Source organism: Aquarana catesbeiana, linkage group LG04, assembly GCF_042186555.1.
Source record: "Aquarana catesbeiana isolate 2022-GZ linkage group LG04, ASM4218655v1, whole genome shotgun sequence".
NCBI classification, from domain to species: domain Eukaryota; kingdom Metazoa; phylum Chordata; class Amphibia; order Anura; family Ranidae; genus Aquarana; species Aquarana catesbeiana.
The window spans coordinates 19539064-19611152 of record NC_133327.1 but is presented as its reverse complement, the minus strand read 5'-3'; the positions used below and the strand labels follow the sequence as shown (position 1 = coordinate 19611152).

Sequence of the window (72089 nt, the reverse complement as noted above, 5' to 3'; positions counted from 1 at the left end):
GGTTTACTGTTGCATGAGCACTCTTTGTGGCTAGGAGACAAATTGCAATTAGGTGGACCTCCCCTCACCCTCCGACTATGTTTGATTGGATATTTGATCTGAATAGATCCATTTCCTATGTGAGGCACGTTTTCTTTATGAGAAATTTATCTAAGAGGTTTCATACTATTTGGAAGCCGTGGCTTGACCATATGGATAGGGGACTGAGTTAGGAGGTACCTTTGCCAGAATATAGACGTATGGAAAAAGAAAAACGTTTTTTTTATTTTTAGATTAAAAGGATTGTGTATTGACTTGATAATTGAAGGAGTGGGAAAAGGGGTGGGTTAAAATTGTCCCCCTTTCTTTTTTTTTTCTTTTTTTTTGGCCTTTGTGTATGTTTTGTTGTGTTTTGATTTTAATGTAATGTATATCTAGCCAAATATTTTTTTAATGATATCCCCCCATTGGAGATTTTCACTCACTTCCTGCCAAAGTGAGAACCTTGAATTGGAAATAAGAGACATTTTTATGTACAGTTCATCGACCTTTTTTTTTTCACATAGTGTTTTTTTTACACTGTCTCTTTAATTAATATTTTTTTTATCACTTTTATTGCTATCACAAGGGATGAACACACCCCCTTATGATAGCATAGACAGTGACAGGTTTGCTTTACTGAGACATCTGGGATCTATTAGACCCCAGATCTCTCCTCTGCTCTTAAAAGTATTTGGTGAAACCAAGATCGGTTTGATCAGATGCTGCTACAAGTCAGTAATGGCTTGTAAACAACAACCCGAAACTGGAAGTGACAAAATCCTTTTTGCTTCCGGTTTCATAGACCATAGAGCTGATTGGGGAATTCCTGTTCCTCCTTCATCTCTATGGTTAACCGGTGGAACCTAAGTAGCGGAAGGTGGCCACCTTCCACTCCATTGTAAAAGTAATACAGCTGCTCGGATTGCTTTTACATTGTTCAGCTCACCGTCTGAAAAGATTGATACTGGGATCATGCCTGCAGCTGCAGCCATGGCTCTGTTATAACCACTTCAACCTGAGGACGTACAGTTACGTCATACGGGCGGGAAGTGGTTGCTTGAAGTGGTAGCTGGATGGTGCTAGAACCTTGGATTAATGGTACTTTAGTACTTTAGATTTATTTTATCACACTTATACTGATAATTACTTAATGAAGCATCTACAGTATGCGTGCTACTTCCATTCACCAAGGTGTCCAAAAATGAGGGTCCAAAATAAGAGTTTTTTTTTAAATATGTAATAAGTGCAACAGTCAATGCATATCGATGGTCACACAATGCCTCTTTCATCAGGGCTTAAAGATAATATGAAATCAGCTGGTGTGAACTTGGTCATGTTCCACAGCTGGTTGGGTTTACCCTGATGACTAATATCACCAAGATTGAAAATGAGGGACAGTCAAAAATGTTGAGTTATCACCAGAACAGGAATAAAAGGTAAATCTTTCAGTGACCCAATCTTCAAACTGTCTAAGAGGGAATTTTGGAGAGATTGCTTCTCATTTCCTGCTGTGTCTGCAGAACTGTAAGTAAAATTAAGTTTTCCCAATGGGACACATGGAAAAAAAACAGAGGTTCTAACTTTTCCTCAGTCACAGCAAGCAAAATCTTAAGGCACCCCTGGCTTAAACATTACTTACCATTAATGGGAAAACTGGGAGTGGGGCAAAGCACACAACTTGATGAAATTAACTTCACATAAGAAGCACCCTTTATATTAGAGGTCCCCTTATCACATCAGAGTGCCTCTGATGTGATAAGTGGCAAACTGTCTAAGAGGGAATTTTCCTAATTTTGGAGAGATTGCTTCTCATTTCCTACTGTGCCTACAGGACTGGAAGTAAAGTTACATTTCCCCAATGGGACACATGGAAAAAAAACAGAGGTTCTAACTTTTCTCAGTAACAGAACCCCTTAACCATTTCACATCCCGCCCATTATCATATGAAGTCCGCAGGAGGGATCTCCCATCCTGGGAGATATGACGCCCTGGGCTTCCCGGCCATCTGGGGGGGCCCCCGCCGCGTCACTCGGAACCCGGTGCACATGCCCGGTGGCCGCAAAGTCTGCCAGGAATCCGAGATTGCACGATAACAGAGCAGGACAGTGGATCTGTGTGTGTAAACACACAGATCCACGTCCTGTCAGGTAAGAGGAGACCAATGGTGTGTTCCCGGTACAGAGGAACACCGATCGGTCTCCTCCTCTTGTGAGTCCTCTCCCCCTACAATTAGAATCACTCCCTAGGGAACACATTTAACCCCTTGATCGCCCCCTAGTGTTAACCCCTTCCCTGCCAGTGACATTTATACAGTAATCAGTGCATTTTTATAGCACTGATCGCTGTATAAATGTGAATGGTCCCAAAATGGTGTCAAAAGTGTCCGAAGTATCTGCCGCAATGTGACAGTCATGATAAAAATCGCAGATCGGTGCCATTACTAGTAAAAAAATAATAATAATAATAAAAATGCCATAAAACTATTCCCTATTTTGTAGACGCTATAACTTTTGTGCAAACCAATCAATATACGCTTATTGCGATTTTTTTTTACCAAAAATATGTAGAAGAATACATATCAGCCTAAACTGAGAAAAAATAAATATTTTTTTTTTAAAAAATGGGATATTTATTATAGCAAAAATATTTTGCTATAGAAACGTAGAAAAATATTGTGTTTTTTTTTTTTCAAACTTGACACTCTTTTTTTGTTTATAGCGCAAAAAATAAAAACCGCAGAGATGATCAAATACCACCAAAAGAAAGCTCAATTTGTGGGAAAAAATGATAGAAAATTCATTTGGATGCAGTGTTGCATGACTATGCAATTGTCATTCAAAGTGCGACAGCGCTGAAAACTGAAAATTGGCCTGGGCAGGAAGGGGGTTTAAATGCCCAGTATTGAAGTGGTTAAAAGTAAGCAAAATCTTAAGGCACCCCTGGCTTAAACATTACTTGCCATCAATAGGAAACCTGAGTGTGGGACAATGCACACAATTGCCCTGATGAAATTAACTTCACATAAGAAGCCCCCTTTATATCAGAAGTCTTTCCATCACGTCAGAGTGCCCCGTATCACATCAGAGTCCCCCAATCGCATTAGCAGAGCCCCCCAGCATAGAATTCTCTCATCACATAAGAAGCCTCAATGTTTCCATCAGGGTCCCCCATGCATCAGAGTACCCCCTATCATTACCATGGTGTGGGCAGGACACAGTGCGTAGATCTTCATTGGTTGTTTTGGTACTGGTGGCCGTCCAGCACCATGGCAGCACATGATGCTGATCCAGGGTAAAATGTGTCACATGTTCACTGTACCCAAAGGGAGCCACGACGGCACCCCGGATAGGAAATGCTGGCCTAGAGATATAGTATACTACCATTACACTTGCATGAAACCTTATGAAAGATTGGAACACTACGTTTTTTTTTACTTCTACAATTTTTAAAATGTAATTTTTTGGAATGCAATCTCCTCGTTTCTTTTTTTTCCACCAAGAGATTAGAAATCAGTTACCCCTTTCTTCCAAATGGATTCCTTTGCATGGGGATCACAAGCTGTCATAAAAAGGAATAAAAACTTCAGAGTACGTTGTTTAAAAATTTCATTTCAGCGATTTTTAGTATGTCACTTTTAGTATGTAACCTTATTTCTTTATTTTCACCCAGAGCCCAGAGATCAGTCACTGCTTTCTTCTGAACGGAATCCATGACATGGGGATCACACGTTTTCATGGAACACTAAAGAAAACTTTTAGGAGTAATTTATTTAAATTTTAATTTCTATGATTTTCAGTATGTCATTTATTAGTAATCTCTTCATTTCTCTATCCCTGATCTTCCCTGAGATCAGTCATTGCTTTCTGCTGAATGAAATCCCTGCCATTTGGATCACAATTTGTTATGAAACACTTTTTAAAAAAAAATTCTAGGATTGAATTGTTTCAAATTTTGATTTCTACGATTTTCGATATGTCATTTCTCTTTTTCCACCAAGAGATTAAGGATCAGTCACCACTTTCTTCCAAATGGAATCCTTTACATGTGGATCACAAGTTGTCAAGCAAGAGGAAGGAAAACTTCAGAGTACACTGTTTGGAAAATGTAATTTCTACGATTTTGAGTATGTCATTTATGGTATGTAATCTCTTTATTTCTTTATTTTCCCCCGGAGCCATGGGATCAGTCACTGCTTTCTTCTGAATGGAATCCATGATTGGGGATCACAAGTCTTCATGGAACACTAAAGAAAACATCTAGGAGTGATTTGTTTAAAATTTTCATTTCTACAATTTTTCTGTATGTCATATTTTGAAATGTAATCTCTTCATTTATCTATTGTAATCCATAACTCAGGGATCAGTCACAGCTTTCTTCCGAACAAAGCTCAGTACATAGGTTACTGGGGATAAAAACCCTTCTCGGAGTTTCCTGTTGTAGAAGATGATGACACCAGAATGCAGGCAAGGACAGAGTGAATTGACTACTTTGATCAGTGGTTTATATGGGCCTCCAGTTTGTAGAAAGAAATTGGAGAAATGGATATTAACAGGTGTAATAAACAAGATATGAAGAAGAAAGAAAGCGGTCATGCTTTTTATGGCATTGTAATGGGTCTTCATGTCTGGATTTCTAAAACTTGTCCCGGCACTGCTCATGTTTCTGATGTGTTTCCAAAGACATGGAACAGTCAGGAAGAATGCAATACTGAATATAACAAGAGGTGGTGTGGAGCCTATCAGATATGTATATTCTCCTCCAATTGATTTCTTTGTCGTGTTTTGAAAGATATCAGTTGTAACAGCTTTATTTTGGGAAAAGACGTTTTGCCAAACATAAGGCAGAGTAGATACAAAAGAAAAAAACACAATCAGTCTAAGACACCACGGCACCAACCTTGACATCCTCACCTTGAAGTAGAGGAACACAACATTCTTGTAGTTGGTAATCTTCAATACAGTAATACACACAGAGCAGACTGGCCAACCAGATGGAGATATAGTTCAGCATTACTCTGGCCAGGTAAAAATATTCGTTGACGGAGCCAAAATTGACTCTTGGCAAAAGCAACTGAAGGGTCTGATGCACAACAATCAGACACTGGAAGATCCACCTGGACAGACACAGACAGGTGATAATTTTATCTCCAGTGGGAAGGCATTTATTCCTCATCCAGGTCTTGCCATTCATTAGCACGATGAAATTGTTGAGTATCGTCCCAAGAATGACAATAAAAAAGGATGAATAATCAAAAATAAGCAGAAAAACAGACTGCATAGTTAAAAGTGATTTTGTATCTCCGTCCGGAGAACCTGGGCAAACCTGTGACTCTGGCTGTCAGATAAGGAATACAAATGTATGTTATGCTGATACTTTTCATTTAGTTAAAGTGTTCCAAACTCTGGTGGTTTAATGTTTCCTGGCATCCTTGCAAACTATTTTGATTAAAATTCAAATCAGACAAAGCTTATGTTCTGTTTTGCTTTAAGTTTTGCATTATGGAGACTGCCTTTATGTTTGGATTTGAATTACCACCTTGAAGCACCGGGTTATTTGTAATTGTACAGCAATCATTCTGTCAAAAGGAATGGATGTACTATCAAATATAATTGTTTGTGTAAACTGCCCGGGTTATTGAATTAGGCAAAATATAGATAAGCACTGTTACACATTACACATACTGTACGTACAAATCAATCTCAACTAAATTCAAATTAACCGCTTGCTTACTGGGCACTATTCCCCCCTTCCCAACAAGGCCAAAGTTCGGCTTTCAGCGCTGCGCTTTTGAATGACAATTGTGCAGTCATGCAACACTTTACCCATATGACATTTTTATCACTTTTTCACACAGAGAGCCGTCTTTTGGTGGTATTTAATCACCGCTGTTTTTCTTTTCTAAACAAACAAAAGGTCCAAACATTTTTAAAAAAATAGATTTTCTTAGTTTCTGTTATAAAATTTTGCAAACAGGTCATTTTTTTCCTTTACTGATGTGTGCTGATGAGGCAGCACTGATAGACAGCACTGATGGACACTGATAGACTGCACTGATGGGCACTGATGAGGCAGCATAGGTGGGCACTAATGAGGATGCACTGATGAGCCTGCATTGATATTGATGGGCATTGATAGGTGGCACTGATGGGTACTGATAGGCAGCAATGATGGCTGGCACTGATGAGGAAGCACTGATAGGTGGCACTGATTGGCAGCACTGATAATCACTGATGGACACTGATTGATAGCACTGATAAGCACTGTTGGGGCTGCACTGATCACCAGGACACTGATGATCAGTGCCCTGATTATCAGTGTAGATGTCGCCTCTCACACTTGCTGGTTACCGGCTCTTCTCTCATCACGCTGTGACAGCGTTAGGAAAGGAACGCCGATAACCGGCAAATGTGTTTTTAGCTGTGATTGGGCATGGCTGATTGCGTGGTTAAGGGCCACTGTGATTGTCCCTTTACCCTGATCTGTTATCAGGTGTGTCTGAAGGACACAGTGATCACAGAGCGCACGGGGTGTGTGCTCCTGCGGGAGTGGATGGTGCAGTTCTGGGAGGACATCAATAGCCGACCCTCCCAGAACTGGACGACTGCGCTGTAGCCGTCATTCAGCTATAGTGTGGTCAGCAAGTGCTTAAAAAAAGCCACAGCTGATCCTCAGAAACCCACAGCTGGTCCAGAAGAAGGACTGGCAAAAATTCTGTTAGTCTAGGGCATTGATGGCGAACCTTGGCACCCCAGATGTTTTGGAACTATATTACCCATGATGCTCATGCCCTCTGCTGTCTAGTTGAGCATCATGGGAAATGTAGTTCCAAAACATCTGGGGTGCCAAGGTTCACCATCACTGGTCTAGGGCTATATGGAAATGCATGGACCTTACAGTAAATGAATCCCTGTGTTCCTGTAGACCACCTTGCATCCACAACCCAAACTAAGAAAGATTTCTGAAGGCACCTGAAGGTTTCTGACCTAGAACACTATTGATATTGTAGAAACCTTTTAGACCAGATTGGATTAACTCTAATGAAAAGGCTCCTGACATTTCGTTTGTGCTGCATAAAGATGTGTAGTGACTCTGATATAAATTAAATGATAGGCAGCACCGATGAGCACTTGTCAAAATGAGGCTGATTGTTGTGGTCCTGGCTTATTCGCTTGCCGACCTGCCGCAGTACATATACTGAGGCGGGGTGGCTCGTACAGGCACAGTAACATACCTGTTCATTGTAGCTTTCTTCCAGGTGCAAGGTACGCACGCCCCCCCCCCCCCCCCCCCAACCCCGGCTCGTCAGCTTTGCTGTGATTGAACACAGCAGGACTTAGTCAGCACATATCGGCCAATGATTCATGGTTGGGACCTGCTGATCGGCTTTGTCCAATCACAGCCCAGATCCCTATGCTGACAATCAACACAGGGCTCTGTACACAGGGAACGATCTCTCTATTTCAGCAAGGATAAGAAACTAAGAGAAATTTAATACAAAGCAGCACACATTACACATTGTTAGACACACATTTAACCCCTTAATCACCTGAGATGATAACCCCTTCCCAGCCAGTGTCATCAGTACAGTGACAGTGTATAGTATTATCACTGATCACTGTTGATGTCAGTGTCAGTTAGCCAGTTCCCACAAAGTGTCAGTTAGTGTCAAAGTTCCATCCCACTATGACAGTCCCACTATAAGTCGTCGCTGATCACCGTCATTACTAGTATTAAAAAAATATATACTGTATATACAGTATGTATATGTATACATATACATATACCATCGCTAAACACTATAACTTTTGCACAAACCAATTATTGGAAAAAAGTTTTACCAAAGACATGTTCCAGAATACATTTTGCCCTACATGTATCAAGAAATATATATATATATATATATATATATGTTTTACATAGAAGAAAACAGAAGAAACACAAGAAATCAGAAAATAAAAAATTATATATATTAAAAAATAAAATAAAACCCAGTGGTGATCAAATACCACCAAAAGAAAACTCTGTGTGAAAAACAATGTATAAAAATTAAATTTGTGTACAGTGTTGCATGACCGCACAATTGCCAGTTAAAGCAGCACAGTGCCGAATAGCAAAAAATGGCCTGGCCATAAAGAGAGTAAAATATCCCAGGGCTCAAGAGGTGATGCTTAGTTTGGTCTTCATTGTATTTGGTCTGTTTCTTTATAAAGCCTTCAACAAAAAGGGATGCTCCAAAGGGATGAAGCTAAGGGGAAAATAATACTGGGAGTATGCTATAGCCCCCCTAACCTGAGGGAGGAAGTGGAGACGGATCTCCTATCACAAATTGGATTAGCAGAAAGGATGGGAAGTGTTATCATAATGGGGGATTTTAATTATCCAGACATAGACTGGGCGGAGGGAACCGCGCATTCTTTTAAGGCTCGCCAGTTCCTTAATGTCTTGCAGGACAGTTTTATGGGTCAGATGGTAGACGCACCAACTAGAAATAAAACATTACTGGATCTACTGATTACCAACAATACAGACCTGATCACGGATGTGGAAATACGGGGCAATTTAGGTAACAGCGATCACAGGTCAATTAGTTTCAGTATAAATCACACAAATAGGAAACATAAAGGGAACACAAAGACACTGAATTTCAAAAGAGCCAACTTCCCTAAACTACAAACCTTGCTAAAAGGCATACATTGGGATAAAATATTAGGAACCATGAATACGGAGGAGAGATGGGTTTGCTTTAAGAGCATATTAAATAAGGGCATTAGCCAATGTATCCCATTGGGTAATAAATTTAAAAGAGCAAACAAAAGTCCTGGATGGCTTAACTCCAATGTAAAAATGCATATAAAAGCAAAGGAGAAGGCCTTCAAAAAATAAAGGGTTGAGGGATCATCCTCAGCATTCAGACTTTATAAAGAATGCAACAGGAAATGTAAGGGTGCAATTAGGACAGCTAAGATAGAACATGAAAGACACATAGCGGAGGAGAGCAAAAAAAATCCCAAGAAATTCTTTAAGTATGTAAACAGTAAAAAAGGGAGGACAGACCATATTGGCCTCATAAAGAATGAGGAAGGACATCTGGTTACAAAGGATGGGGAGATGGCGAAGGTATTGAATTTATTCTTCTCCTCAGTCTTCACAAGTAAATCGGGGGGCTTCAGTAACCAAAACTGCAGTGTTTATCCTCATGACACAACACAGGAAGCACCTCCATGGTTAACAGAGGACGGAATTAAAATTAGACTTGAGAAACTTAACATTAATAAATCACCGGGACCAGATGGCTTGCATCCGAGGCTACTTAGGGAACTCAGTCAAGTGATTGCCAGACCATTGTTCCTAATTTTTACAGATAGTCTACTGACTGGAATGGTACCAGCTGACTGGAGAAAAGCCAATGTAGCACCAATATTTAAAAAGGGCCCAAAATACATCCCTGGGAATTACAGACCAGTTAGCCTAACATCAATAGTATGTAAACTCTTGGAGGGGATGATAAGGGACTATATACAAGTTTTTAGTAATAAGAACGGTATCATTAGCAGTAATCAGCATGGATTCATGAAGAATCGTTCTTGCCAAACCAATCTATTAACCTTCTATGAGGAGGTGAGTTGCCATCTAGATAAAGGAAGGCCCGTAGACGTGGTGTATCTGGATTTTGCAAAAGCATTTGACACAGTTCCCCATAAACGTTTACTGTACAAGATAAGGTCCGTTGGCATGGACCATAGGGTGAGTACATGGATTGAAAACTGGCTACAAGGGCGAGTTCAGAGGGTGGTGATAAATGGGGAGTACTCGGAATGGTCAGGGGTGGGTAGTGGGGTTCCCCAGGGTTCTGTGCTGGGACCAATCCTATTTAATTTGTTCATAAACGATCTGGAGGATGGGATAAATAGTTCAATCTCTGTATTTGCAGACGATACTAAGCTAAGCAGGGCAATAACTTCTCCGCAGGACGTGGAAACCTTGCAAAAAGACCTGAACAAATTAATGGGGTGGGCGACTACATGGCAAATGAGGTTCAATGTAGAAAAATGTAAAATAATGCATTTGGGTGGCAAAAGTATGAATGCAATCTATACACTGGGGGGAGAACCTCTGGGGGAATCTAGGATGGAAAAGGACCTGGGGGTCCTAGTAGATGATAGGCTCAGCAATGGCAGGCAATGCCAAGCTGCTGCTAACAAAGCAAACAGAATATTGGCATGCATTAAAAGGGGGATCAACTCCAGAGATAAAACGATAATTCTCCCACTCTACAAGACTCTGGTCCGGCCGCACCTAGAGTATGCGGTCCAGTTCTGGGCACCAGTCCTCAGGAAGGATGTACTGGAAATGGAGCGAGTACAAAGAAGGGCAACAAAGCTAATAAAGGGTCTGGAGGATCTTAGTTATGAGGAAAGGTTGCGAGCACTGAACTTATTCTCTCTGGAGAAGAGACGCTTGAGAGGGGATATGATTTCAATATACAAATACCGGACTGGTGACCCCACAATAGGGATAAAACTTTTTCGCAAAGAGAGTTTAACAAGACTCGTGGCCACTCATTAAAATTAGAAGAAAAGAGGTTTAACCTTAAACTACGTAGAGGGTTCTTTACTGCAAGAGCGGCAAGGATGTGGAATTCCCTTCCACAGGCGGTGATCTCAGCGGGGAGCATTGATAGCTTCAAGAAACTATTAGATAAGCACCTGAATGACCACAACATACAGGGATATACAATGCAATACTGACACATAATCACACACATAGGTTGGACTTGATGGACTTGTGTCTTTTTTCAACCTCACCTACTATGTAACTATGTAACTATGTAGAAAGCTACCATGGTCCAGTGTTTCCTCTTCCACTGGTTGACCACAATCTGGTCAATCTTGACCACAAGCTTTTAGACAGCCATTTTATATATAGCTTAGTGGGTTAGAGGACTTGTTTAGTTTTCTAGGACATTCTGAAGTTTTCCATGAACATTCTTAAGAAATATGTTCTTGCCCATCTCTGTGGAATGTACAGAACATCTCTTTTTGGGAGTATGTATCAATTATCTGCCTTAATTAACCACCTCCCGCCCGCTCTATAGTAAAATGATGGGGGGTGGAATCCCCTCTCGTTCTAGAACAATGTCATATGACATCGCCCCACTATCACCGCTCTCACGTGCCCGCGGGGGTGTGCAGAGTGGCGATCGCAGGAGTGCTGTGTCCATGGGACACGGCGTGACCCCGATCTCGATAAAGAGCCGATGACGCGGCTCTTTACCCATGTGATTGGCTGCGTCCAATCACAGCCGGTCACAGGTAAACACAAAAGTAAGAAAAAAGGAGAGGAGAGCCGATCAGCAGCATCTCCTCGCAGGGGAGACTTGTACAGGTAATCAGGGCACTGATCATCAGTGCTGCCCCAGCAGTGCCCAGCACTGATGTCAGTAGGGGACAATCTGTGATGCCAATTTGTGCCCAACAGTGACACCAATGTGTGCCCATCAGTGATGCCAATCTGTGCCCATCAGTGATGCCAATCTGTGCCCATCAGGGATGCCAGTCAGTGCTGCCTTTCAGTGCCCATCAGTGCTGCCCATATTGCCCATATGTGCCACCCATCAGTGCTTCCCATCGGTGCCCATCAGTGCCACCTATCCGTGCCACCTATCATTGCCCATAAGCCTATTAGTAGGGATGCACAGATACCATTTTTTTTTACAATGAGTACGAGTACCGATACTTTTTTTTTTAGTACTTGCCGATACCCATTACCAATACCTACTGCAACTGTTTTGTTTTCACTTCAGCTGTCAGCAATGGTAGAAAGCATTGAAAAGTCATTTACAAATTAAGTACATTTTTTTTTAATTTTGCACTTTTTCAATGTGAAATGTGTAAATATATGTTAATATATATGTGTAAAAATATTCACTAACAAAGCAAATAAAAAAAAGTTTTAATTGTTTATCGTTTATAAAATAGACGTGAACTAAAAAAAAAAAAAGCAGGAAAATAAATGGAGGAGAATAGGGAGCTAATTAAGGCTGATTCTAGTAAATTAAGGGTTTATAAGGGGTTAATCAGAGGAACATTTGTTCATACCTTTGATCTTCAATGTTTCTTTTTATTTTAGTGTTTCAGCGGCTGAGCAATGTTGTTAATAAACATTGCCGGCTGTTTTTTTTTTTTTTTTTGTGACAGCTCCAATAACCTGACTTCTTTAACACTTCAGCTGTCAACAGGGGAGACCCACTGACAGCTCAAAGAACCGAGCCTGAAAGTATCAGTTTCAGGTATCGGTGCATTTGCACAAGGGCCGATACTTGTGTAAGTACTCAGTATCGGTACCGATACCGATACTAGTATCGGTGCAACCCTACCTATTAGTGCCCATCAGTCCCACCTATCAATGCTCATCAGTGCCGCCTATCAGTGCTCATCAGTGATTACTTATTTACAAAATTTTCTGACAGAAACTAAGAAAAACGTTTAGCAAAAAATAAAAAAAACAGCAGTCATTAAATACCACCAAAAGAAAACTCTATTTGTATGAAAAAATGATAAAAATGTTATTTGGGTAATGTCGCATGACCGCGCAATTGTCATTCAAAGTGTGACAGCGCTGAAAGCTGAAAATTGGCCTGGGCAGGAAGGGGGTGGAAGTGCCCGGTATTGCAGCGGTTAAAGAGTAATTCCACTTTTGTTGAGAAAAAAAAAATTCCCCTCTGGGTCGTCTATGTACATTGCAGGGATTTTAACAAACTTTGCTGCCGGTTCCTACCTTTTGTTATTCTGAAAAAATAACTGTTTGTTTGTCTGTGTCCATGTTCTTAGTGATTCTGTATGGGTGTGATTTTATAATTATCAATCAACTGCTGCACCTGCATGGCTCTAATGTGGAGAAATGCAGGGTCTGCTTCCCTTTAGACGTGATTTTCCCTTAAGAGTATCACACCAAAAATGACCTTTTTGTTGCAGGGGATGCCAAAAATCTGGTTTGTATCTTAGTGCAGACTTCTGGGAAAATCAGTAAGCCAATCACACAAACAAGAAATGATGTTTCTGGGGGGGGGCGTTCTGTACACCATCTGTGTACAGAACACCTCCTGGTTGCCATATTTCATTTTACGGAAAACTACAGAGCTGCAAATTAAAAGGGAAAGGTCATTTGTAATACTATTACAATAGGACTTCTACTTTAAAAGGCTAGATGGAAAAATGCTGACTGCTGCAGAGGCCGGTAATCGGCTAATGGGGTGTGATAACTGGTGTAACGCTGTATTATTTTTCTTTTATTTGCTAATTTTTTGTAGTTTCCCTTTAATTATGTCAACTGTTACACGCTCTTGTGCCTGTCCGCACCATGCTATGGCGCACTTATTTGTTTTTTCACATTATAAAAACTTACAATAAGTTTTAATAAACAATCTCACACTGAATTCAGGCTGATCACGTGTAGATACATACAGTGTGCATTGAAAAGAATCACCCCCTTTAAAATAATCACATTTTGTTGCTTTGCAGCCTGAAATGAAGACAGACACAGTTTTTGTTTTATCCAGCTGTATTTACTCAGTGCAACCTATAACATCCAAGTGTAAGCTATAACACCAACATGTCAGAAAAAAAAAATCAAAAACAGAATCACTGAGTTGAAAAAAGGATCACCCCCTTGTGTCAGTATTTTGTTGGACCATCTTTTGCTTTAATTACGAGACATGTGCAGTTTGTTTAGTTCTGAAATGAAATTCGGATGGATTTTCATTTTTTGCAAATTTGGATGTATTCGAATTCCCGAATTACAATAGTACTGAATTTAAACGAATCTGAAATAACGGAAAAAAATTCAGATGAAATTCAAATTCACATCGATTCGAATAGTTTTTGAATCAATTTTTAATCATTTTCAAATTCTAATCGTTTTCAAATTCGAATTCAAAAAGTTTTCAAATTCAAATAGTTTTAGAATTCGAAAAGTTTTCAAATTCGAATAGTTTTCCAATTTTAAAAGAGAATGAAATAGAATAGAAAATAAAGGAATAGAAAAGAATAGAATAGAACAGAAAATAAAAGAATAGAATATAATAGAGTAAAACCTAACAAAATAGAAAATTAAAGAACAGAATAGAAGCAAAAAATAGAAAGAACATAACCATTGTTATAGAGTATATGATCAACTGTAACTCCATTTTGTCTTTTGTCTTCCATTTTACAGTTCTTGTAAGTGTTTAACTTTAAATGACCTCTGCTTTATGACAAGTACTTGTACAAGGGTGTTCTCGAAAACGTATTAAGATAGTTCATTGTAAGTTCACCAATTAGACAAGGAACATTCTGACAATAGTTGAAATATAGCTTGGTGAGAAGACAAAAAGTCTTCAAGCACAAGCAATAAAAACTCCTTACAACAGGTGGTTTGGGAAAGTTATGTACAGTACATTAATTAAGGTCTACTTGTGCCTCATTAAAACTGTTAAAATACAGTTTTCAATATATATATAAATAATTAGAACTTGTTGTGTTTGGGCCAGAGGTATCTTTGGAGATAGTGTTATCTTTATGTCCTTGGAGATGATGATGTCTTTCTATCTTATCTTGCAGCTACCAATGCCAATTAGATGATGTTGTTTTTCTTAAAGTTTCGTGCACCTGCTGAGGCTAGATGAATAAGTATATATATATACATATAATATATAAGTACACTCATGTGTATGTATATGTATATATATATATATTAATAATAATTATATTGAATAAAGTAATTGGCTTGTGTAAATATGTATATGCAGTATATATATATATATATATATATATATATATATATATATATGTATGTGCATATGTATATATATTGTAAGTAATACAGTACCTTATGAATACATACACACAGGATTGTATAGTGAAAAACAACATGACACATTTGGTTATTGAAAGTTCATTCTTCCAGAGTTGTAAATCTGTTAGTGTTGAAGTTAGTTAAACTTTATCAAGATGAGGAGGGTATGATTTAACACAGCTGGGTGCCAGGCGGTCTCTACACAGGTGTTCTTAATTGGACAAAAACAGTTATAAATCATTTTAATGAACATATAGGAATTCTGGGAATAATTAAGTTTATCTGGTTGTAGAACAGGTGTCAGATTTATGGATAGTTACATTGACGTAGATCTTAGTGACCAATCATGGCTAGGAGTGGGTCTACCCCTCCCCTCTTGTTTTCTCCTTTTTTAAGCTGTATCCCTTAATAAAGTTTCAGACTTGCTTTGCACATTACCTGCTGTGTGTATGTCATTGAGGTCTCCAGAATTCTGATTGCGGTCACGGTGAATTTACCAGGACAAGAGGGTGGTCGGCTGTCCAGTAATCAATCCTTTTAAGTGGGGGCTCGTCCAGGATAAGCTGTTATTCTACGGTAAGTTTATTTTTATGTCTTATCTGGCAAATTAATTTTCTTGCTGTGGCCCTAATAAAGCTTTAGTCCCGTTTAAATTGTATAGAAAGGAGACGGACCATGCCTACATAGACGAACATAGATAAAAGGTTTTTGGTAAACCTATAAAATCCTTTTGGTAAGGACATAGATAAAAGGTCTTTGGCAGACCTATAAAGTCCTTTGGGAGGACACAAATAGTTAAACAGTACTGTTGCTCCTATTGGTAAGGAGAATAGTCTATGAGGTAAATCCACCGCGACCCAAAACTTTTCTGCTTATTCTATCTGTCGCTTAGAATTATAAGATAATTTGTTGTGTGGGTCAGACAACTGTAAGGTAAGACAATCGTTCCCCACTGTCAATATGGGTCAAAAACATGGTACAGAAGTTCCTCCCCCTCCTCCCAACCCTGGGGATACATGTAAAGATTATGTAGCTAGGGTTTGTGGTACGGATTATGAGTTCATAGTCCCCTGGGTATGAAATCTATCGGGGTGGACTGAAACTATGCATAGCTCTGATCCTTTCCCCCGGGATGGTGATAATGATGAGTTTCACATGGACATGATAAAGGGTCTGGGAAATAAAAAGGCGTTTCCCTGGTACTCCGGGGACCCACACTGAGACATGACTTATATGAGACAAGGAGGGAAGAACTGGTTGAAATATGCCCCGTACTGGTTCCTAAGGGATAATAAGAAACAAAAGAAACCCAACAAATGTTTAAGTAAGGAGGATTATAAGAGAAAGCACAAGGAAGAGGCAGATAAAAGGAGGAGACCAGACCCAACTGCCCCCCTCCTTCCATTTAACCCTCCACCATACAAAAACAAAATCTATCCCAGTCTCACAAAAGAAGATATAGATCTTTTAGCTGGTCATTATGCTGTCAGCCAGAGACGGGCTCCAGCCCCAGTTCAACAGCAACAATCCCCTGCCCCAGTTCAGCAGCAACAACAAGTTCTGCAGTAACAGGAAGATAGATCAGAAAGTCCCATAGTGACTGTCAGTCAAATGGATTCTGATGTTTCAGGGGATTCTGACACAGAAACGAGAGAGCCGGGCGCTTCAGTGAGACATAGAACTACACTAAGTAAAAAAAAAAAAAAAAAGAATCTTTATCAGAAGACATTGGAGGAAGCTCATGCAATACTTAAGGAGTAGGAGGAGAAATCAGATGAGCTTAAAGAACATATAACCCCCTCTAAGACTAATGCCCTGTACACACGGTCGGATTTTCCGACGGAAAAAGTGCGATCGGATTGTGTTGTCGGAAATTCCGATCGTGTGTGGGCTCCATCGGACTTTTTCCCTCAGAATTTACGACACACAAAGCTTGAGAGCAGGATATAACATTTTCCGACAACAAAATCCGATCGTTTAAATTCCGATCGTGTGTACACAAATCCGACGCACAAAGTGCCACGCATGCTCAGAATAAATTAAGAGACGAAAGCTATTGGCTACTGCCCCGTTTATAGTCCCGACGTACGTGTTTTACGTCACCGCATTCAGAACGATCGGATTTTCTGACAACTTTGTGCGACCGTGTGTATGCAAGACAAGTTTGGCCCAAAATCCGTTGGAAAAAATCCAACGGATTTTGTCGTCGGAATGTCTGACCGTGTGTACAGGGCATAAGAGTGGGAGACAATATGGGAAGAAATTGAGAAAGAAAAGTGCTTTTAAAAATAAGTCTTCCCTCCCCACTGCTATAGCGTGCAAACAAAAGTCAAGTGAGTCAGTTTTGGATTTTTGGAAAAGATTCATGGATACCTGGACTCAAGAGGCTGGTTTTCTACGGGTCCACAGCAGTCCAGAACCAGTTGTTTCAACTGCGGACAGGAGGGCCACTGGAAAAATCAATGCCCTTATGAACCTTTCAATCAACAACAAAATAGTCCAGCCCCTGCCCAGATACAGAACCCTCAACCATCAAATCAGGGAGTGAAATACCTTATTCAGTGGACCCAGCCTAAACCACAACAACAATGAAGCTGCCAAGAAGGTAGCAGTATCCCAGCATTGCCCCTGGTCTCTCGCTCCTTTGATGAACAACCAATAGTGACTCTGCATGTCCAAGGAAAGTGGCTCCTGGATTCAGGAGCCACTCGTAGTAGCCTCAGTGAGGACTAGGGATGAGCCAAACACCCCCCCTGGTTCGGTTCGCACCAGAACCTGCGAACGGACCGAAAGTTTGGGTGAACTTTAGAACCCCGTTAAAGTCTATGGGACTCGAACGTTCAAAATCAAAAGTGCTAATTTTAAAGGCTAATATGCAAGTTATTGTCCTAAAAAGGGTTTGGGGACCCGGGTCCTGCCCCAGGGGACATGTATCAATGCAAAAAAAAGTTTTAAAAACGTCCGTTTTTTCGGAAGCAGTGATTTTAATGATGCTTAAAGTGAAAAAGAAGTGAAATATTCCTTTAAATATTGTACCTGGGGGGTGTCTATAGTATGCCTGTAAAGTGGCGCGTGTTTCCCGTGCTTAGAACAGTCCCTGCACAAAATGACATTTGTAAAGGAATAAAAGTAATTTAAAACTGCATGCGGCTTTAATGTAATGTCGGGTCCCCGCAATATGGATGAAAATAAGTGAGACAAACAGCATGGGTATCCCCCCCCCAGTCCATTACCAGGCCCTTTGGGTCTTGTATGGATATTAAGGGGAACCCCGCACCCAAATTAAAATAAGGAAAGGTGTGGGGCCCCCAGGCCCTATATACTCTGAACAGCAGTATACAGAAGGTGCAAACAAGACAGGGACTGTAGGTTTGTTGTTAAGTAGAATCTGTTTGTAAATTTGAACTGGTAAATTTTTAAAGTGTAGCTCCAGCAAAAAAATCTATTTTTAAGCTTTTTGGAAAACATAGGGAAGGGTTATCACCCCTGTGACATTTGTTTTGCTGTCTGTGCACCTCTTCAGAAGATTTCACCTCATTTTCTGTCTCAATGACAAATGTTTTTTGAAAATTTGGGGTTTTTAGTGAAACAAGGATTGGTGAAAGCATCAGTGGTGGGCGCAGGAATGGGCCCTGCTGTGAAATATTAGATCAAGAATTGTAATTACATGTCCCTGTTGAACAGGGGCAGAAAAATTGGGCCTTAGGCACTGGTGTCACAACACTGCAACCCCTCACAGATACTCTAGTTGGAGTGCAGGAATGAGCCCTGCTGCATAGTATTGCATCAAAAATTGTAATTACACGCCCCTGTTAAACAGGAGCTGAAAAATTGGGCCTTAGGCACTGGTGCTGGTCCCACAACACTGCAACCCCTCACAGATACTCTAGTTGGAGCACAGGAATGAGCCCTGCTTCAAAGTATTGCATCAAAAATTGTAATTGCACGCCCCTGTTAAACAGGGGCTGAAAAATTGGGCCTTAGCCACTGGTGGCATCGCCCAGAACCAAAAATGTTCTTACAAGCTATCAGCATGATCATTGAAGAGGAAGAGGATAGTCACTCAGCATAACAGGATAGTCACTCAGCATCAGCATAGGCAGTCTTGAAGGGATCTGACATTTCAAAAAAAATTATTCGGTTACATCAGCATCAGGTGCTTGATAGCTGGTGGTGATCCAAGACTGATTCATTTTTATGAAGGTCAGTCGATCGACCGAGACGGGCGCACCCTGTGATCGGTTACAAAGCCTCCAGTAGCACTGAATGTGCGTTCCGAAAATGAACGCTGGATGCAGGACAGGCCAGTAGCTCAATTGCATACTGTGCAAGCTCTGGCCAGTTGTCAGGAAAAGCCCTCTTGCAGTTATCCCAGCAGACTGAGGGTTAAACGGATGCCTGTGCATAGAAGCGCCATCCGGCGCTCGCGCGGGCGCAATAGCACTAATAGCGCTAACAAATGTACGCGCATGCACAATAGCTCCAATAGGAACAACACTTGGCGCCAAAGATAGGCTATTTAAAGAAGACTGTTCCATTGCTGCCTTGCTGTCCGGTCTACAGCATTTTCCTGAGACCCCTGCTATCTTGTTACCAGTTTTCCTGTATCCAGTAGTTACTTGGCTTGTTCCTGACTTACCTGCTTGCTGCCCGCCCCGATCTTGGCTTGGACTCTGACTATTCTCTTGGTTTGTCCTTGTGTACCTGATCTGCCCGCCAGTACCTTGACCCGGCTTGTCTGCACCTCCCTGCTGTCTGCAACCTGCTACAGGACTACAGTGCACCTCCCTGCTATCTGCATCCTGCTACAGTACTACAGTGCACTTCCCTGCTGTCTGCAACCTGCTACAGGACTACAGTGCACCTCCCTGCTATCTGCATCCTGCTACAGTACTACAGTGCACCTTCCTGCTGTCTGCAACCTGCTACAGGACTACAGTGCACCTCCCTGCTATCTGCATCCTGCTACAGTACTACAGTGCACCTCCCTGCTGTCTGCAACCTGCTACAGGACTACAGTGCACCTCCCTGCTATCTGCATCCTGCTACAGTACTACAGTGCACCTTCCTGCTGTCTGCAACCTGCTACAGGACTACAGTGCACCTCCCTGCTGTCTTCATCCGGCTACGGGACTACAGTGCACCTCCCTGTTACCTGCACCCTGCTTCAGTACTACAGTGCACCTCCCTGCTGTCTGCAACCTGCTACAGGACTACAGTGCACCTCCCTGCTGTCTTCATCCGGCTACGGGACTACAGTGCACCTCCCTGTTACCTGCACCCTGCTACAGTACTACAGTGCACCTCCCTGCTGTCTGCAACCTGCTACAGGACTACGGTGCACCTCCCTGCTGACTACAGGATCCTGTCTTCTACTTCAGTGTTCCAGTCAGGCACTTGTGCCCCTCTGTACTTTCGAGTCCCTGTTCACACCTTCAGGGGTTCTTAAGTCGGAGGCATACGAGAGGCCATTCTCTGCATTCTGGGCTCCACCTACCAGGTACGTGACACCAGTGATCCATCCTCAAGACCCAGTAACCCAGAGGATTTTCGGTGGGAAAGGTGTCCAAGTCTGATCTTGCCCCTAGGTATGCACCATGTAAAACAGACGCTGGCGATGGTTGCTGGAACCGATCATACCTTGGGGCTGCGGACTAAAAAATTGTCTGAACACATCGGTCAGACGGCCACCTTCTCCCCCGCTCCTTCTGTGACTGACCGAAGCCTCAGCAACACGTTGTCCAGGAGGACCAGGAAATTGTAACCTCCCAGGCTCTGGTAATGCGTTGCACTAACCTTTCTGCAAGGCCTCCCGAAGATGTTTCATCCTCTGCTCCCTCTGCAATGGCAAGATAAGGTCTGCAACCTTACCCTTGTAACGTGGATCAAGGAGGGTTGCCAGCCAGTAATGATCCCTCCCCTTGATACCACGAATACGAGGATCCTTCCGCAGGCTTTGCAGGATCAGGGAGGCCATGCAGCGTAGGTTTGCTGAGGCATTCGGTCCAGAGTCCTCTGGATCACTAAGGACGATATGACCCGCAGCCACCTCCTCCCAGCCACGTACAAGTCCATGGGTTTCCTCGGACTGTAAATGATCCCTTGAAGACTGCTGCTGATGCTGAGTGCCAGGCTCCACCTCCATGCTGACACAATCCTCCTCCTCCTCTTCCTGTGTGATTGGCGGGCACGCAGGAACACTGTCTGGATAAAGGGGGCCTTGAGAGGTAAGGAAGTCCTCCTCTTCCTCCCTCTGTTCTGCCTCAAGTGCCCTGTCCATTATTCCATGCAGCGTGTGCTCCAACAGGTGGACAAGGGGGACACTGATGCATGCACTGTTACTGCTCACCATCCTCGTGGCCTCCTCAAATGGTGACAGGACAGTGCATGTATCCCAGATCAAAGCCCACTGGCGTGGGGAAAAAAAACAAGCTCCCCTGACCCTGTCCTGGTGCCATAGTCGCATAGGTACTCATTGATGGCCCTCTGCTGCATGTGCAGCCGCTGCAGCATGGCCAACGTTGAGTTCCACCTGGTGGGCATGTCACAGATTAGGCGGTTCTTGGGCAGGTTTAATTCCTTTTGGAGGTCAGCCAGCCAAGCACTGCCATTATATGACCTGCGGAAATGCAAACAGACTTTCCTGGCCTGCCTCAGGACATCATGTAAGCCCAGGTACCTGCCCAAGAACCACTGCACCACCAAGTTAAGGACGTGAGCCAAACAGGGCACATGGGTCAGTTGTCCCTGTCGGAGGGCAGAGAGGAGGTTGGTGCCATTGTCGCAAACCACCATTCCTGGCTTAAGCTGGCGTGGCATCAACCACCTCTGAACCTGCCCCTGCAGAGCTGACAGAATCTCTGCCCCAGTGTGGCTTCTGTCCCCCAAGCCCACCAGCTCAAGCACCGCATGGCATCTTTTTGCCTGCGGTGCTTGCGTAGACCATTGAACGCCTACGGAGCACTGCTGGTTCCGAGGACAAATCAGCACAGGAAGAGGCCATGGAGGAAGAAGAAGAGGAGAGGGTGGAGGAGACAGGTGTGGCAGAATCACCACTAGTAGAATTTTGGAGGTGTGGTGGCGGAACAACCTCCAACACTACTGCACCCTGTCCTGCATCCTTCCCAGCTGCCAGAAGAGTCACCCAGTGTTTGGTGAAAGATAGGTAACATCCCTGTCCATGCCTGCTGGACCATGAGTCAGCGGTAATATCTACCTTACCGCTGACCGCCCTGTCCAGCGAGGCCAAGATATTGCCTTCCACCTGCCGGTAGAGAGCCGGAATTGCCTTCCGTGAGAAAAAGTGGCGTTTGGGAACCTGCCACTGAGGAACTGCACATTCCACAAACTCATGGAAGGGGGCAGAGTCTACCAACTCAAAAGGCAGCAGTTGAAGTGCTAGCAATTTAGCCAAGCTAGCATTTAACCGCTGGGCATGTGGATGGCTGGGAGTGAACTTCTTTCGGTGGTGCTGCAGCTGGGGCAGGGAAATTTGCCTGGTACAATCTGACGTCGGTGTGCCGATAGCAGATTGCCCGCAAGTACTTGGCTATGACACACCTAATTCTACACCTTCATTCCTCTCAGTGCAGGTTTCAGAGAGGACTGAAGGTATAGTGGGGTTGGAGATCCCAGCTGATGAGGAGCAAGGAGAGGTCTGCTTTGTTCCTTGGTGTGGGTCTTTTAGGTACGCTTGCCAAAGAACTGCATGGCAGGTCGACATATGTCTGGTCAAGCATGTGGTGCCCAAGCGGGTGATGTTTTGGCCACGCGAGATACGCTTGAGACATATGTTGCAAATAGCAGATCTGCGATCTGATGCACTTGTCTCAAAAAAGGGCCACACCAAAGAACTTTTGGAATAACGCGCAGAGACAGCAGCACCCTGCACATGCGGAGCTCTGCGGTGTGATGCAGTCGGTGTGCTGCCCTTAAGCTGGCCCCTGGGGGGCAACCTGCCTCGTTGGAGATGTGCCTCCTCCTGCTCCTCCTTTCTCCTATCAGGCACCCACGTGGAGTCAGTGACCTCCTCATCATCCCCGCCCTCCTCATCACTGGAGCAAAACTGGCAGTATGCTGCAGCTGGGGGAACATGACTGCCAGTTTGCTGTCCTTCTTGGGCACCCCCTCTCTCTGGGCTTACGTTACTGCCTTCCTCTAGCTGGGTACCATCATCAGAGCCTTCAAAACGCTGGGCATCCACAGTTCAAACAGTTCGGGGGACTCCTCAGGAGGACATGGTGGGGCTAGTGAAGGAGTGACTGATGCCAGTGAGCCGAGGGAAGAGGCCGCGTTGGCAGCTGCTTTGCCAGACAAAGTACCCTGAGCCTGGGTGAGAGAGGATGAGGAGGATGAGGACGGCTTGGTCATCCACTCTACCAAGTCTTCGGCATGTTGCGGCTCAACACGGCCAGCTGCTGAAAAAAAGGACAAGCGTGTCCCACGGCCACATGCTGATGAGGATGCACCATGTCCACAACCAGCACTGTTGCCTCTAGACACAGAGCCTGCTTGCCCTCTTTTATTGGCTTGTGACTATCTGCCTCTCCATGTTGGCCTTCCAGACATACTAATGGCCTGCAGTGGGATGTAGCTGCACAAAGCTGGAATGTATATACAGTGGGGACGGAAAGTATTCAGACCCCCTTAAATTTTTCACTCTTTGTTATATTGCAGCCATTTGCTAAAATCATTTAAGTTCATTTTTTTCCCTCATTAATGTACACACAGCACCCCATATAGACAGAAAAACTCAGAATTGTTGACATTTTTGCAGATTTATTAAAAAAGAAAAACTGAAATATCACATGGTTCTAAGTATTCAGACCCTTTGCTGTGACACTCATATATTTAACTCAGGTGCTGTCCATTTCTCCTGATCATCCTTGAGGTGGTTCTAGTCCAGCTGTGTTTGATTATACTAATTGGACTTGATTAGGAAAGCCACACAGAATTGTGGCAAGGCACAGATCTGGCCAAGGTTACAAAAAATTTCTGCTGCAGTTAAGGTTCCTAAGAGCACAGTGGCCTCCATAATCCTTAAATGGAAGACGTTTGGGATGACCAGAACCCTTCCTAAAGCTGGCCGTCCGGCCAAACTGAGCTATCGGGGGAGAAGAGCCTTGGTGAGAGAGGTAAAGAAGAACATCCAAAGATCACTGTGGCTGAGCTCCAGAGATTCAGTCGGGAGATGGGAGAAAGTTGTAGAAAGTCAACCATAACTGCAGCCCTACATCCATCGGGGCTTTATGGCAGAGTGGCCTGACAGAAGTCTCTCCTCAGTGCAAGACACATGAAAGCCCGCATGGAGTTTGCCAAAAAAAAACACCTGAAGGACTCCAAGATGGTGAGAAATAAGATTCTCTGGTCTGATGAGACCAAGATAGAACTTTTTTGGCTTAATTCTAAGCGGTATGTGTGGAGAAAACTAGGCACTGCCCATCACCTGTCCAATACAGTCCCAACAGTGAAGCATAGTGGTGGCAGCATCATGCTGTGGGGGTGTTTTTCAGCTGCAGGGACAGGACGACTGGTTGCAAATGAGGGAAAGATGAATGCGGCCAAGTACAGGGATATCCTGGACTAAAACCTTCTCCAGAGTGCTCAGGACCTCAGACTGGGCTGAAGCTTTACCTTCCAACAAGACAATGACCCTAAGCACACAGCTAAAATAATGAAGGAGTGGCTTCACAACAACTCCATGACTTGACTGTTTTTGAATGGCCCAGCCAGAGCCCTGACTTAAACCCAATTGAGCATCTCTGGCGAGACCTAAAAATGGCTGTTCACCAAGGTTTACCATCCAACCTGGCAGAACTGGAGAGGATCTGCAAGGAGGAATGGCAGAGGATCCCCAAACCCAGGTGTGAAAAACTTGTTGCATCTTTCCAAAAAAGACTCATGGCTGTATTAGATCAAAAGGGTGCTTCTACTAAATACTGAGCAAAGGGTCTGAATACTTAGGACCATGTGATATTTCAGTTTTCTTTTTTAATAAATCTGCAAAAATGTCAACAATCCTGTGTTTTTCTGTCAACATGGGGTGCTGTGTATACATTAATGGGGGGGGGAAATGAACTTAAATGATTTCAGCAAATGGCTGCAATATAACAAAGAGTGAAAAATTTAAGGGGGTCTGAAAACTTTCCGTCCCCACTGTATATACTGATTATACTGCAGCTAGCAGAATCAACTGCCTGCCTGTAGTATTATTAGTATGAGAACACCAGCAATTGTCTTCAGGTAGCTTAAGGTGCACACTGTGCAGAGGACACAGTAGACTAATTGTAAATACTGCAGCTGCCTGCCTGTGGTACTAATAGGCTCAGAAGAACACCAGCAATTTTCTTCAGGTAGCTTTAGGTGCACTCTGTGCAAAGGACACAGTACACTAACTGTAAATACTGTAAAAACACCTGCCTGCCTATAAGTATATTAGGAAGAGAATAACAGGAACTGACCTAGCTAAACTGAATACAGTGTTTTTATATATATATATATATATATAAACACAATACACTGTAAGTGCCTACTCTATCTAACTTAAATCAAATGACACTGTCTCTCTGTATATCTCTCTCCGCCGCTGTAGAATTAGGTGTTTCACAGCCAAGTACTTGTGGGCAATCTGCTTTCGGTACACCGATGTCAGATTGTACCAGGCAAATTTCCCTGCCCCAGCTGCTGCACCACCGAAAGAAGTTTGCTCCCAGCCATCCATATGCCCAGTGGTTGAATGCTAGCTTGGCAAAATTGCTAGCACCCATTGCGCCTGTAGTGCCTGATGTGCCATCACTCCTTACCTCCATACCATCCGCAGAGTATTTTTCTGTGATTGATTTAACAAATGCATTTTTTAGCGTCCTTCTGGATGAGGAGACACAGCCAATCCTTGCTTTTTGTTTTAAAAATCACCAGATGACATGGTGCAGAATGCCCCAGGGTTATGTGGACTCCCCTGTAGTCTACTCAGCTTTGCTCCAGGCCACATTGCGGACCTGGACTCCCCGCCGTGGTTCTGTCCTACTCCAATATGTTGATTGATATGTAGCCCAAGCCAGGTAGCCTGCAAAGAGGATGGTTCAGATCTGCTACATTGGTTGGCAGATAATGGTCATAAACTTTCCAAAAAGAAACTTCAATGGTGTCGGGAAACTGTTGAATACCTTGGTTTTGTACTCTCCAAAGGAGAAAGGAAAATCAGTCAAAAGAGAGCTGAGACTCTAATGGGTCTTTCTCGCCCACTCACTAAAAAGGACATGCTATCCTTTCTTGGTATGATTGGTTACTGCCACCAATGGATACCTGATTGTTCCTACTATGATAACATTTTGAGACAAACCACAGGTACTGACATGCCAGATTGTATAAAGCTCAAAGTATAAAGGTAGGTCAGTGTATGTCAGTGTAGGTCAGTGTATGTCAGGTAGGTCAATGTGTGTCAGGTAGGTCAGTGTATGTCAGTGTAGGTCAGTGTATGTCAGGTATGTCAGTGTGTGTTAGGTAGGTCAGTGTGTGTCAGGTAGGTCAGTGTATGTCAGTGTAGGTCAGTGTGTGTCAGGTAGGTCAGTGTATGTCAGGCAGGTCAGTGTGTTTCGAGTAGATCAGTGTGTGTAGGGTAGGTCAGAGTATGTCAGGTAGGTCAGTGTGTGTCAGGTAGGTCAGTGTGTGCCAGGTAGGTCAGTGTATGTATGTCAGGTAGGTCAGTGTGGGCGAGGTAGGTCAGTGTATGTATGTCAGGTAGGTCAGTGTGTGTCAGGTAAGTCAGTGTAGGTCAGTGTGTGTCAGGTAGGTCAGTGTATGTCAGGTAGGTCAGTGTATGTCAGGTAGGTCAGTGTGTGTCAGGTAGGTTAGTGTATGTCAGGTAGGTCAGTGTGTGTGTGTGTGTGTGTGTGTGTCAGGTAGGTCACACCGCCATGGTTCTGTCCTACTCCAATATGTTGATTGATATGTAGCCCAAGCCAGGTAGCCTGCAAAGAGGATGGTTCAGATCTGCTACATTGGTTGGCAGATAATGGTCATAAAGTTTCCAAAAAGAAACTTCAATGGTGTCAGGAAACTGTTGAATGCCTTGGTTTTGTACTCTCCAAAGGAGAAAGGAAAATCAGTCACAAGAGAGCTGAGACTCTCATGGGTCTGCCCCGCCCACTCACTAAAAATGACATCCTTTCTTGGTATGATTGGTTACTGCTGCCAATGGATACCTGATTGTTCCTACTATAATAACATTTTGAGACAAACTACAGGTACTGACATGCCAGATTGTATAAAGGTCAAGGTATAAAGGTAGGTCAGTGTACATCAGTGTAGGTCAGCGTATGTCAGGTAGGTCAGTGTGTGTCAGGTATGTCAGTGTAGGTCAGTGTGTGTCAGGTAGGTCAGTGTATGTCAGTGTAGGTCAGTGTATGTCAGGTAGGTCAGTGTGTGTCAGGTAGGTCAGTGTATGTATGTCAGGTAGGTCTGTGTGGGCCAAGTAGGTCAGTGTAGGCCAGTGTGTGTCAGGAAGGTCAGTGTATGTCAGGTAGGTCGGTGTATGTATGTCAGGTAGGTCAGTGTGTGTCAGGTAGGTCAGTGTAGGTTAGTGTATGTTAGGTAGGTCAGTGTGTGTCAGGTAGGTCAGTGTATGTCAGGTAGGTCAGTGTATATATGTCAGGTAGGTCCTTGTATGTCAAGTAGGTCAGTGTGTGTCAGGTAGGTCAGTGTAGGTTAGTGTGTGTCAGGTAGATCAGTGTGTGTCAGGTAGGTCAGTGTGTGTGTGTCAGGTAGGTCAGTGTGTGTCAGGTAGGTCAGTGTGTGTAGGTCAGTGTGTGTCAGGTAGGTCAGTGTATGTAGGTCAGTGTATGTTAGGTAGGTCAGTGTATGTAGGTCAGTGTAGGTCAGTGTGTGTCAGGTAGGTCAGTGCATGTATGTCAGGTATGTCAGATAGGTCAGTGTATGTATGTCAGGTAGGTCAGTGTGTGTGTCAGGTAGGTCAGTGCATGTATGTCAGGTATGTCAGATAGGTCAATGTATGTATGTCAGGTAGGTGAGTGTGTGTCAGGTAGGTCAGTGTGTGTCAGGTAGGTCAGTGTGTGTAGGTCAGTGTGTGTCAGGTAGGTCAGTGCATGTATGTCAGGTATGTCAGATAGGTCAGTGTTTGTATGTCAGGTAGGTCAGTGTGTGTCAGGTAGGTAGGTAAGTGTGTGTATGCCAGTTAGGTAGATCAGTTTAGTGGTCAGCATTGATGGGCACTGGTAAGCCAGGCAGCAATCAGCAAGTGAGCTTACCCCCCGCCACACAACAACACTACCCCATCGCCCAGCCAAAAAAACCCAGCACAAAATATATTGACACTTTGGGCCCAATTTGGACATTTTCACTTAGGGGTGTACTCACTTTTGTTGCCAGCCTGTGTTGAGTTATTTTGAGGGGACAGCAAATTTAATGATAATAAAATTATAATAAAATATTTACAAAAATGTCAGGGGTATACTCACTTTTGTGAGATACTGTAACACAAATAAACTTATATTTCCAAAAAGCAGTTTTATTTTAATAAAGTACATTTTATTTATTTTATTACACTATTGGGTTCCCCCTTTTTTTTATACTTCTCATTTCCATAATATTTTATTGAGGATGCTTAAAGTATACATACAGATGTATGTACAAAAACAGATTTTACATGGGCCCATTGGCCTGGGGAAGTACAGGTAAACCAAAACCAAAACATTGTGTTAACATTCAATCTCACTATAATGACAAGAGGTTAAGTAGAAGATTTATGGTGTTTTTAAGGAGAGTCAGCAAGGTGGCATATATTGTATAGTGAATACAAGCAAGCTATGTAGTTCATAGGCCCAGAGGGGCTTAATTTTTGGGAGGACAGTTCCATGAGTCAGGCTGATTTCTTGGGGTAATAGCGGTTGTGTGGGGGAGTCTCTATATAAGGATGGGTGAACATAGTTTGTGATGTGATAGATTATTCGGGGAGGGTATAGTAGTCGTTTGGTGTGGTTTTCATGGTTAACAGGCCAGCTGACAACCAGATTTAGGTGTATTAGCTATATGTGTGTGGGAATGGAGCATGGTAAGGGGGGTGATGGGACTGTTGGGGAAGAAGAGAGGGTTGGATAGGTGGGGAAAAGTGGGTGGGAGGGGTAAGAAGAAAGATGTGTGTGAGGGTGTCGAAGGATATTGATGGGATAGACCGGCGCAGGGGGCGCCTAGGCCTCCTGTCTAACCCTGGTTTGCCGTCTACCCTGCCTTAATTTTCCCGGAGGCTGAGGGAAAAGCGCTCCGGGAGGTTTCCCTCCCCACGTTTGGAGTTCATGGTTTGGATATATTCAGGAGTAGTTCTGAACTGTGACCAGCAAGACCAGGTAGTGGTGTGTTTGGAGATGTTGTCATGAGAGATGGCTATAAGTTCTTCCATGTTGGCAATTGAATCAATTTTCCGAAACCAATCTTTGATCTATGGGGCATAAGTTTTGCCCCATAAGATTGGAACACATCGCTTAGCAGCGTTCAGCATGTGCATAGCGAGAGATTTGAAGTAAAAGCGTCTGAGTATAGAGGTATGGTGCAATAGAAATTGTGAAGGTGAGAATTCTAATGTGACATTAGATATCCTGGAAATTAAGTTATGGACTTCGCGCCAAAATTTTTGTATGATGGGGCAAGACCACCAAATGTGGAGGAGAGATCCTGGTTCAGAATTGCATCTCCAGCATTTGTTGGAAATGGATGGAGCGAACTTGTGGATAATGGTCGGCACTCTGTACCACTTTGTGAGTACTTTATAGCCATTTTCCTGTGTTGATACATTTATTGAACTCTTGAGTATGTTTTCAAATATTTGTTCCCACTGTGTGTCTGTGATGTTTAGGAATAATTCTTTCACCCAGGATTGACATGTTTTGTTTTTCGTGGGATATTTGGCGGAAAGTAATGAATAGATGGTTGAGACCACATGTCTCTGTGGTGTGTTTTCTGAGCATAGGGATTCTAGGGGGGTAAGTTGGCGGGTCCAGAGCGGTTTGTGGTTCGGGTCGAGGAGAAAATGTTGTATTTGAAGGTATGTCCATAGTGGGAACTTGAGGTCTGACCACACTGAAGGTACAGTCAATATTAACAACCTGATATTCCAACCCTTCCCCACTGTACTAAAATGGGTGTTTGATTTTGATTTTCCCTCATTTCCTGTCCTGGTGACTGGAGGGGAAGTAAAACTGGGAAATCTACCCAACAACAATCTACTCCAGCAATAAAACCGAGAGAGAGATGGCATTATCCTTCTCCACTCTATCCATATAAAAGGTGTGCCTGGATCGTTTTTATGTCCACTCCTCCAGTCCCCTTTTCAAGTCTAATGCCCCGTACACACGGTCGGATTTTCCGACGGAAAATGTGTGATAGGACCTTGTTGTCGGAAATTCTGACCGTGTGTAGGCTCCATCACACATTTTCCATCGGATTTTCCGACACACAAAGTTTGAGAGCAGGCTATAAAATTTTCCGACAACAAAATCCATTGTCGGAATTTCCGATCGTGTGTATGCAAATCCGACGCACAAAGTTCCACGCATGCTCAGAATAAATAAAGAGATGAAAGCTATTGGCTACTGCCCCGTTTATAGTCCCAACGTACGTGTTTTACGTCACCGTGTTCAGAATGATCGGATTTTCCGACAACTTTGTGTGACCGTGTGTATGCAAGACAAGTTTGAGCCAACATCCGGCGGAAAAAATCCTAGGATTTTGTTGTCGGAATGTCCGATCAATGTCCGACCATGTGTACGGGGCATTACACTTATCTGTCCTTGCTCCTCTAAGAGACCTGCAGAGCATTCAGGACCTCTTCTTCAAATGTTTTTCATTTGGTCTTTGCTTCTTATGTCCATGCAGTCCACACTCTTCATTCCCTTCTATCAAAAGACCATCCATCTTACGTGTCAATGGTACACAGCTTTTCAGGGGTATGAATGGAGATTGTGATGCTTGTGCAAAGAAAAACAGAGCCCAGCTGGAAAACATTTGAGAAGATCTTTGCTGGCTTCTGGGAAGAGAGAACCTTTGGGAAGATCTTTCTTGAGAGGGCCACACAACAAAGATTTTCAATCAGTAGGGAAAAGTAATTATAAGACTTTAAGGGGGACTTGGGTGTAAGGTAGACATATAAAAAGAGAACTATAATAAAAGTGCAGTTATTGTTTAAGCCACTGCTAAAATAAATATTAAATTAATAATTACAGTATATCTACAATATGTGGCCTAAAGATTGTGGAAAACCCTCCAAATCAGGTGTTTCCAGGAAGGGTATTGTTATTGCTACAGCATACAAAGACAATTTAGATGATTGTGTGTTGCCAACCTTGTGGCATTAGTTTTGGGAAGGTCCTTTTCTATTCCACCTTGATTGTGCCCCTTGAGTGGGCTTCAGAGCCCTGACCTCAACCTTACTAAACACTTTTGCTATGAATTGAACTGCTGATTGTGAGCCAGGTCTTCTCATCTAGCATCAGTACCTGGCCTCTCCAAAGACCTTTTGGCTGAATGGGCACAAATTCCCACAGACACTTTTCAAAATCTTGTAATAAGTCTTCCCAATAGAGTGGTGGCTATTATAACAACAATGAAGGGGGGGGGGGGGGGACTCCATATTATGGTGCATGGTTTTAGAATGGTATATCAAACATGATTATACAGGTGTGGACCGAGGGCCACAAACATTTGGCCATATAACAGAAAATTAAACACTACACTATTACTGCACTGTTTTAAATATACATTTCCACACGTCTACATTTTTTTAAATGTCACCTAAACTTTACATGCATCTTTTTACTTCAAGAACCTAAAGATCGACCATTACTTTCTAGTGGCCAAAACACAAACCACATGTTAAAAGAGCAAGGAATCCCTGTTTGAGTTTCCTATTGTAGAAGATTATGACAGCAGAATGCAGGCAGGGATAGACCATGTTCATCATTGATGTCAGTGATTTATATACAGATCCACGTACCAGTATACCTGAGAGGTCCAAATTGGCAGACACAATAAACAAGATATGAAGCAGAAAGAAGACGGCCATGCTTTTGATTGCGTTGTAATGGGTCTTCATGTCTGGACTTCTAAAACTCGCCCCAACACCGCTCATGTTTTTGATGTGTTTCCAAAGAGATGGAACTGTCAAAAAGAAAGCAATGCTAAATATAATGAATGGTGGTGAGGAACTTATGAAAAAAGTCCCTGGAATTATTTGTATTGTTGTGTTCTGAACAACGCCATTTGTACCAGTTACAAATTGAGATGGAAATAATTGCAACCCATAAAGCGCACATAACACCAAAGAGGAAAACACGCACAGCCCAAGAAACCACGATGTCAACTTGGACATCCTCTCCTTGAGACAGACAAACACAACATTCTGGTAGCTTGCTATTTTCACACAGTAATAAACACAGAGTAGGCTGGCAATCCATATGGAGATGTAGTTCATAGCTATTCTGGCCAGGGCAAAATATTCACTTAGGTAGCGTTGCTGGACTCTTGACAAAAGTGAACGCAAGATGTAATGAACACCAACTAGACCCTGGTAGATCAATCGGGACAGGCAAAGACTGGTGACAATTGTATCTCCAGGGGAAAGGCATTTATTCCTCATCTAGGTCTTGCAGTTCATTAGCACTATGAATCCATTGAGTGCCATCCCCAGAAAAATGTTAACCAAAAAAGCAACTTCAAAAAACTCCAAAAAAATTTACTCCATTATTCAGTAGAATATAAAACTAAGCGAAGGCTGTCCTGGCAAGTAAAGAATACATGTATTACACAGACACAAGTTATATATTGAATGTTCAAAGCCCTGGTGGTTTACAGGTTCCTGGTATCCGTGTACTAGTTTGATTAATATTTAAATAAAAGAAAACATAATATCTGCTTTGCATTGTGGAGACTGAATTTATTTTTGGTTTATTAAAATGACAGCCAAGGAGTTAGAGATTGTTTCAAATGTACCAAAGTGATTCTCGGTATAGCAAGGTAGTTATACATTCAGCTTTATATATATATATATATATATATATATATATATATATATATATATATATATATATATATATACACACACACGGTGCCTGGTAAAAGTATTCATACCCCTTGAAATTTTCCACATTTTGTCATGTTGCAGCTAAAAACATAAATGTATTTTATTGGGATAAAGCTGGTAGGTGGACTAAATACAAATGCACGTGTGTGTGTGTGCTTGTAGAGATAGGTCATTTGCAGGGATGTAAAGGAACACACAGTTTATGAAGATACATTATTCAATGATCTATGATTTGGAGGAGCAGAGCCCACCTTTATTGAGAGGGGCCTGGCTGCAGACTGGAGCTCCACTTTGGACAGGAAACATGTGGCCCCCACTCAAAGTTTTTTTTTTATCAACTTTAATGTAACAAACAACCAACAGACACATCTAGAGTAAGTGGAGGTCAAATGTTTGCTGTCTAGAGTGGAGCTCCAGTCTGCAGCCAGATACTGTTGCATGCAAGCAGTGATCAGACAGCAATGAACGTGTTCATTTTGTGAAAAATGTAAGGGGGCACTAAATGGGCTTTTATTACTGTAATTCTCTTTATAGGAACACTTAGAATAAAGCTTTTTTCCCTGTTTGCAGCTCACAGTTCAGTGTGAGCTGCTGTGACAAGGAGAGCGGAGCTTCTCAAGGTACAATGAGAGCTGCGCTCAGCTTCCACAGCGATCATTGCACTGTGAGATCTGAATTCTGGGGGTGTCTGCGTGCCTCAGACCCTAAAGCAGCCAGGCACCCCCAATAACCCCCAATCACAGGCAGGGCCGCCATCAGGGGGGTACAGCCATTACAACTGTAAGGGGCCCCGGGCCAGAAGAAGGCAGGACGAATGAAGGGGATCCATGCTGTGCAGTATAGAAATGATCTCACAGTTTCTGCAGTTCTCGTGACATCGATTTTAGACATCGAGCTCTTTACTGCCACCTCTGGCTACTATGTGCATGTGCACCCCTCGTGTGACAGTGATCTGCCTGTACTATGCTTCTCAGCAACATGTCAGCTTTGTAAAAATAAGCTGGGACCAGGTAGGAAGTTACAAGTAGGGGCTGTGAAGGAAAGGGAGGGGGCTGTTTGTGTACAGGGAGGGGTCAGAGGCTTGTGTGTGTACAGATTTGTGTATGTGGGGCTGCCATATATACAGGTGTGTGTGGGGGGGGCTGACATATATACAGGTGTGTGTGGGGGGCCGACATATATACAGGTGTGAGGGGGGCTGTCATATATACAGGATTGGGGGGCTGAGTGCGTACAGGTGAGGTGGCCGGTGTGCAGATTCGGTAGGATGGCCCATAGACAAGCCCTGGGGAATGTTGGTGGTCAAGCTCGGGGGGGGGGGCCCAGGTCTAAAGCTGTGCAAGGGGCCCAAAGATTTCTGATGGATGCCCTGATCACAGGTACCACAGCAATTGGGGTTAATGGGGGTGCCTGGCTGCCTTAGGATCTGAGGCACACAGACACCCCCAAATTCAGATCTCACAGCACAATGATCGCTGTGAGGGGCGAGCACAGCAATCATTGTACCTTGAGAAGCTCTGATCTCCCACTCTAGATAGGAAACATGTGACCTCCCCTTACTTAAGTTATGTCTATTGGTTGTTAGTTACATTAAAGTTGATTTAAAAAAAAAAAACTTTGAGCGGAGGTCACATGTTTCCTGTCGAGTGTGGAGCTCCAGCCTGCAGTCTTTATCAGATAAACACTACATTCACCAGCCACTTTATTAGATACACCTTGCTAGTGCTGGGTTGGACCCCCTTTTGCCTTCAGAACTGCCTTCATTCTTTGTGGCATAGATTCAACAAGGTGTTGGAAACATTCCTCAGAGATTTTGGTCCATAGTGAAATGAAAGCATCACGCAGTTGCTGCAGATCTGTCGGCTGCACATCCATGATGAGAATCTCCCCGTTGCACCACATCCCAAAGTTGCTCTATTGGATTGGATCTGGTGGCGGTGGATGCCATTGGAGTAAAGTGACCTCGTTGTCATGTTCAAGAAACCAGTGGTGAGATGATTGGAGCTTTGTGACATGGTGCATACAAGCTGTACACTTACTACTTTACATTGTAGTAAAGTGTCTATTCTTCAGTGTTGTCACATGAAAAGATATAATAAAATATTTACAAAAATGTGAGGGGTGTACTCACTTTTGTGAGATACTGTATATTATATTTTATGATTTTACAAGTCTACCTGCGTGATTAGATATATTCTACTATCATTTGTGAATTATTTGCCAGCTGGTTACCACGCACCTCATTTAGAGTCCCAACCTCAAATATATTGAGGTCATTTACCACTAATTGGTCTTGTGTCTTTTTCCTGGTGCTGCCTAATTCACAGTCAAGAGGTATCTATGCACCTGTTCTCATAAGTGCTTGCGGTTACTTTCATTTGGCCAGGTGGGTCAGAGGGGGTAGCACTACATGTTCATCAAGGAAGAAGTCCAAGGTTTGATTTGTACTTGAAAGGGCTCCTGGTGACAGTGTCTTCTCCCTCTGGTGCTATTGATGTAGGTGGACCCCGGTCAGCTTTTGAACAGATTGCTTTAGATCAGGTATCTCAAACTGGTGGTCCTCCAGCTGTTGCAAAACTACAAGTCTGATCATGCCTCTGCCTGTGGGAGTCATGCTTGTAACTGTCAGCCTTGCAATGCCTCATAGGACTCGTACTTTCGCAACAGCTGGAGGGCCACCAGTTTGAGACCCCTGCTTTAGATCATTGGCACTCACCCTATGATTGACATTTCAAGTCTAGCACTAGCTACTCCCAGATCTTTCAGTCTAACTGCTGATCTTTCTCTTTCAGTCACCACCCATTACTATCTCAGTGCTGATTTCTGCTTAACCCATTCAGCACCTGTCACAAGGATCCAATAGGACTTCTCAGCTAAGCAAGGTTTAATCTTCTTTTTTTTTTTTTCTTTTTACATTTTGCATCTTTAAGAATGTTGTGCCCCACACGACAAAATTACTGCCTGGATCTCTGATTATTGGAAGAGGCATACTGAATCTTAGTGGAGCCTGGGATACTTTTAAGGCTTTCTTGAGGGGTATCTTTGTGGCAGAGGTAAATGCAATTAAGAAAAACACTAATGCCCAGAGGGACCAGGCTTCTCAGCTGGTTAGAAGGCTGGAGGCGGAGTACATAGCTGAATCAACGGAGGTTGCTAGGGAGGCATGGATAGAGGCTCAGGATGTCGTAAACCGCATAGATATGTCTTCTGCAGATAGGAAACAATTTTTTAACAAATTGGCCTTTTATGAGGAGGGGGAGCAGACAGGGAGGCTGTTAGCAAAGATAGTTAAATCAAACCAGACTTCCCCATCTATAGGGGCTCTACATACCAGAGAGGGCAGGTTGGTGAATGCCCCGACCGCTATTATGCAGGAGCTGGTGAGATTTTAATCCTATCTCTACAGCTCCAAACAGGCCTATTCCCAAGGGGAACTGCAGGACTATTTGCATGAGATTGAACTACCTTATCTAACCGAAAAACACAGAGACAAAAGCTAGATGCACCAATAACCATAGAAGAGATTCAGACGGCCGTTAACCCCTTTCCTAATTCGAAGGCCCCTGGGGATGATGGCATCCCGGTCGAGGCATATAAACAATATAGTGACGCCATACTACCACACTTGCTTAAAACACTGAATGCATCTAGAGACGGACAGGCCCTTACAGACTCGATGATGCAGGCAAATATAGTATTACTGCTTAAGCCAGACAAGGACCCCCTAGACCTGGGCTCTTATAGGCCAATCTCGTTATTACAAACGGATATAAAAATTCTGGCTCAGGTACTGGCGTTAAGGCTAAATGAAGAGATAGCATCTCTCATCCACCCTCAGGCTTCATACCTGATCACTCTACAGCCATTAATCTACGTCGTCTATTTGTCAATATACAGTCCCGGGCCGATAATATGGGGGATAGGGCACTGCTATCGTTAGATGCCCATAAGGCATTCGATAGTGTTGAATGGCAGTATTTATGGGCCACAATGCTTAAATTTGTATTCGAACCCGTATTTCTGTCATGGATGCAGTTACACTACTCCTCGCCAAAAGCGGTGCTTAGAGAAGTGGGCCACGTATCATCTACCTTCCCCCTGCATAAGTGTACCCGATAGGGATGTCCTCTTTTCCCTCTCTTGTTCGCCATAGCCATAGAGCCCTTGGCAGCTATGATACGCTCTAATTCTTTAATCACAGGGTTTAAATATGGACAGATTCATGAAAAGATAATGCTTTATGCGGATGACACTGTGCTATTACTGAGTGACACAGAGGGCTCCCTGAAGGAAGCCATGATGATTATTAAAACATTTGGAGAGTTTTCAGACCTAGTAATTAATTGGACTAAATCATCGATCATGTTGTTAGACTCTACCCCTGACAGTCTGGGTCCCACATTCCTGGACATCCCTATCACCCCTCAATTTAAATATTTGGGAGTGTATGTTACCCCGCAGCTGAGAGACTATATCTCCCTTAATGTTTGTCCATTATTGAGCCATATTAAGGATAAAATTAAAGTATGGTCTAAACTAAAAATGTCACTGGTAGGTAGAGTGAATCTAACGAAAATGATTTTCATGCCACAGCTTCTATATATGCTACATAATACACCCATGGTAGTGACCCTTAGGATATTCTGCATCACTAATTCCATGTTCAGATCATTTTTCTGGCTTGATAGACCTCCAAGGATTAAATTAGAACAACTCCAAAAGCCCAAGGAGACTGGGGGGCTAGCTCTACCCAACCCTTGGCTATATTATATAGCAACTCAGCTCCAACACATCGCCAGGGTGATCCCCAAGGAGGGTAATGGGGAGGGGAATAGAGGTGACCCAACAATGGCCCTCCTCACACAGATTGCGGGAACACGTAACATCGCCATGGGGCTGCAGGCACTAGTGTTTACTAAATCTAATAAACTCTTTCCCACGTATGTTTTAATGCAAAAAGTATGGAACAAAGTTAGACAGCTACAGGGGGTCACTGGCTTCACCGGCTACAGCCCAATTTGGGACAACCAATACTATGAGGAGTTGCAGTCCTTGACGTGTGCTGTAAGATTGAAATCCTATGGTGTCACATACCTGGTACATATCTTTAGGAATGGAAAAATAATTTCCTTCCCAGAACTACAGGCTAAATTTGGGCTGCCCCATTCCATGTATTTTTCATATCTGCAACTACGTCATGCAGTGAGAACACAGGCAGGTGGAGAACTTTGGATACAATCCCTGGCCCCTGTCTTTCACTACATGGTGGAAGAGTCTCATTTTAAGGGTTTCATTTCCAGATCTTACTCTATGCTTATGGCCATACATCAAGGCAATTTCCCAACTAAAGTGATGACCCAGTGGGAGAGTGACATGGGTAAATTTTGAGAGGACCAATGGGAGGAGGTACTACACACTATACAACAGTGCTCTCTCAACACGGCGCAACGCCTGTCCCAGCTCTTTATCATCCTGCGGGTACATTTTACACCTGCTAGACTATACAAGATGGGACTGCGGGGGGATGCAGACTGCCCCCGCAGTCTAGAGACCATGGAGATCTGATCCACCTACTATAGCAATGCCCAAAACTACACCTTTATTGTAAGGTCATTGTAGCGACCATTAATCGGACATTTCAAGTTAACATTCCATTAGACCCCAAACAGTGCATTCTAGGAATACTGGATGACCACATCACTGAGGACAGTTCTAAGCAGGCTATCACGAGGGCTATTTTCCAAGCTAACAAACTAATTCTCAGACACTGGAAGGCGATTGAGCCTCCCACTCTGAAAGAATGGGTGACCCAAATTGGAGTAACATTAAGGTTACAAAAATATATTTTCCAGCACAGAGGACGTCTGGGAAAATTTGATCTGGTATGGTCCCCTTGGTTGAATACACCTGGCCTGACCCCAGTTGACCTTATTCTGGACAGAATTCTCAGTTAACAGCAGGGTTATGGGGGGAAAAATATATGTGCAATGTATTTTGAGACTAGAGTGAGGAGGATTGATGAGGACAACTGTGTGATGTAATGATAGGTGATGATGTCTTTGTATAAATATAAATATGACTTTGTAAGACTGTACTCTAAAAAGTTTGTGTACTTCCTATGTAAACTTGTTCCAATGAAAACCTTTTTGATTTAAAAAAAAAAGAATGTTGTGCCCAGAACAACCGTCCCTGTGTCTTGCCCATGCTAAACCACTGTTCCCACTGAGTAATCATTGAAAGAGGGAGAAACAAGTAAATGCCTCATCCTCCCGCTAGCAGACTGAGGACATAATTCTTCTTGGATGCTCTTCTCAGGCTGGGTAGAGTAATATGACTGGGAACTCAATGTCTGCATTTTGATAAAAGAAAAAAGTTTTTTTTCATGAAATGATGCTGTTGCTACATATTGTACATACTAAAGGCCAATCCTTAAAATTTCCATTCACCTGCTCATATTAAGCTGAGGGCCAGTGTGGAGCAGGCGAGGACTGGGTCGTGGGGCAGGGAGACAATTTCCCCCCGGGCCGCTCTGATGCCCTGTAAAGAAGGTTGGCATGGCTTTTGCCATAAGCGATTAGCCACTAAACTTTTGAGAGGAGAGCCAGCCAGATCACACAGAGAGGATCTCCGGCTGTGACACAACTTGGATCTGAAGTGCCGACCGCTGTAAATGGATCGGCTCCTATGATAGACAGCAGTGGTTCTCAACCTCAGTGCTCAAATACCCCCAACAGGCCATGTTTTGGGATTTTCTCTTAGATAAAATAGCTGTCCAAAATACCAAGCCATTGACTCTAATTTAAAGCACCTGTGCAAGATAAAAGGAAAACCTGCAAACGTGGCCTATTGGGGGTACTTGAGGACTGAGGCTGAGAACCACTGATATACAGCACACCGGTCCAATGGTGGGAAATTGCAAGTGGTGAGTCAGCTATAATTGAGCATTGGGTTGTGCCACATCCAATAATATAGAAAAGAAACAAAATCCCCTTGTGGTGGACTTTTAAGGCACAGAAATCGTTTGAGAATAATTAATGTAGTTTGAAAAATGTTTATTCAATATAATAAGTACAAAATATAAAAAACACATAAAAAAGATACAATAGAACACATTTACAGTGCTGTCATCACAACATAGTACAAGTAGTAAACCAGTAATTCTTGCACCCAATGCGTTTTGCACGTATGTGTATGTCCTTCCTCAAGGGTATAATTAAGCGAGAATACTAAGTGTTCTAAAATGAAATATATGAGAGAAATAAGTATACAAATATGCATAAATATACAGACACAACGGGCAGAAAAGGTAGAAAAAGGCAGAAAACATAAACAAAACATTAAACATAAAGAAGACAGTTTATGCACACCTGTGGGACATCATTTCTCACAACCGGACCACACTATAGAAGACCTCAATGTTTTAGTTCTTAAAGGGAATTTCAGAACTATCCAGGAAAGGAAAACGTTTGAACTAAGAATGATACTTCTTTTTTTTTTTTTTAATTCCTTTATTTTGATATACAGAAGGCATAGAAATACAGTCTAGGTTACAGCAGGTTACGTATTCCATACAAAGATACTTTTGAATCATATGAAGTATGACTGTAGCCCAAAATCCAAGTTATTTACCAAACAAATATGGTAGCATAGATATGTTCCAGCCAAAAGTATATCTGTTTCATACATAATATATTATATCAAGGTTGCCTACCAATGGGCCTCCTTGCAAAAAACTTAATTTGTTTATGAACAGTTTTGATATATATTATAATATTTAAACCTTTAAAGACAGATATGTCTCTTGCTATACAGGTGAGTGTTACCTGCTCACCTCAAAAAATGTCGTTCACATTATATTCGTTATCGCCGTCACCACGGCTGCTTAGTGAGCTGATCGAAACACAAGATACTAAGGAGAAGAAAAGAGTAGAAGGTGGAAGGAAAGGCGGGGTAGGAAAAGGGAAGGAGAGGCATGAAAGGGTGAGAAGAGGGCAAAAAAGAAGGGGTTGTAAAGGAATGGCTGCGACACCGCCCCCAACTCGATCCCACCTGTCACACTCCAGAGGGGTGTACACATATATCTGTTTCAATGGGGTCCTTGGGGTTGTATCTCAGGTAGGCAGAGATTGTGTCTCTGCCATGTCCTGCAGATATGCGTCTGTACCAACAAAATATCTCCAGGGTCTCCATTTCTCAATAAATTGTTCCTCTTTGTTTTGTAGAGTTGCCGTCAGTTCCTCCATACGTAAAATACAGTTAACTTTTGAGTACCACAGGACCATGGTCGGAGGGAGAGGATTCCGCCAGAGCGCTGGAATGCATGTCTTAGCTGCGTTTAGGAGTTGCATTGTCAATGTTTTCTTGTACTTTTGAATCAGTCTCGTGGTCAGGTGTAGGAGACATGCGGCCGGGTTATCTTTGAGATCGACCGAGGTCAGACTTTGAATAGTCGAAGTCACCTCCTCCCAAAAGGGTCTCAGGAGTGGGCACGACCAAAAGACGTGAAGCATACTTCCCACTTCCCTGTCACATCTCCAACACCTCTCCGACAGCGACGGGTTCATTTTATGTAACACATATGGGACTCTGTACCACCTGGTCAGGATTTTATATCCCGCTTCTTGATAATGGCTCGCAATCGAGGACTTATGTGCTAAGACCAAGACCTTCTCTCTTTGCTGAGTGGAGAACTGAGTCTCCAGGTCTCTTTCCCATTTCAGAAGGAACTCTGGAGTTGAGTCCCCCCCCTGGCCCGTGAGAAGACTGTATAAGAATGACAATGTGTGTCTGATTGGTTCCCCAGATTTGCAGAGAGATTCCAGGGGAGTGTGGCTCCGAGGGACATAGGGTAGTTTCTGGAGGGTCTTCAGATAGTGTCTAAGTTGAAGAGTGCTGAAGCTGTCTAGTGGAGGATCTATGAGTCTGGAGAGTGTGGAGGCAGTTGGGAATTCTCCCCGGGGCCAAATCTCACCTAGGGACTGTTTCTCATAAATCGTTAATTGTCTCAATCGGCGACTTGTGAGTCCGGGGGTAAAGTCCGGGTTACCTATAATCAGCGTCATGGGTGAGGGTAGCGGTGATATGTCTGTGGTGTGGAATATTTTCCTCGCCACCCGGAGGGTGGCCCCTATTAGCGGGTGAGATTTCACGTCTACCGGCGGAGTGGACATGAGCCACGGGGATGGGAGTAAGGGGATAAAGGAATCTTCAATTTCCATTCCCACCCATTGTTTGGAGTCCCTGTTACAGTGCCAATCGGCAATCCTGGCTAAGTGAACCGCTTGGTAATATCGAGAGATATCCGGGAGACCCACTCCCCCCTTTTCTTTGGGTTTGGTCAGTGTTTGTATTTTCGTTCTGGGGGATTTATGAGACCAAATAAACTCTCTAATGATGGACTGAATTTGCTTAAAGAAAGTAGTTGGTAACTGGATCGGTAATGTTTGAAGTACATATAAAATCCGGGGTAGGGCTGTCATTTTCAGGGCGGTACAACGCCCAAACCAGGTCAAGGTAAGTTTGTGCCATGTCTGGAGATCTATCTTAAGTCTCTGAAGTAGGGGTACGAAATTGCTGGTGTACAGGTGCGCCAAGTCCGGGGTGATGTCCACCCCCAGGTAGCGGATAGATTTCTCCACCCACCTAAAGGGGAAGGATTTGCTCATGTTTACAGCTTCCCTAGCTGGTAATGTGATATTCAACACCGCGGACTTGGTACAATTGACTTTGAAATTTGATAATTCCCCATATACCCTAAGAGCTGACAAGATGTTGGGTAGAGTGATCTGTGGGTTGGAGACGAAAAAAATCAGATCGTCGGCGAAGGCTGCGATTTTGTGATGTCCAGAGGGCTTAGTAATTCCCGTTATATTAGGGTTCCCACGGATGCCACACATGAACGGTTCGAGGGTGAGAATGAAAATCAGTGGGGACAGGGGGCACCCCTGTCTCGTCCCGTTTGAAATGTCAAAGAATTCCGAACGCCACTCGTTGACCCGTACCGCCGCCGAGGGAGCCGAGTACAAAGATGATATCCAGCCTCTCATGTTTGGGCCCATACCAATATGCTCCAGGGTGGCCCGCATAAAATGCCAGGCCACCCTATCAAAAGCCTTCTCTGCATCCGTGGAGAGGAGCAGAAAAGGCTTCTGGACTGATCTCGCTTCATGTATAAGATTGAGAACTCTAATGGTATTGTCTCTCGACTCCCTCAGCGGCACAAACCCTGCCTGGTCCAGGTGGACCAGTTGTGGGATATGCGGTAAGACTCTATTGGCGAGGATTTTGGAAAATAATTTCAGATCCACGTTAAGCAACGCAATCGGGCGGTAGTTACTGCAATAATTGGGATCCTTCCCTTCCTTTGGGATCAGGGATATAAATGCCCGTAGGGAGTCTACCATGTTAGTGCTACCCCCCTTTAATGTGTTGTACGCTTTCAGAAAGTGTGGCGATAAGTTGGGCTCAAAGGTCTGGTAATAGGTCAGGGTGAAGCCATCTGGCCACGGTGCCTTCCTGGGCTTCGTTTGTGCCAGCGCTAGCACTAGTTCTTCCTGAGTAATGTCCACTTCAAAAGCGTCACCTATTTCAGTTGGCAAAGTAGGCATACCCGAGGACCTGATGTACTCACCCGCCAACCTCTCCTTCTCCACCAAAGAACCCACAAGCTCCCCCCTGTGTAGATTGTATAATTGTTGATAGTACTCAACGAATTCGCTGGCTATATCCCTGGAGGTATGAACTTTCGCCCCCTGTGAGGTCACTATAGATGGAATGTAAGTGCGTGATACTTCTTTTTGACACGAAAAATAACGGCCTGAATTTAGATATTGGTTTCCTTACTCATTATGCTAAAGTTTTACGACCCCTCTGTGACTAGTATCCCACCCTGCATTCTATAGCTCTCCCTCTGTCTTATCTCACTAACTCTGCTGCTATCTTTATTACCATTGATTTGCATGTGTTTGGTTTTCTCTTTTTTTTTTTTCCTTCTATATTAACATGCTGCTTAAAAATTTGTGAATCAGTACTGCTTGGACCTTGAAGAAGGGGACACACCCCGAAAGCTTGTCCTGAAAAATTGTATGTTAGTGCAAATAAAAAAAGTATCACGGACAGTACTCAATTTTCTCTGTTACAAATTATACAAAGGCATAAAAAATGTTGACAGTAGCATTAGGCCATATGGAACATTGACCAGAAATGATACTTAGTCCATGTAAAAGCTTGAACGATGCTTGTGTATACAGTAAGTTGACGCGTTTCGCAGGAATGCTTATCTGCTTCTTCTGGGCAGCTCAACATGCATCTAAATCAGTCAAGTTATATAATGTTAATTCCATGCAACCTGTAGCATCACAAAGAAAGAACGGACCCTCATCCAGTAATTTGATCAATGATGTCAGAGTCACCGATGTGGTCTGGTGGGCATCGGATCATATCCAGAGCAATAAAGCCATCAACCAATAATTATCTTGGTATAGCAGAGACAGCCAGCCTGGTTGTCCGTAGATCAAAAAAACAGGTACCCCTCAGTCTCGAGTCCGTGCCCCACCTCCACCGTGGTATGCGTCCCAATTTTGTAATACATTTTATTTTTATTATTACTTATTGTGTATGTGTTTACCTCAGAGACAGTGACATATTCGTGAAAGTCCCATCACCTTATGGGAGAGTGGTGATCTCTCAAATCTTCTTCTAATCTATTTCCTAGGGATGTGAATATGACAGTCTATCCCTAGAACTGGTCTAATGCCGTGTAAACACGACCGGACTTTTCAACAGCAAAGGTCCGGCGGATTCGAATTCGATCGTGTGTGGGCTTCATCGGACCTTTGCTGTCGAAAAATCAGACGGACTTTAGAAATAGAACATGTTTCAAATCTTTCCAAGGGACTCGAGTTCTATCGAAAAATCCTTTCTTCTGTATGCTAGTCCGACGGACGAACAACGACGCTAGGGCAGCTATTGACTACTGGCTATGAACTTCCTTATTCTAGTCCGGTCATACGTCATCATGTTTGAATCAGTCGGACTTTCGTGTAGGAAAGTCCATTGCGACGGAACTCCGTCGAAAGTCCATCAAAAAGTCCTCGGAGTTCAGTCCGTCGAAAGTCTGCTCATGTGTACACGGCATAACTTTTAAACATACAATTTGCGTTAAAAAACGGCACTCGAGAAATACACATCTGCCTTCCAGACAGTTTTTTATAGTATGGCAGTACGGAGGGGGTTAATGGCATTTGAGATTGAGTAGTGGAGTCAAGTGCCAAATTAGTTATATTGTGTCCAGAATTGCTTTTTAGACATGTGCACTGCCAAAAAAACTTGTTAGTTTTCGTTTCATTCTTTTTTTTTTTCGTTTTTCGGTTCATTCGTTATGATCAAAATTCGGAAATCCGAAAATTTGGTAAATTAGAAAATACAAAAATTTGAAAGTCCAAAGATTCAAAAATCCGAAAATAAGAAAGAAAAGCCAAAAATTTGAAAGAACGAAAATCCGAAAATAAGTATGAAAATCCAAAATTCTAAAATCTGAAATAATAACTAACTAGCAAATAATAACTATTAAATCATAGGTATTGGAATCTCCTTTCAAATTTGGCTGTTAGTGAATGTAATAAATACGAATTTATTCGAAGTTACGAATTATCCAAGATAACGAATGTTGCATCTAAATGAATGGAACGTAATGAATTAATAATAATAAATAATAATAATAAAAAGGTTTTTTTAATATTAATTTGTTACGAATGTCGCATCTAAATGAATGGAACGCAATGAATTAATAATAATAAATAATAATAATAAAAAGGTTTTTTTAATATTAATTTGTTACGTTCCATTCGTTTAGATGTGACATTTGTTATTTCGGATCATTTGTAACTTTGGATAAATTCGTATTCGTTTTGTTCACTAACAGCCAAATTTGAAAGGAAATTCCAATACTTATAAATTTATTAGTTAGTAATAGCTATTATTAGTTAGTTAATTATTTAAAATTTTCGGATTTTCGTTCAATTATAGGATTTTCATTCTTTTGAATTTTCAGATTTTCATTTTTATTTTTGGACTTTAGAATTTCCAGATTTTTGAATTACCGAATTTTTGATTTTCGGATTTTAGAATTTCTGAATTTTCGAACTTTTGGATTTTAGAATTTCTAAATGTTCGATTTTCGGATCTTTGAATTTTTGAATTTCCGAATTTTCGGATTTTAGAATTTTTGGAAAAATTTGTTAAACGGCTTTCTGTTAATTCGAATATTTCCGAATATACGAATTTGTCGAGTTTCATCGAAAAACGAATTCGGAACTAAATGAATTGCACATGTCTAATGTTTTTTATTTAGTGTTGCATGTTGTAGAATGCCAACACATTTCAGTGGTTACAAAGGATCCCCTTCATCAGGGAAAAAAACTAATCATACAGAGGAATGTATAAGTGACTTACTGGTTGAACCTCAGATATTTTACTATAGATAGAAGAGGGAATATGATCACTCTGTATAACCACTTACCGATCGCAATATGTATATACACTGCGGTTTGCAAATTGGTTATGGCTGAAACTATCAGCCATAACCCCGGTATTTTTTTTTCAGCCGGTGACTGGCTTTCTCACAAAAGCAGTTCAAGTGCCTAATTAGCTGCTGGATCGTTTTCAGAAACAGCGGGGGGGGCCCTCCTCCCGCCAGTGTTTCTTCGGCTTACCATTTTTACTGGCACGCCCAAGAAATGCTCCAACGGTTTGCACAGCTGGCCATAGAGGCTACCAGAGACCAGATCATCTCTGATCACCTCTATGGTCTTGGAGTGCCAGAACGACGTTATGACATCACTTCCAGTCTAGGGCAGAATTAAACAATTTTTTTTTTTAAAGCAAAAGATCAAAAATTCTTTTTTTGATCTTTTGCTTTTAAAAGGTAGAGGAGAGATTTGGGGTCTTTTTGACCCCAGATCTCTCCATAAAGATGTTTACATTCCTTGTAATAGGAATAAAAGTGATAAAAAATAAAAATAAAGGTACAGTATAAAAATAAAAAATAAAGTAAAGCGCCCCATCCCTCCCCATGCTCACACGCAGAAGCGAACACATATATAAGTCACACACGCATATGTAAACGGTGATCGTACCACACATGTGAGGTATCACCGTGAACGTTAGAGCAAAAGCAATAATTCTAGACCTCCTTTGTAGCTCTAAACAGGTAGCCTATAAAAAGTTTAAAGCATCGCCTATGGAGATTTTTAAGTATCGTATTTTGTTGCCATTCCACGAGCGTGCGCAATTTTAAAGCATGACATGTTAGGTATCTATTTACTCAGCTTATCATCTTTTAGATTATACAAAAAACTGGATTATATATTGAATTTTTTTGCATTCAAGTTTATTAAAGTGTATATTTTTTTTAGAAATTGTGTTTGACAAACCGCTGCGCAAATACCGTGGGACATAAAATATTGCAACGATCGCCATTTTATTCTCTAGTGTCTCTGCTAAAAAAAATATATATAATGTTTGTTCTAATTTTCTAGTAAAAAATACTCATTTAAAACAAAAAGTACCAGAAAGGGCTTGGTCGGTAAGTGGATAAATACTATATATATATATATATATATATATATATATATATATATATATATATACAGTGGCTTGCGAAAGTATTCGGCCCCCTTGAACTTTTCAACCTTTTGCCACATTTCAGGCTTCAAACATAAAGATATATAATTTTAATTTTTTGTGAAGAATCACCAACAAGTGGGACACAATTGTGAAGTGGAACGAAATCTATTGGATATTTTAAACTTTTTTAGCAATTAAAAAAAACTGAAAAGTGGTGCGTGCAAAATTATTCGGCCCCTTTACTTTCAGTGCAGCAAACTCACTCCAGAAGTTCAGCGAGGATCTCTGAATGATCCAATGTTGTCCTAAATGACTGATGGTGATAAATAGAATCCACCTGTGTGTAATCAAGTCTCTGTATAAATGCACCTGCTCTGTGATAGTCTCAGGGTTCTGTTGAAAGCGCAGAGAGCATCATGAAGACCAAGGAACACACCAGGGAAGTCCGTAATACTGTTGTGGAGAAGTTTAAAGCCGGATTTGGATACAAAAAGATTTCCCAAGCTTTAAACATCCCAAGGAGCACTGTGCAAGCGATCATTTTGAAATGGAAGGAGTATCAGACCACTGCAAATCTACCAAGACCTGGCTGTCCCTCTAAACTTTCAGCTCAGACAAGGAGAAGACTGATCAGAGATGCAGCCAAGAGGCCCATGATCACTCTGGATGAACTGCAGAGAACTACAGCTGAGCTGGGAGAGTCTGTCCATAGGACAACAATCAGTCGTACACTGCACAAATCTGGCCTTTATGGAAGAGTGGCAAGAAGAAAGCCATTTCTCAAAGATATCCATAAAAAGTCTCGTCTAAAGTTTGCCACAAGCCACCTGGGAGACACACCAAACATGTGGAAGAAGGTGCTCTGGTCCGATGAAACCAAAATCAAACTGGCCACAATGCAAAACGATATGTTTGGCGTAAAAGCAACACAGCTCATCACACTCAACACACCATCCCCACTGTCAAACATGGTGGTGGCAGCATCATGGCTTGGGCCTGCTTTTCTTCAGCAGGGACAGGGAAGATGGTTAAAATTGAAGGGAAGATGAATGCAGCCAAATACAGGACCATTCTGGATGAAAACCTGTTGGAGTCTGCAAAAGACCTGAAACTGGGATGGAGATTTATCTTCCAACAAGACAATGATCCCAAACATACAGCAAAATCTACAAAGGAATGGTTCACAAATAAACGTATCCAGGTGTTAGAATGGCCAAGTCAAAGTCCAGACCTGAATCCAATCGAGAATCTGTGGAAAGAGCTGAAAACTGCTGTTCACAAATGCTCTCCATCCAACCTCACTGAGCTCGAGCTGTTTTGCAAGGAAGAATGGGCAAGAATTTCAGTCTCTCGATGTGCAAAACTGATAGAGACATACCCCAAGCGACTTGCAGCTGTAATCGCAGCAAAAGGTGGCTCTACAAAGTATTAACGCAAGGGGGCCGAATAATTTTGCACACCCCACTTTTCATTTTTTTATTAGTTAAAAAAGTTTCAAAAATCCCAAAAGATTTCGTTCCACTTCACAATTGTGTCCCACTTGTTGGTGATTCTTCACAAAAAATAAAAATTTTATATCTTTATGTTTGAAGCCTGAAATGTGGCAAAAGGTTGAAAAGTTCAAGGGGGCCGAATACTTTCGCAAGCCACTATATATATATATATATATATATATATATATATATATATATATATATATTTACACTATATTACCATGGTAAACGTGGTGTAAAATTGTTCACTTTATGTGTAACTCCACTTTATTTTTTTTTTTAAGGAGAACGATTCGCTCTGTAGAATCTATGTACGATTTTATCAAACTTTAATACAGATTTCTACTTTTTTTCTGTTTCAAAGATATATCTGTTTGTTTCACTTACCACGCAGATTCCTGAATGGGACGGTCAGCCTTCATTATATCTGCCTGATCTAATGAATAAAACTGCAACAACTGCATCTCTTTCATTGACAAGCCATGGGGAATATCTCACAAAAAATGAAATTCCTATTGCAGAGGATGCCTAAAATTCTACTTGCAGGCTTCTGAGAAATGCATACTACTTAAAAAAAAAATCAAATGTGTGTGTGTGTGTGTGTGTGTAACAGCGCTGAACTAGTAGATGGTCTGGTGCTATTGGAAACACTGCAAAGTAGGTTATCCCTCTGGGGGGCTTGTACCCAATGAAGATGTGATGTAGGTTGGACCTATTAGGGTTTCAGGCTGCAGTCCCCCTGAAAAGATTCTCCAAAGGCACGTTTTAGGTGAGTAGAGAGGCATGCTCTGTTAAAGGGTTCACCACACTTGAGAGTAAATTTAAGGAGTTTATTGAAGTAAACAGATCATAGTCAACAGGTTAAAAAAAAAAAAAAAATCGGCCGATCACAGAAGCAGATAGTAACATTTATTAGGGGCATTCTGTACACCAATGGTATACAGAATACCCCCCAGTTGCCATAATACATTGAACTTTTATAAGTTTACAGTGGCTGCAGATTGAAACAGAATGGCAATTTATAATGTAGCACCCTCTAGGTAGTGAGGTGCTAGAGTGAGGTTTTTGTTCTCTGTCAGTGTAGGTACATTTAGGCAGGCCTAGCTGGTTGCTAGGCCTGTTTGTTTTCATTCTGGGCTGGGAATGGCTCAGGGTAGCAGCTAATGATTCCCAGGCAGCATCACTTCACTGTCACCTCCCTCTTCCTTCTAGAAATTGTTGGAAGGAGAGGAGGGGAAGAGGGGTGGAGCTGCCTGGGGTATCTTAAGGAGTCCTGACCAATCCCCAACTTAGATTGGCAGGGGGACAGGCCTCCTTAAATACCTGGGATCAGCCGAGCTGGGGAGGAGTCGTCGGGTGGAAGAGATGGAGTGAGAGAGTGTGGAGGCTGTCAGGGCCCACGGGGAGCTCCCCAGTCTGGGGGGGGTGACCCTGGGCTGGGGCTCAGGTCCATCCGGGAGGAGTGAAGAGATCCTGGAAACAGAGGCACATGAGAGAGCAAGAGGGAGGACAGCTGGAGAGAACACTCTAAGATGCTCCAGGGAGGACTACTAGTCGCAGCCGAGAGGGCTGGTGAGTGAGCACAGTCGGGAGGACTGGGGAGGCACGCCTGAGAGAACTGGGAGATTGCAGTCTGAGAGATGGGTGCAGAAACAGAAGGGAGGACTGTGGGAAGGGCAGTAGAACGAGGTCATTGCAGCCAGGCTGGCTGGCAGGACCTGAAGAGAGCTATCTGGGAGATGTAGCTGAGCAGAATACAGTTAGCATCTGAACTATTCTACACCACAGGGGCCCGAGGTCCCTGCCCGCAAGAAGCAGTTCATTGAGGCCTGGCTGGAGCCGTGTCAGAACTACCCATGTGGTGCTAGCTAGTCTGGAGGAGTGACAGTCTGCAGCAAGGGAAGGGCTGGAGGAGGACTAGTGTGCATCACGTGTTCATGCTGGAGAGAAGATCGAGGTGTATGTACAGGGAGCGTACATAGTAGTCCCAATTGATTGCTCTAAAATCTACAATTGATTGGTATAGAATCTACAATTGATTGTTCCACAATTCTTGGGCATCCCATAATTCCCATCAAAGTTTAATCCCCTAAATAAAAAAGTAAAAAAAACAAAGCAATGGACTGATCTATGTCTCTGAGTGACTGAGAAATGGATATCTGGCTGGGCAGGGTGACAGGTGAACCACAACTTTCAGCAACACCTACGGGGGCATGGCTATACTAATGACATTACATTTGAAATGGCATATGTAGACATTGTATATGCTGTGTTAATTGTTCCCTTTAAAGTGTTACTAAACCCACAACAGTAAAATCAGTCTGTATATGTAGTATTAGATTGTAAGCTCTTATGAGCAGGGCCCTCTAAATCCTCTTGTATTTTATTGTATTATAACTGTATTGTCTCCATTTTATATTGTAAAGCGCTGCGTAAAACTGTTGGCGCTATATAAATCCTGTATAATATAACAATAATAAATCATGCTTGTTATACTCACTGGGGAACCTAAGGGGTTAATCCTCTGCATTGTGTATAAAGGCTGTTTGATCCTGTCTTCTCTGACTCCAACCCTTCTCTCGATAGAACACAGCATTAGGAGTCAGGCTGCACATGCTCAGTTTGGTGTGTATTGCTAGAGAGTTTTTTTTTTTATTTTTCTTGGGAGCGTACATGTGATCAGCACAGGGCAAATCAGCACTGTCCAGACAGAGGGTCAGAGTAGAATGAAAACTCCTCCTGCAAGCTCAAGCAGACACTGATAGAAGTCACAAGACTGCTATATACTGATGATGAGAAAAGGTATTTAGCAGTTTATATTTACTAAAACGACTGTATTTCTATGGTCTGTGTATGTGGGAGACCAGGTATAGTGAATGCAGGGTCCTGGGTTTAGTAACACTTTAAGTCATTGCAAAGGACGAGGAGACACCTTGGCTTCTGGAGGAAATGTAGTTTAGCCTCCTAGGATGCCAAAAATCTAACTTGTATCTTCGTGATGACCTCTGGGAAAATCAGTAAGCCAGCCAGTAAGAATGCTTCCAGGTCATCATATTGCCTTGTATTTTACAGAAAATGACAGTACAGCAGACTGAAATGTAATGTAAAGGTCCTTTTTAATAATGTAATTTCATTGTGAATTTGTTTTCTACAATGACAATAAATCTTATCTTATCTTAATAACACACACACATACACACATATACACACATACACACACAGACACAATTTCCAAAAGTATTAGGACGCCTGCCTTTACAAGCACATGAACATTAATGGCATCCCAGTCTTAGTCCGTAGGGTTCAATATTGAGTTGGCCCACCCTTTGCAGCTATAACAGCTTCAACTCTTCTGGGAAGGCTGTCCATAAGGTTTAGGAGTGTGTCTATGGGAATGTTTGACCATTCTTCCAGAAGTGCATTTGTGAGGTCAGGCTCTGATGTTGGATGAGAAGGCCTGGCTCGCAGTCTCCCCTCTAATTCATCCCAAAGGTGTTCTATTGGGTTGAGGTCAGGACTCTGTGCAGGCCAGTCAAGTTCCTCCAGCCCAAACTTGCTCATCTATGTCTTTATGGACCTTGCTTTGTGCACTGGAAGGGGCCATCCCCAAACTGTTCACAGAAAGTTGGGAGCATGAAATTGTTCAAACTGTCTTTGTATGCTGATGCCTCAAAGGTTCCCTTCACTGGAAATAAGAGGCCAAGCCCAACCCCTGAAAAACAACCCCACATCATAATCTCCCCTCCACCAAATGATTTGGACCAGTGCACAAAGCAAGGTTCATAAAGATATGGATGAGTTTTGGGGTGGAAGAACTTGACTGGCCTGCACAGAGTCCTGACCTCAACCCAATAGAACACCTTTTGGATGAATTATAGCTGATACTGCAAGCCAGGCCTTCTCGTCCAACATAAGTGCCTGACCTTACAAACACCCTTCTGGAAGAATGATCAAACATTCCCATAGACACACTCCTAAATCTTGTGGACAACCTTCCCAGAAGAGTTGAAGCTGTTATAGCTGTAAAGGGTGGGCCGACTCAATATTGAACCCTACGGACTAATACCGGGATGTTATTAAAGTTCATGTGCTTGTAAAGGCAGGTGTCCCAATACTTTTGGTAATAGTGTGAGTGTGTGTGTGAGTGTGTGAGTGAGTGTGTGTGTGTGTGTGAGTGTGTGAGTGTGTGTTGTTATTTTTTTTCCCCATAAAAAAATGGAGTTACCCTTTGACCTCTGTATATACACAGATTTCATTTTGTAAGCTTTATCCATTGCAGCCAACAACCTTGGCATTATACTAACTCTTCTGCCACAAACTCACATTCCTAAGATCCTGATAAGAATTTATCCCGTCTATGTACTGTTATGGCAATTTTTACCTACCTCACTTATACGCTTAATGATACATAACATTAGTGATTAAAACCTTTTATCTATATATATGAATCAACCAATGCAGTTATAACCCATGAAATCAATAAGGAATGATAATGGTGCTAAAATACAAAGATCGAATTTATTTATACAGAAAAGAAACGTTAGAATAATCGGATATTACCAAATATACCATAGTGATGTTACAAATACAGTGTTGCCAGTCTACAAAGATAATTAATGCAAAAAGGAGATATGGTTACAATTGACATACACATGCTATCAAGGTATTAAGGCAAATCCTAGGATAAAAAAAGTTAGAGAAAAGCAAAGAGACATAAGATAATACAGATACATTACATAGACAGTTCTTACGTGACCATGCTTCATCTAGACCGTGAGCCTAAGAGAGCGAGCATCCCTGGCAGCTTTGGTTTTTAATTTCCCTCTTTACCCATCCCTACCAATCAAACCCCTGGACCACTTTCATTGGTTCAGAAGTGGCATTGAATCCCGATTGGCTGAAATTCAATCGGGATTCGGCATAAACATTAGACTCTCTTCAGTGTCTTTCTGTCTGAAACATGATTACCTTCGTTAAGTCTATTTCTTGATTTAAAACACTCAGCCCTCTTTGATCTTAGCATAAATGAGCATTTCAAGGACTTATGATCAGGTGGAGACACAATGTCTGCTCCTCATCCCCAAGGACAATAGTGCAACTTATTTACTATGCAGACAACAGACCAAAAGACGTTGGTCTTTTGAGATACAGAAAACAGTAACTAGGCCCACCTCTCATGATTAAACCCAAAAATATTAGGTACACATGTTCCTATACCAACATACACATACAGTATATCTATATCTATATCTATACACACACACACACACACACACACATATACATATACATACATAAAACGGAGCATGGTAATTTATTTAGAAAGTCCTCACAACGGTTCCCTTGAAGCTCCTTGATATACTGTACATATTAATTTCCACATCAGTACTGCTTACAATTGACGATCATTCTTCCCATATTCTCACCGTGTGTATAAGTGCCGGTTCACACTAGGACGACTTGTCAGGCGACTTAGCCGCCTGACAAGTAGCATCCCGTTCTGTACAATGGAACCGTTCTAATCGGAGCGACGCAAGTCGCTCCGACTTAGAAAAAGGTTCCTGTACTACTTTGGGTGCGACTTGAGGCGACTTGCATAGACTTCTATATAGAAGTCGTTTTGCAAGTCGCCGCCCCTGTCGTGACCAGGTCGCCTGAGGCAGTCGCGCTGCAAGTCGCGCTGCCTCAGTGTGAACCGGGGCTTAGGCTTTACCATGTAACTATTTGATTCATCTATACAACGTGATATAGCTGGGTTTTTAAGGTGCCACAAAAAAAAAAAAAAATACACAAATATGTTAAAAATGTTAAAACAAACTTTTATTTTTATACAGATTAAAAAATAATTATTAGTATTATTTAATTAATGTAAATAATTATGTGTTGGCTTTCTAATTTATTCAACAATAAATAGAAAAATATTTGGTGTCTTTTTCAGCCATGTAACTATTTGACTCATCTATACAATGTGATATAGCTGAACCATTAGGATGCCACAGAAAAAATAAAAATACACAAATATTTCAAAAATATTAAAATAAACTTTCATGTCTATACAGACTAAAATAATTATATAATAAATGATTATTATTTATGTAAATAATGAATGCGTTGGTTTTCTATAAATATAGCAAGTTTGGTGCTTTCCTCTATGCCTCCCTAGTGCTCTTGAAACAAAACATGAGCTATTTACTCCTGTTCTTCAGAGAGTTGCCTTATGTCTTATATCAGAAAAGACACCTTTTTAGGATTCTCATTAGATGCAGTGTTCCACAAAACCCACACTTTTATGTTGTTGTTGTCTTATGCCGCGTACACACGGTCGGATTTTCCGACAACAAATGTTCGATGGGAGCTTTTTGTCGGATATTCCGACCGTGTGTAGGCTCCGTCGGACATTTTCCATTGGAATTTCCGACAAACAAAATTTGAGCTCTGGATCTGAAATTTTCCAACAACAAAATCCGTTCTCGTAAATTCCAATCGTGTGTACACAATTCCGACGCATGCTCTGAGTCAAGCAGAAGAGCCGCACTGGCTATTGAACTTCATTTTTCTCGGCTCGTCGTACGTGTTGTACGTCACCGCGTTCTTGACGTTCGGAATTTCCGACAAGATTTGTGTGACCGTGTGTATGCAAGACAAGTTTGAGCCAACATCTGTCGGAAAAAAAAAATGGATTTTGTTGTCGGAATGTGCGATCGTGTGTACGCGGCATTAGGATTAAGTGGGAATGGTTGAAACCCTAGTCAGTTTATTTTTTGCTGTCTGTGTCCCATTGGTGAGATTTTCCTTAAAGTGGTTCCAAAAGTCTAAAGGATTTTCACATTAATACCTTTCATGTGGTGCAGATTCCCGCCACCCCCTCCTTTTTCTTACCTTAGCCCATCCGATCCAGCAATGTGTACGAGAGCAGCAACTCTCAACACTGTCTCCCTCCTCCATGGGCAGATTGATAGCAGCAGGAGCCATAGGCTTTGGCTGCTGTCAATCAAAGGCTGTGCTGAGAGAGCAGGGGTGGGGCTGAGCAGCCAACTCTGTGTCAATAGACGCAGACAGGGCAGCTCAAGAGTGAGAACACAAAGGTGCCCCCATGGAAAGCGGCTTTCTATTAGGGCAGTTGCTGCCTGGAGCGCTGGCGAAGGACCCCAGAATAAGAGGATCGAGGCTACTCTGTGCAATACGACTGCACAAAGCAGGTAAGTATTATTTTAATTTAAATAACTAAAGCTTTAACCCGCTTGCCGACCAGCGCACAACGATGTACGTCAGCACAATAGCACAGCTGCATAAATGGGCGTACCTGTATGTCCCCTTTAAGATGCGGCATTGTGGGCGCGCACCCGCTGCGTACTCCGTGAGCCTGCCCGTGGGCCTGGCCGATGTCCCCCGGGGGCCGCGATCGTGACACGGATCGGCAGAATGGGGAGATGCCTATGTAAACAAGGCCTTTCCCTGTTCTGCCTAGCAACATGACAGAGATCTACTGCTCCCTGTCATTGGGAGCAGTGATCTCTGTCATGTTGTAGTGAGCCCCCCCCCACAGTTTGAATCACTCCCTAGGACACACTTAGCCCCTTGATCGCCCCCTAGTGTTTAACCCCTTCCCTGCCAGTATAATTTACACAGTAATCAGTGCATTTTTTATAGCACTGATCATTGTATAAATGACAATGGTCCCAAAATAGTGTCAAAAGTGTCCGATGTGTCCGCCATAATGTCGCAGTCACAATAAAAATCGCAGATCTCCACCATTACTAATAAAAAAAAAAAATAATAAAAATGCAATAAATCTATCCCCTATTTTGTAGAAGCTATAACTTTTGCGCAAACCAATCAATATACGCTTATTGCAATTTTTTTTTTACCAAAAATATGTAGAAGAATACATATCGGCCTAAACTGAGAAAGAAATTCGTTTTTATATATATTTTTTGGGGATATTTATTATAGCAAAAAGTTAAAAAATATTGCTTTTTTTTTTCAAAATTGTCGCTTTTTTTTGTTTATAGCGCAAAAAATAAAAAACGCAGAGGTGATCAAATACCACCAAAAGAAAGCTCCATTTGTGGGAAAAAAAGGACGTAAATTTTGTTTGGGTACAACGTCGCACGACTGCGCAATTGTCAGTTAAAGCGACGCAGTGCCGTATCGCAAAAGTGCTCTGGTCAGGAAGGGGGTAAATTCCGGGGCTGAAGTGGTTAATATCACTTTAACCTCCTGTTCCGAAGACACAAAAGGAGAGTGGACAAGCTTTACAAAGTAATAATACAGGGAAGATAAAAAAAAATGAAAAAGTATATTTGTTTTAGTCTACAATGTTACATTTTAGTATGTCCTCTAAGGTATTGATTTATCTGCTTTCATCTAAAGTCAAGGGATGATTATTTTTTTTCTTGTGAGAAAATATTAAAACACGTGAAAAGTTTAAGAAACTCTTCCTTGAGTTTCCTGTTGTAGAAGATGATGACAGCAGAATGCAAAAATGGATAAAAAGAAGACAATACGAAGCTGACTGAATTGTACGGGATTCCGATTTCCATCACACCCGAGAATGTTATATTTATACTAATGATGAAAAGGATATGAAGCGCAAAAAAGGCGGCCATGCTTTTTATTGCATTGTAATGGGCTTGCATGTCTGGATTCCTAAAACTTGACCCAACACTGCTCATGTTTCTGATGTGCCTCCAAAGGGATGGAACGGTCAAGAAGAATGCAATGGTAAATATAATGAATGGTGGTGTTGAACCTATGAAGTAGACATAGGGGCCTTCCCTTTTTTGCATTGTTGTGTTTTGAAAGCTTTCAGTTATTTTGCCTGTATAGTCCGAGGTGAAGAAGACCAGCCATCCATAAGGCAAGCTAAACACCACAGACAAAAACACAGAGAGCCCAATGTACCATGGCACCAACTTGGACATCTTCGCCTTGAGATAGAGGAACACAACATGCTTGTAGATTGTAATCTTCACACAGTAATAAACGCAGAGTAGACTGGCCAGCCATAAAGTAATATAGTTCAGGATTATTCTGCCCAGGACACAAGCTTCGTTGGCATAACCATGAAAGAACACTCTCGGCAAATGCCATTGCATGATGTGATGTATGCCATACAATCCCTGGAAGATCCACCTGGAGAGGCAGAGACTGGTGACAATTTTATCTCCAGTGCGAAGATATCTATTCCTCTTCCAGGTCTTGCAGTTCATCAACACTATGAATCCACTGAGTGCCAACCCCATGATGACATTAACTGATAAGACAGTCGTAAAAATAATCAGGACAATGGACTGTAATGATTGCATAGTTAAAAAGTCATGTTCGATCTTGCTTCAGGAAATATAGGCAAAGCTGTGGTTGGCAAACTGATGAGTGTTTTAGACAGGTGCTGTTCATTTATATACAGTTTTCTCAGCACTGTTTTTTACATATTGTGATGTGCTGCAGGGACTAGTTTGATTAAAATTCAAATGGAAGGGAAAGATCTATTTTGCTTTACGTTTTGCATCACAGAGTTTGCATTTAGTTTTGGTTTATAATGGTAACTGATGAGTCACTGGGGATTGTACAACTGTATAGAGCAGCTGTTATCAACCTTTTTACCCCAGAAGAACCTTTGAAATACATTTTCACATCTCGGGGAACTCCTGCTAAAATTAGTCCATTTGGAGGTCATTAGGAACATGCCCCTTACATTGGTGGTCAATGGGAAGAATGTTCCTTACATTGGTGGTCAGTGAGAAAAACACTCCCTACATTGGTGTGATCTGTGGGAACAATGTCCCTTACATTGGTGATCAGTGGGAAGAATGCTCCTTACAATGGTGATCAGTGGAAAGAATGCTCCTTACATTAGTGGTCAGTGGTAAAAATGTCCCTTACATTGGTAACCAGTGGGAAGAATGCCCCTTACATTGCTGATCATTGGGAAGAATGCTCCTTACATTGGTGATCAGTGGGAAGAATGCTCCTTACATTGCTGATCGTTGGGAAGAATGCTCCTTACATTGCTGATCGTTGGGAAGAATGTTCGTTACATTGGTGATCAGTGGGAAGAATGTTCCCTACATTGGTGATCAGTGGGAAGAATGCTCCTTACCTTGGTGATCAGTGGAAAGAATGCTCTTTACTTTGGAGATCTGTGGGAAGAATATCCCTTACATTGGCGATCAGTAAGAAAAATATTCCTTGCATTTGTGGTCAGTGGAATGAATGCCCCCTTACAGGTGTGGTCAGAATGTCACCTTTTCAGACAGCTAAAAGATTAGCCACAGTCCAAGGAGCCCAAAGAAACCTCTACCCTACATGTCAAGGATGTGATATTGTAGGTTGCCTAGGTATGGCTGAATAGCCCTAACATTGAAAATCCAGACAAAAGAGCCCAACATGTTTCGGAAAACAGTTAATTCTTCAGGGGAAGAAAGGGGTAAAATGTATCTATATATACAATCACATAAATACCGGTAAGTATATATGTACAAAAGAAGATGCAAAAAGTGCATAGGTCATCTCACATTATAGGTAATGTTGAAAAGTCCTAAACGTATACTCACCTTGTACATAATGCATAACATTTGTCAAAGGTGAAAATGCACTGCATTTGAACATGCAATGAGCCAGGCTGTCAAGCACCAATCTGTCCAAATGGGGTCATCACCATGCATACACTGAAGCCACCTGGTGCACATAAAATAGGAAAACCAACAGATTGTTAAGCCCAGTTGCATACCTAGTGTAATGCAAAGCAAAAGAAACCCACAAGTGTTGTTGAAAAGTAAGATAATAAATAATTAGGATCACCACAATGCCATTGAACAGAGCAGGTAACTATAATGTTGTTTTTTTTTTTTTTTGTTTTGTTTTTTTATTTTTCCCTTTAGTATCATTTTAACAATTTCAACCCCTCTGACATGCTAGGCTAAGTGCATAAGCAAGTGATATCACAGAAAACCACTAAAGGGACACTCGGTACCCGGTAAAAGCACTATGCCAAAGGTGCAGGCACTGAACCCTTTTGTAAAAGCAAACTTGGTATATTGTCACACAATATGGATAGCAAATAAAGCATAAAGATGAATTGGCAATAGTAATAACACAATTTGACATAAAATGAAATCAATAGTAAGCACTAGGCATAAGATGACATTCAGCATAAACAGTAACTGAAAGGCAATAATGGACAGCAATGAGTCAACTGCATTCAGAAGGCTATACTGCCAAGGTGCCTTACTGTTGACTGTTAGGCCTAGACTCACTGGGCAGAGGTACTCGTTGACTGAATAATGAGAAGAATAGTATTGTAAGGTGGTGAGCGGAGTCCTTCAGCTTGCTCTTCTGCCAGCTATCGTTGGGGCCCTTTGAGAAGCATTAGTGCACTTACCGATATTCTTAATAAACTAGCATGTAATAAAAATGCAGTATAGATGCTGGATAGATGTGGTATACAGTAGATGCTGTATATGTGTGATATAGGTGAGGTATAGGTGCAGTATGGGGGCAGTAGAGGTGCCATATACCCAATGTTCTGCCTCTAATGGTCAGTCCTTGCAAACAGTGTGAAGAATGGGCAGTGAGCTCTCTCACCAATCCCTGTGGTGCAGCTGTGAACTCTTGCTATGAAAGGGGGCCCCCGCTGTCTCTCCACAGAATGCCTCTAGTGATCAGCAGTGGAAAGAAGAGGGTGAGAGGATGTTCTGGTCTCCTTGCGGCAACAGTGCAGATGCGATTCTGTGGTCCATGTGGCTCTACACCAGGTATCTCTGCCAGCATACAGGTAGCTGTATGCTGGAGGGAACTGTGCTCTCTCCACTTACCACGGCCCCAAGGGGAAGAGGTTCCCCATGTAATCCAGTAAAAGCCCTCTTGCCTCTCCCCCTTCTCTTTAGTGTCCTCTTGGAACTGTAGGTAGAGGGTTCTTTGGCCCTATTCTATGGCTGATGTCTCAAACTACAACTCCCATTATTCTCAGCACCCTGCATAGGAGTTCATAGCGTTCTTGGTTATAGCTCTCCCCCTTCTGGCTGGAGGGGATAATGCAGCATGGCATCCAGCATCTCAGTAGAGGGTGAAGTCTTCTCCTGGCTACATACACAATAAGTATATATTGCCATGCTCATCTACATACAGTACACATCTACAAAACAATTATCTTTGTCCATTCCACAGCTACCACAGTATTCTTTGGGTGAGCTTATTTCATATCTTATTTCAATCATCAGGATATTTTAGAAAACAATCTTTGTGGCAACAAAGTACGAGCTAAATCTATGAAGGTCTTTCTCAGTTTGTTGCTGGTAAAAATTAAGATAGCCGAATGCAGGAAGGGGTAAGCTGAAATAAGGACAGAGACAAAAATTACCCAAGGAGAATAAATGGACATCAGTCCAAATAAAGAGAGATTCACACATAAAAAATAAGCAATATACAAGAAAAAAAAGACAATTAAACTTTTTACAACTCCTATGTGAGTGTCCAAGTTTGGACCTCGAAAAGAGCTCCCACTCTTTTGCATCTGCCTTGTGTGTCTCCAAAGAGAGTGTATTAGAAGCCAGACAGAAACACTAAAGATTGCAAAAGGCATAGAGGAACAGATGGTATGTATCAGAGACTGGTTGCCTAAGTTTCTGGACCTCATAACAATTTCCTGTGTGGAGTTGTTCACAGTGGAGTTTTTGTAGCTCAACACGAACATGTAAAAGCCAAGCGGGAGGCTGGAGGCCAGAGAGGCCAGCAAGCAAAACCAGAGCAGCCATGGGACTAGCTTGGAGATCCTTCTTTTTAAGAAGAGAAATATGGGAAAGTTGTAAGTTGTAATTTTCACACAATAAAACACAGAAAGGAGCGTGGCAATCCAAAGGCTTGTCAAGCTGAGGAAAATTGTCACAACGAAAGAAATCTCATTCGAATATGGCCTTGAATATAGCTCTGACAAAAAGGTGTGCAAGAAGTTAAGGAGCGCGATGCAACACTGCAAGAAAAATCTAGAAATGCAGAGAGCCATGATAATTTTGTCACTGCTTGCCAGGTGTTTGGTTTTCCTCCAGTCCAGACAATGGGCTACCACGATGAAGGCATTTAGAGTCGTCCCCAAGATAAATTCACTGGACAGAATGGAAATGAAGAAAACACTGAGAAGGCCCACCATTTCTCACTTACGTTAGCTGGGACACTAAATGCTGTGTGAACCAGCAACAAACAGAAAAGTGGCTTAGCTTGGTTACAGATAAAGGCTGAAGTAATTAACTCTGATTGCTCAAGATAACAATGAAGGTTACGTTGTCAACTTACATTATGAGTGCGATGCAAATCTGAAGTTTGATTGCTTGCTGAACAAAATACCTAGTTTGCCTGAGCTACGGTGAAGGTAACCCGTGGCTGTCAAATATCATCCATCAAGACTCATTTACAATCTAAACAGCAGCAACGCTCCACTAACATTTGCCAACGGACCCAATATCATCCATCATTGCTCATTTGCAATCTAAATAGCAGCACTGCTTTACTTACAATGGCCAGCTGAACTAAAGGAAGCCTATTATTGGTGTTGAGATTAAAATTCAAGTTGAACCGAATTGGATACAGAATTCCAAAGTGTGTATTCAATCAATTTTCTCTTGCGTTTTTCTTAATTTTTTTTTTCTTTGGTGTATTTTACAGGTAAATATTAAGAAACATTAAATAATAAAATACACAGCAAAACTAAAAAAATGCTTTCTGCCTTTAGCATTTTTTTAAGTTGCTATTTGATTTTGTTTCTTAGTGCCTAAAAAAAGACATATTGAGGTTTGTTAGATAATAACAAATACAACGATGTCCAAAAAGAAACTTGAAAAATTTGCTATTTTATCTTTTTTTTTGTATTTTACTGATATGTTAAGAAATATCCAATAACTGAACCTTAAATCAAGTATCATTTTGTGGTGCTAAGTAATTTGTATGGAATTTAATAATAAGTAAAGTAAAAAATAGATCCCCTACAGCCCACAAAAATAGACCTTCCACAGCAACAGTAGTTCCCCTCAGCAACAATAGACCCCCCCCCCCACAACAAATTACCCCAACCCAGCAACAATAAATCCCCCACAAGCAACAATCACCCCAGCTCCAATAGCAGACCCCCCATAGATCCCCAACAGCCAACATCAATAGACTTCCCAGCAGCCCAAAAAATTGCCCCCCCCCCCAACAAAAGAACCCCCTCAGCAACATAAGACCCCCACCCCAAGACATTAGATCCCCAAAAAGCCATCAATAGACCCTCCAGCATTCTATGTAACCTTATTATCTCATGTAATTCCCAATTTACCAAATTATATTACGGAACAGAAAAAGAACTACAGTGTCCGATCTCGCGAGTTGAGGCTACTAAAGTCTTTATTATGATTCATAAGATGACCATTGCAAGCAGGATACAAAAGAGGATTTTTAAGCTGTTATCTATATTGTATCAGTACCCTATTATGCCCCGTACACACGATCAGACATTCCGACAACAAAATCCATGGATTTTTTCCGACGGATGTTGGCTCAAACTTGTCTTGCATACACACGGTCACACAAATCTTGTCGGAAATTCCGAACGTCAAGAATGCGGTGACGTACAACACGTACGACGAGCCGAGAAAAATGAAGTTCAATAGCCATTGCAGTTTTTCTGCTTGATTCCGAGCATGCATGGAACTTTGTGCGTCTGAATTGTGTAAATGCGATCGGAATTTACAAGAACAGATTTTGTGGTAGGAACTTCCGATGGAAAATGTCCGATGGAGCCTACACACGGTCAGAATTTCCGACAACAAGCTCCCATCGAACATTTTCCGTCGAAAAGCCAGACCGTGTGTACGGGGCATTAGGCTGTAAAATATATTTCCCCAAAGGTCTGATAAATGTTGGAGATGTCAGTCTAATTTGGGTGTGCTACTAGATTTGTGGTGGTCTCTCAAATATTGCACCATTTTAGGTAGCGATAATTTATATACGCTATATTACCAGAAGTTTTGGGACACCTGCCTTTACACGCACATGAACTTTAATGGCATCCCAGTCTTATGCCCCGTACACACGGTCAGACATTGATCGGACATTCCGACAACAAAATCCTAGGATTTTTTCAGATGGATGTTGGCTCAAACTTGTCTTGCATACACACGGTCACACAAAGTTGTCGGAAAATCCGATCGTTCTAAACGCGGTGACGTAAAACACGTACGTCAGGACTATAAATGGGGCAGTGGCCAATAGCTTTCATCTCTTTATTTATTCTGAGCATGCGTGGTACTTTGTCCGTCGGATTTGTGTACACACGATCGGAATTTCCGACAACGGATTTTGTTGTCGGAAAATTTTATATCCTGCTCTCAAACTTTGTGTGTCGGAAAATCCGATGGAAAATGTGTGATGGAGCCCACACACGCTCGGAATTTCTGACAACAAGGTCCTATCACACATTTTCCGTCTGAAAATCCGACCGTGTGTACGGGGCATTAGTCTTTAGGGTTCAATGTTGATATGGCCCACCCTTTGCAGCTATAACAGCTTCAACTGTGCTGGGAAGGCTATCCACAAGGTTTAGGAGTGTGTCTATGGGAATTTTTGACCATTCTTCCAGAAGGGCATTGTGAGGTCAGGCACTAATGTTGCATGAGAAGGCCTGGCTCGCAGTCTCCGCTCTAATTCATCCAAAAGGTGTTCTATCGGGTTGAGGTCAGGACTCTGAGCAGGCCAGTCAAGTTCCTCCACCCCAAACTCACTCATCCGTGTCTTTATGGACCTTGCTTTGTGCACTGGTCCAAATCATTTGGTGGAGGGGGGATTATGGTGTGGGGTTGTTTTTCAGGGGTTGGGCTTGGCTTGTTAGTTCCAGTGAAGGGAACTCTTGAGGCGTCAGCATACTAAAGACATTTTGGACAATTTTATCCTCCCAACTTTGGGGAACAGTTTGGAGATGGCCCCTTGCTGTTCCAACATGACTGCGCACCGGTGCACAAAGCAAGGTCCATAAAGTCCATGAAGTCTATTTATTTATTTATTTCAGGTACTAATATAGCACCAACAATTTATGCAGCACTTTACACATATATTGTACATTCACATCAGTTCCTGCCCTCAAGAAGCTTACAATCTAAGATCCCTAACTCACATTCACTGACATTATACTGACACATAATCACACACATAGGTTGGACTTGATGGACTTGTGTCTTTTTTTGACCTCACCTACTATGTAACTATGTATGTAATATATACAGGGGGCAATTACCTACCAGCATGTCTTTGGAATGTGAGAAGAAACCGGAATAGGAAATCCACGCAGGCACAGGGATGTGCTCTGGGTACTTGTACTTTATTAAAAACACCTTCTGTTGGGATAATTCAGAATATAGGCAAATGTTAACATAATATAGCATTAAAGCTGAACTTCAGGTAAAAAAAAAAAAAAAAAAAAAGAAGATTTCCCATGCAGTGCAATGCTCCCTGCACAAGACCTCTCCCTGTGGCTCCTGCCCACAAGCCACTCCCCCCGCAGTCTAGCGGTCTTGGTGGACTGTTCCTGATGTCATCATGCCAATAGACCTGCACTGGACGTAATGACGTCAAGGAAAAGCCCACATCTGGATCGTGGGGGAGTGCAGTTTGCAGGTGGAATAAGGGATCGGGTGAGTATAAGCTTTCTCCAATCCCCTAGACAAAAACTAGCAGTTGACCCGTGCAGTGTGGGCACAGCCCCACTGCATGAGAAAGCTTTTTTTGGTGCTACAAGCTCCCATCAATGCTGGCTGTTTGTCCTTGTCCTTTTATGTGTCTAGCACATCAGCACATAGGATTGGAATCGTATTCAGGTATAATATATGACCCAAAAAAAGTTGACCCCCCTACAAATGACTGAATTCAGGTGTTTCCAATGAAGAATACTGTTAATGCTACCGCATACAAAAAAACATTTTAGACAACTAAATGCTTACAACCTTGCAGCAACAATTTTGGGAAGGCCCATTTCTGTTACACCATGATTGGACCCCTGTGCATAAAGCCATCTCCATAAAGAAATGGTTTTATAACTGTAGAGTGGAGGAACTGCAGTATCCTGAACAGAGCCCTACTGAACACCTTTGGGATGAATTGGAAGACCCATGGTCTTCTCAAGTCTTCTCATCCAACATCAGTTCCTGACCTCAACTGTACTGAACACCTCTGGTATCATTTAGAATGCCGATTGTGAGCCAGGTCTTCTTATCCGAAATCAGAACCTGACCTAATGTTCTTTTGGCTGAATAGGCACAAATTCCCACAGACACACTCCAAAATCTTGTAGAAAGCCTTGCCAGAAGAGTGGAGGCTGTGATATCCACAAAAAGAGGGGGACACAAAACCATTGTAGCACACCCCCTAAAGAGCCCCTGGTGAATTGGGTCCTGTTTCCCCCTTTGTAGCACACACAGCATTTTCTTTCACTGACTCAGAAAACTGTCTAGGGGTTCTTTTTAGGGTTTTTATTGGAACAGGAACTTGGATGGGGACAGGGAGCATGGGATACCCTTGGTGAACTGTAACTGGAACAACTTGAGGATAGCTCAACTTCTGGCTGTGCTTTATACTATGCTGGTTGCCCTTGATTGTCCCACAGGATTCCCAAATTGTACTCCCTCAGGAGGTTAAAAGCTACACACTGTCAGTACTTCTCAGCATAGTGGGTTGCTTATCCACAGGATCACTGGTTGCTTTCTGCTGATATCCACAGGCTCTTCCAAGTAAGGGAGATGTAGACTCACATAACCGCAGCACAATTAGTCTTCTTACCACCAACTTTCTCCTGGCTCCCTCAAGTGAGCCTCCTCCTGGCCCAGTTCAATCCCTGAACAAAGGATCTTCATAGTCTAGTTGGGACCTTGACATCTTCCCTCTGGCTTCTCTAGCTATCCTGCCCTGGGTTGGAGCCCCTGCATGGGGGTCTCCTCCTGCAGGAATGGACCCATGTCAGGGCTGGGCTCAGCTCTTCCTTCCTCTGAGCTGGCTGCTCAGCTGTCGGCTAATTGCCAGCTCCTATCTCTCCACAGTGACTCACCTGTTGATGATATCCTGCTCATCAGTCTTGCCTATTTAAGCCGTCCAGCCCAGATGATCTCTGCCTTCACCTTGGTCAATATCACAGAGACTCTCTCCTGCGTTCCTGTTAAAGACTTGAAGATTTGCTTGGCTGACATTCCTTCTGGCTCCAGGTCCTGCTTGCTGTTCCACTACGCTGATCTCTGGCTTCCTGACTTTCAGGCTTGTCTGACTATCTGTTGCAGTTACCGAACTTTGGCTATGTTTTGACTACGTTTGTTCTAATTACTTTTATTATTAAGCAAGTGTGATTTAACTGTACTTCTGAACAAAATATTACAGCGCACACATGCAAAAAAGACATTTACCTCCTGCAGGGCTATTTCAAACGTCTAGGTGTTTTAAATAGCCCTGCAGGAGGTAAATGTCTTTTTGCATGTGTGCGCTGTAATATTTTGTTCTGTTGTATGGTCTTATGGCTGCACCATCTTTAATACATCTTTTAGGGTGTGTGTCCCAAATATCTTGTTTGTTTAACTGTACTTCTGTCTCAGTCTGATTCATGGTTTCTGACAACCCAGAAACACTGCACTTCTACACAGGCCTCAAACTATTATAGGTTTTCCCTCCACCTTCTGGGCACACCTCCCCAGGGATTGGTTGGAGTCCCATAAATATTCAGGCTGCCTGTTCTACTCTACCTCCCACTATCCTTCTAGAAGCCTCTAGAAGACAGGGGGAGTAGCAGAACAGCAGCATGTGAAACACTGAGCAGCCCTAAGCGATCAACCCCTGCTCCACTGTTTACAGAGGAGCCTAACTAAATTTTCCTAGCAGCCTACTGTAAACTAGGAGGGTGCTACACCATGTTATGGAATGGGATGTTCAGCAGACTCATGTAGGTGTTATAGTCAGGTGTCCATTTTTTGACATATAATATATTTTAGTTTTTAGAACATATTTTTTTAATGTATTCCAGAAATAGATTTAACATAGGTTTATGTTAACTTTTGTGTACAGGTCTGCTTTAACACCACCACTATAAATAGATATATGTACTTTCCATATTTAAGCCTCCTTTGCTACAACTTTGGATTTATGCTGTTTGCCAAGTTGTTTTCTTTGTAGCAGGGACACAAACAAATCATGGCAGAGAACCGTGCAATGTATCCTGATCACAGATTGTGGTTACAAACCTCTCTCGTTTCATATACAAACTAAGCTGGATGTACATTTGCTGTATCTGGCTGACTTGCAATGCAAAAACCTAAATTTGCCTCAAAGAAACTCTAGAGTCTAGCAAGGCTTTCATAACAAGTTGTTTGTTGCCAATGCATTAAACAGCTGCTGGAAAAAAAAAAGACAAATGAAAGATTGCATGTCAAGTTTGGCCAGACTGAATTAATTTATACATTTCGATAATATGCTAAAACTCCTTTTGATTACTACAGATGTGAAATGTGTAGAAATCCATTGTTTTCATGAATGTACCATACATGTGCTGTTTAAAGGAGACCTATAAGGAACGTTACAAGTCTAGTCTGCATGAATACAGTAACAAGATAAATTAAAGGGTTCTTTTTGTCATTCTAGTGTAGTGCTACCCCCAAGAGGGGGTGTAGGGTAGTATGGGATTCCTTTAGGACAGGGGCATACCTACAGGGGTCACAAAATCGACCTGGCCCCAATGCTCCAGGGGGGGAAGTGTGGCCCCCCTGTACACCTTGATAGGAGCTGCAGGAGTAGCTGAATGTCCGTGTCTCCTCCTCTCCCTCCCATAGGCATTCAGTGGCTGCAGGAGGAAAATGAAGAGATCGCCTCCAGGCTCAGAGGGAAGGGCCCTGGCAGGGGTTTCTTGCACCACAAACTTGAAGGTTCTAGTTATGCCACTGCCCCAAGACCACTATGGAAACAAGACCACACTCTTCTCTATATTGTAAACGTTTAGGAATGGTTCTTCTGCTCTGTTCAGAACACAATCTTCCAATAAGAGACTAGTAGAGGCCAGAGGTATGTACTCCTCAGGAGGGGAACTACTTTACCTAGCTTTAAAAATCAGTTCTCCCATGAAAAACTGGAGGAGATTAATGTATGTTCCTCTCAGGAGAGGAACTACTTAGCTAAATGTCTTTCCACAAGACTAAAGGCCAGGGGAGCAGCTATGCCCATTCAGCTTCCTCCAGGTGCCTTCCAGTGAAACTGTGTAACTGAATCCTTAGGTGAAGCCTCTGGGTGTAGGATACCCTCTCAAATGTAGGTCCCACAGCTCTGCCACACATGGGACCTCAATTAACAGCACAACTTCAAACAGTAGGATGGCTGGAGGTAGAGATTAATCCCTTGAACAGGAAGATACTGCTGTTGTACAGCGCAGACTATTTATGTGCTTCTCAGCCACCTTCTGGGTACACCTCACCAGTGATTGGCTGCAGCACAATAAATATTCATGCTGCCCCTTGCCTTGCTCCACTGCTATGTTCCAGGACTTTCTAGAAGGCAGGGGAGAGCAATTAAACCCGCAGCCTGTGAAACCCAGAACAGAGAAAAGTATTCCAAAGTAAAGGGTCAGTTCTTACCATTCTGGCCGCTTGTACCACCAATTTCTATTGCCTTAGTGAGTGCTGCTGATTAACACATCCTTAACATCTGCCACACTTCCAGGACGTCTGGTCTGCTACTGTGCACTATGGTTTCTACCTTCGGACTGTAGACAACTACTATGTCCTGTAGTGACTTTTGGGGTTGGAGGAAGGAACCAAAGGGTGCAGAGGGGGACCAGAAATCCAACACTGTTGGACGTGTTGGGTATTGAAGATTTTTATGAAGGCAACAGAGATCAAAGGTTCTGGCAGCGCCCTGTACTTTGGGATGCCTTTAGTTTGGATATTTTACTGTATAAAGTCTCCCTTGAACCTTTAGTAAAAGGCTGTCCCCTGGATACTGTCTCTCAAAGTCTGCCTTATGGCATTTAGAGAATGTCTTCAGCCTGCTGCAGGAAGTAGCAATCATTTTCAAAGTCTCCCTCGCTCATACCACCCAACCTTGGAACTTGAGAGAGTGTGAGCTGAGGTCCTACAGAGCACATAGGCTAGCAGCGCCATAATGGAAAAATGGGCATGGTTAAAATACTCTGCATATTGGTTGTGGCTTATTAGAGTCTACATATACTTGAACCATACACCACACACATAGTCCATGTTCCCTGTACTCACAAAATACGTCCTAAACTTTTGCCAAACACATAACATATACAGGTGCATCTCATAAAATTAGAATATCATCGAAAAGTTACATTTATTTCAGTAATTCAATTCAAAAAGTGAAACTCATATATTTTATATAGATACATTACACACAGAGTGCTATATTTCAAGCATTTCTTTCTTTTAAGTTTGACGAGTATGGCTTACAGCTCGTGAAAGCCAATATTCAGTATCTGAGAAAATTAGAATATTGCATAAGACCAACAAATAAAAAGGATTTTTAATACAGAAATGTTGGCTTACTGAAAAGTATGTCCATGTACAGTATATTATGCACTCAATACTTGGTCAGGGCTCCTTTTGCATGAATTACCAAGTATTGAGTGCATACTACACTCCAAAGACATGCTGGTAGGTTAATTGGATCCTGTCTAAATTGGCCCTAGTATAATGTGAGTTAGGGACCTTAGATTGTAAGCTCCTTGAGGGTAGGGACTGATGTGAATGTATGATATATATATATATATATATATATATATATATATATATATATATATATATATATATATATATATGTAAAGCGCTGCGTAAAATGACGGCGCTATACAAGTACCTGAAATAATAATAATACTATACTGTACATGGACATACTTTTCAGTAAGCCAACATTTCTGTATTAAAAATACTTTTTTTTGGTTGGTCTTATATAATATTCAAATTTTCTGAGATACAGAATTTTGGGTTTTCACTAGCTGTAAGCCATAATCATCAAAATTAAAAGAAATGCTTGAAATATATTGTGTGGAACGCATCTATATAAAATATACAGTATCTCACAAAAGTGAGTACACCCCTCACATTTGTGTAAATATTTTTGTAGCCATGTAGTTGCGGCTAGTAACAAACAATCCACCAATTCACCCCGCTGCCAGACTCCATACATCACTTCCAGAGACAATGAACAGTCTTTTGCTGTTTTTTTTTTTGTTATTTTATTGGGGGGGTACAACTTGGATAGGGATTAGGAATATGGGATGCCCATAGGATATATCATTGCCATCATATTTAAGATTTTAGTAAAGTAGAATAAAGTTAGATCCAGAAGATTGGATGTTCATTGGCATTGCGTACTGTTACTCCCTCTGCATCTCCATGCAGACTGTTACTCCCTTTGCACAAACTTGTTTCTTTCCACATACACTGGTTTCCTCCTGCACAAACTTACAGTTCCCGACGTAAAGTATGTCACATCTTCTTCTACTAAGTACTAGGGACCCACTCTGAATAAGCCTCTAGACAGGCTCTGGTTGCTTACAGTCACTAGGCCTGAGGCCTGCAGAACCTCTCCCCGGAGGCCTAGTAGTTTAAAATCATTACTTCAAATGGTGGACTACTGCTCCCAGCCAGTCCGACTTGCAAATCCTGTGCCCTCAGGCCACATTCACTTGACACAAATCCCCACAGTCTCTTCTCTGATCCAGGACTCCCCATCATCCACCGTGTGTATGATGGAGACTCTGCTAATGACCGTGTAGAAGCAGAGTTCCCTCACAGACTTCCTGGCACTTCCAGCCCTCCACTGTGGTAACACCAACCTTCCACTGCCCTGAGCCCTTGATGAGGAACTTGACCGGACCATGCGTTCTGACAGCTTCACCTGCCCCTCTGCTCCAGGAGTTCTCTTCCACCGACTGTGTGGTAGCAAAGACATTGCCAATGACCGTGTAGAGGCAATGTTCCCTCACAGCTCTCCCCGGGCCTTCTCCTGCGATCGGCACCCCC

The 72089-nt window shown here is 42.4% G+C and overlaps 1 protein-coding gene across 1 annotated transcript; it reads right to left on the bottom strand.

Annotated features, from left to right (window-relative positions):
- Positions 1-61276: 61276 nt before the first annotated feature.
- Positions 61277-62206, bottom strand: LOC141141118 (taste receptor type 2 member 40-like). Its single transcript, XM_073628827.1, has one exon. It carries the CDS (start codon positions 62204-62206, stop codon positions 61277-61279), a length of 930 nt encoding a protein of 309 aa, XP_073484928.1.
- Positions 62207-72089: the final 9883 nt, after the last annotated feature.

What these genes read in the sequence shown, in the direction of transcription:
- LOC141141118 (XM_073628827.1), bottom strand. Translation starts at nt 62,206, where the DNA reads ATGGTGGGCCTTCTCAGTGTTTTCTTCATTTCCATTCTGTCCAGTGAA.